At 39.9% G+C, this 72,089-nt stretch overlaps 2 protein-coding genes across 6 annotated transcripts in view; both read right to left on the bottom strand.

The window, feature by feature from the left end:
• The window catches only part of BCKDHB (branched chain keto acid dehydrogenase E1 subunit beta), a 285,277-nt gene extending 273,571 nt beyond the window's left edge, over positions 1–11,706 (bottom strand). For 4 of the 5 annotated variants that reach the window (XM_029223430.1, XM_029223433.1, XM_029223432.1 and 1 more), the window contains exon 1: positions 11,462–11,691. In XM_029223430.1, the coding sequence (XP_029079263.1) occupies positions 11,462–11,666 (205 nt within the window). In that variant the 5' untranslated portion in view covers positions 11,667–11,691. Of the gene's footprint in view, positions 1–11,461 lie in introns of all 5 variants that reach the window. The other variant, XM_029223429.1, reaches the window with a different exon arrangement.
• Positions 11,707–29,018: 17,312 nt separating this feature from the next.
• TTK (TTK protein kinase) lies at positions 29,019–70,103 on the bottom strand. Its single transcript, XM_029224007.1, has 22 exons — positions 70,037–70,103; positions 68,767–68,907; positions 66,201–66,423; positions 65,724–65,830; positions 63,388–63,531; positions 62,601–62,712; positions 62,365–62,437; positions 62,180–62,274; positions 60,197–60,284; positions 59,004–59,124; positions 54,780–54,904; positions 47,769–47,905; positions 46,277–46,403; positions 42,841–42,933; positions 39,021–39,178; positions 38,736–38,887; positions 37,280–37,404; positions 35,631–35,711; positions 32,391–32,567; positions 31,800–31,884; positions 31,400–31,497; positions 29,019–29,678 (listed from the first exon to the last, which is right to left on the bottom strand). Exons 2-22 carry the CDS (start codon positions 68,903–68,905, stop codon positions 29,592–29,594), a joined length of 2,547 nt encoding a protein of 848 aa, XP_029079840.1. The 5' UTR covers positions 68,906–68,907; positions 70,037–70,103; the 3' UTR covers positions 29,019–29,591.
• Between the last annotated feature and the right edge of the window lie 1,986 nt (positions 70,104–72,089).

Genomic DNA, 72,089 nt, shown 5'->3' with positions numbered 1-72,089 from the left:
CTACCCTGACTACTGGCCCATCTAACCTCTGTGAAACCCAGTGGCCTGTGCATCCCAAAAGCCAAGGTCTAATTCCCAGCGTGGGTCACAACCATGACTGCTGTTGCCTTCAACCCTGCAGCCAAGAGACACTGATCAGCCATCCTTTTCCTGGAGGCCCATCCCTGGAGTGCGCTGGCTCCACAGCAGGCTCTGACCTAGGACACCTGCAACCTTCCATCTTCCCCGCCTTCTGATTCTCTATCCAGCTCTGGGCTCCCACCTGTCTCTGATCCCTTCCACACTGTTTAATACCCAGGCTACAGGTCTCGGCGATAGCCAGTCAGATCTGCCCTGCTGCCCTCTGAGCCCAGAATAAAGCCTGGTTCTACTCTTATTTCTGGTGTAGAGAATAGGAATTTATTCGAGAAATCATTGTCGTATCACCATCACACCCCATGTCCATAATTACTTCATAATGTATTTTTCTTAAAGGCTAAGCCATTTAATAGATACTTTCCTTAAATCCTTCTCCATTCTATAAAAACTCTTAGAAGTGTTGACTGGTGCCCAGCATCAGATGATAATCGTTTAGGGTGAACTATTTTCCCAACCACCATGACATTCCCACTCCTTCGCCTCTTTCATACATTTCCTAAAGTAAGATTTTTATCTAGGAAAATCTAATGAGGATTTTCATAGCTAAGACTCTAGGGAGGATGAAACTCCCTAAACATCTAAACTGGTACTTATTTCAAGTCTGCTGACCGTTTGAATTAATACTGAATGCCTCTAAGACATCTCATCTCACTGCTGCTTGGCAAGTTTCCAGTAAGGAGAAAGCAAAGACTTTAATAATAAAAATCATACAGAGTGAATCTGAAAAGTATTGCTTGATAACCACAAAGAATTTGTTCATCTTGTATGAAAATAATTTACAAGTAAGGGTATCTAAAGGTTATATTTCCACGTGAACACATAATCTTTCCCTCCTGAATACTTTTTTTTTTCAAACAAAGTCAGAATTTTGGGGTTTTGGATTAACTGCTATTCTACTAGATGCTTTTAAAAGCTTTAAGTGACAATTTTTAGTAGAACAACATCTACTTGTGGTTCTTTTTTAATTTGCAGTGTGGTTTTATGGATGGGTCTGGAAGAAATCACAAGTTATTCAGAGGTAACATCATTTAAATATTTATTTTCCTTAGAATTACTTATTTTCCTGGGGGTTACACCAAAAACTATTGATAAAGTATGCCTAAAGTTCCCTCATGATAAGATAAGCACACCTGGAGCATGTCTAACCAAAGCTGTGCCACTGGTAAGACCTTAAAAGGGAAAAAAGAAAAAGGTCTATGAACACCACCACAAAATTATTAAACCCAGTTGCCAAATCACACAATTACCAGTATCAATAACTGGCTGCAAAATTTCAAAGCCAGACTGACGACTCTTCTTTTCCAGGATAAAAAGTTATAACAAAATGAACATAAATATACACAGCGTGCAATTTCCCAAGCCAAGGATGCAAGCTAAAGGGTACCCATTGGTAAAATGGGGTTTTATGGTTGGAACTGAGCTGCTTACTCAAAACTGTCCTAAGTAGAACACTGCGAAAAACCGGGTCACCATCTGGCCAGTAGGCACATGAAAAGATCTCAACTTCGCTAATTATTAGAGAAATGCAAATCAAAACTACAATGCGGTATCACCTCACACCGGTCAGAATGGCCATCATTAAAAAGTCTACAAATAATAAATGCTGGAGAGGGTGTGGAGAAAAGGGAACCCTCCTACACTGTTGGTGGGAATGTAAATTGGTGCAGCCACTATGGAGAACAGTACGGTGGTTCCTTAAAAAACTAAAAATAGAACTACCATGTGATCCTACAATCCCACTCCTGGGCATACATCCAGAGAAAACTCTAATTTGAAAAGATACAGGCACCCCAATGTTCATAGCAGCACTATTTACAACAGCCAAGACATGGAAGCAACCTGAATGCCCATCAACAGAGGAATGGATAAAGAAGATGTGGTACATATATAAAATGGAATAGTACTCAGCCATAAAAAAGAATGAAATAATGCCATTTTCAGCAACATGGATCGACCTAGAGATTATCATACTAAGTGAAGTCAGTCAGAAAGAGAAAGACAAATATCACATGTTATCAGTTATATGTGGAATCTAAAATATGCTATAAATGAACTAATTTACAAAACAGAAATAGACTCACAAAGAAAACAAACTTATGGTTACCAAAGTGGAGGGGGGGATAAATTAGGAGTAGACAGCAGATACAAACTACTATATATAAAATAGATAAACAACAAGGTCCTACTGTATAGCATAGGGAACAATATCCAATATCCTGTAATAAACCATAATGGAAAAGAATAAATTTTAATTTTCAATAAAAAATTTAAAAAACCAGGTCATCATCATTGCTGCAAAGACAAAGTGGCATGTTACTGGGATGTAAGGGACACAATAGAACATAAGGGGGCAGGGGTTCTTAACTGCCTTTGATCAGAGCTATGTGCTCAGCCCTTACAACAGTATCTGACATGCAATAGGTGCTCAATAAATATTTGTTGAGTGAACAGCTGAACAAATAAACCTATGAGGCTGTTTCTTAAAAATTAAAAAACAGGGCTTCCCTGGTGGCGCAGTGGTTGAGAGTCCGCCTGCCGATGCAGGGGACACGGGTTCGTGCCCCGGTCCGGGAAGATCCCACATGCCGCGGAGCGGCTGGGCCCGTGAGCCATGGCCGCTGAGCCTGCGCGTCCGGAGCCTGTGCTCCGCAATGGGAGAGGCCACAGCAGTGAGAGGCCCGCGTACCGCAAAAAAAAAAAAAAAAAAAGTAATTAAAAAACAGACAAAGCAAATTGTTCATCAACCACTTTAAAACAAAGGAATGGGATAGGAAAAAACCTACCAGTGTCACAATTCAAAGACAAATTCCAGGCCAAGGGGAGTGGGGGAGAGGCAGTACTGCAGTACCAGTCTGATGAGCAGTACTCAGTTATTCTGAGTAACCATTCCATATGCAGCATGGGGTAGCACTGAAGGGAGAGAGAGGCCATCAGCAGAGCTAGAGCACCTGAGATTTAATGGGTCACACAGGTGCCCCAGGAGCAGCGTCCAGAAATAACCCAGGTCAACAGCAGCCCATGCTGACAGTAAGTGTATCTACACTTAGACCCCGAACAAATACAAATAAATACACAGCTAAGACGTGGATTAGGGTCTACTTCGGAAAACGAAGCTTCCACCAACACATCCAGCGTTGGTTCTGCTCTGGGCTGCCTGGTCCCTGGTGGAGACCTGTGTATCACAGCCCCTCCTCGTTGTGTGCCTCTTAGAAACCCCCGCGTTGAGCACACTGCCTGACACATACATGACAGGCAGTACACGCCTGTTGAAGCACGACGAATGCGTGATTTCCATGGCATAATCTGGCATGAACCACACTGTAAAATGGGAGGATGCCTAAGAAGCTACCTGTTTTCCCCCAGCAAAACCTCTTCCACCCCTCCGGATACCCTACTCTCCAGGAATCTTTTGCTAGGAGCCACTTATATACCTGTACCCCATCCTAACCCCTATTAAAGGGTGTCCCGAACTCTACCCCATAAAGTAAGTTTCAGGGAGAATCCAAGTAACAGGGACAGAACATTTTATATTGAAATGTAAATGAAGGGTCTCCAAACACAAATGCCTTTTGAAGGTGCCCGTGTTACTGCATATCCACGAAAAGGAAGAAATTAACAGTTCAGGGTGAGGTGGGCTCATGCTAACATCTGCCAAGGCATGATGCCCATGGTATGACAACCTGCGGCACTTCCCTTACCTTTGCTGGCCCTAATCTACTCAGTCTCTATGATTCTTAAATCCATCTATTTTGCTGGTTACTCACAAATGGGTCTCTCCAATCCAGACCTCTCCTCTGTGCTCTTGGCTTTTATATCCAACAGCCATCAGTTCTCCACTTGGGTGTCTTGGGCTTTTCTAACTCAACCAGCACAGAACTGAACTCTTGATGTCCACTCCCAAAACCAGTCTTTCCACTTTAAAAACCACACTAGATGGCACCCAGGTGCCCAAGCCAGAAACCAAGGAGGCATCCTTGAATGTCTTCCTTTTATCCATTCTTCGTATCTAATTCCCTAAATCCTACTTCCAAATATATGACTTCCAAAGTAAAGCTTAAAATCCAGCACGACTGTGTCCTATTTCCAGAACTTCCCAACACTTTCCTGTTCAGGAAACCACCTCCTAGTGGCCTGTCTTAGCTCTGGCTGCTGTAACAAAATGCCATAAAACCATAGTTTGGATGGTTTAAACGACAGAAATTGACTTCTCACCATTCTGGAGGTTGGGAAGTTCAAGATCAAGGTGAGTTCCCAGTGAGGACCCTCTTCCTGGCTTGCATCTTCTGGCTATATCCTCACATGGTGGACAGAGAGAGATAATCTCTCTGCATCTCTTTTTATAAAGGCTCTAATCCTATTCATGAAGGCTCCGCCCTCATGACATAATCACATCCCAATGGCCCCACCTACAAATACCATCACATTGGGGATTTGGGCTTCGACACATGAATTTAGGGTGTGTATAAACATTCAGGCCACAGTACCGCTTCCTCATTTCTACTCTTCACGCCTCCACATCATTCATCAGAGAGCTCTATAATGAGTCCTAAAAGACAAAGCAAGTCACATTATTCCTCTGCTCAAAATCCGTCAGAGGCCTCCGACTGCTCCTGGAATAAAGCCCCCCTCTCACCACGTCCACCAGGTCCTGCTCGATCTCGTCCCTGCCCACCGTTGAGTCCCATTCTGCACCACTGTCCCCAAAGTTCAGTGCCACCAACACGGGCTCCCTGCCCCCTCAGGACCTTCACTGTTGATCCCTCTGCCCAGCACCCTCTTCACACCTCCTTGGACGCTCCCTTCTGACCCCTTAGTGCTTCATTAAATGTGACCTCTTCTTAGGACCCTTGCCAGATCTCTGTTTTTCTCTTCCCAGCACCTGAACATTTCCTTCGGGCCATTTATTACAATGGGGGTTGATTTAAATGTGCATTTGCTTGCTATTTTTTGTCCATCTCCTCCATGAGACTTCAGATTCCATGAGGACAAGCCCAGGCTCATATCTTTAAGCACGTACCACAGAGTTTGGCTTCCGGGAGAAAATTTAAATGCATAGAATAAACGAATAAACAAACCCACAAAATGCCCGAAATCAGGGTCAGGGAGAGGCCCGGATGTGAAGTTCGGGGAGCAACAGTGTAATGAAGGGAGCGAACACACTGCCATAAGGCAGACCTGGCCTGGAATCCGATATGCCACTTACTCCCTATGTGACTTTGAGAAAGTTACTTAACCACCAACATTCAGCTTCCTCCGCTACAAAACAGGGATAATAATATTTAGTGGGTATTATTGATGTCCACTCCCAAAACCAGTCTTTCCACTTTAAAAACCACACTAGATGGCACCCAGGTGCCCAAGCCAGAAACCAAGGAGGCATCCTTGAATGTCTTCCTTTTATCCATTCTTCGTATCTAATCCCCTAAATCCTACTTCCATTGGGCTATTGTGAGAATTCAATGAGATAACTACTATCAAATGTCCCAATATTTAGGGAGCATCTACTCTGCACCAGTTACCTTCCCTCTCCCCTAATTAGGGAGATCTTTCTAGCACCATGGGTGTCAGGCACCAGTAACTGTATGGATTATCTTATTGAGTGCCCCCAGCGGCCCTCTGAGGCAGTGCAAATGAGGAAAAAAAAGCTTATGAAGACTAACACACATGGCCAATGTCACAATGCTAAGTTGTAAAATGCGGCTCAAATTCTCTATCACAGCACTGTTACTTGAGGATTAAATGAATTGATACACGCAAGGCACCCAGAATAGCACCTGGCACACGGTGAGCAATGATCAAAGTGTCCGCTCTCATCGTTATCTTCATTCTGTGGGGTACCACGAGAGGTTTGGATGAGCAATGATAAAGTCAGTCAGCACAGGAAACACAGAGTAAGAGGAGAAAAGAGGAAGGACATTCACTGAGGGCAATTCTAAAAAAGATGAGGAAAAGAGACCTGGAGAGAATTCTCTGGCCCCAAGGGTTTCTACCTGTGACGTAGTTGTTTTGGTGCCAGATCAGAACTCAGGCCACCCTACCTCACTCATAGTGTTCTATTCCATCAACACTGCCAATGCTAGAGACTGAATGCTTGTGTCCCCCCAAATGCAGGTGTTGAAATTTAATTCCCAATGTGACGGTATTTGGATGTGGGGCCTTTGGGAGGTGAGTATGTCATGAGGGTGGAGCCCTCATGAATAGGATTAGTGCACTTACAAAAGAGACCCCAGAAAGCTCTCTCACCCCTTCCACTATGTGAGGACACAGTGAGAAGATGCCTAAGAACCAAGAAGCAGACCCTCACCAGACACTGAATCATCTGCCAGTGCTGTGACCTTGGACTTCCAGAACTATAAGAAATACATTTCTGTTGTTTATAAGCCACCCAGCCTATTGGCATTTTTTTAAATAAATTTATTTGTTTTTGGCTGTGTTGGATCTTCGTTTCTGTGCACAGGCTTTCTCTAGTTGCGGCAAGCGGGGGCTACTCTTCATCGCGGTGCGCAGGCTTCTCATTGTTGTGGCTTCTATCGTTGTGGAGCCCAGGGTCTAGACGCGCAGGCTCAGTAGCTGTGGCCCACGGGCTTAGTTGCTCTGCAGCATGTGGGATCTTCCCAGACCAGGGCTCGAACCCGTGTCCCCTGCATTGGCAGGCAGATTCTTAACCACTGCGCCACCAGGGAAGCCCTATTGGCACTTTTGTTACAGCAGCCCAAAAGGACTAAGACATCTCAACACATCCAAAATTTAAGTCACCCTCTCCCTCTCTGAAAACGTGCTTCTCCTCTGCCATCCCTCATTTCTATCAGCGCGACCACCACTTGACCATCCTTTCAGCCTCCCAGGTTGAAAATGTCAAGTCACCTTCGATACACCTTCCCCTGACTGAGCCTCCGCATGCAAAACGGTGCCAGAGCCTCCCACACATGCAACCATTTCCACTGATACTCACCAAGTTCAAGCTTCTCATGTGGACAATTACAATATCTCTCGGACGCATGTCTCTGCCTCTTTACCTTCCCTTCACCAATCCATTCTATAAACTTGCCCAGTAATATAACACAAGGACATCTCAGGTCACTTTCTTGCCTAAAAACAGTCAATGGCCCTCCACCGCCCACAGAACCACATTTGAACCTATACATAATGCACTGGCGCAGTGAAAGGCACGTTAGAGATATTCAATCTTTTCTCCTCCCCAACCTTTATTCTAGCTTTAGAGGCCTCCATTTACTATTCCTAACTTGTTTCCCACCCATTTTCGTTCTCCTCCAAATGAACTCACTACTTCCTGTTCCTCATATAAACTCCATGCTTTCTAACCTCTCTTTGCTTACACTGTTCCCAGCCCTAAAAATTCTAATACTGGCAAGAAGGCCGTCATCCCATAATACAAAGATTCTTCATTATGCCGTTGATCTTTGAAAGCTGCCTACTGTCCCGTACACAGGACATCCCCGACCACAGTGGCCTTCTCGACATCTACAGCACATCTCACCCCACCTCAGGGCCTTCACCCTTGCTTGTCCTTGTTTCTTCCTGGAAAACAAACTTCCACTCTGGTCCTTGCAGAGGTGATTCCTTTATCAATCCTCACCGTGCAGCTTAAATGTCACCTTCTCAGAGTTGACCATGACCACCACTCTATTTAAGGAGTCCCTTTCATGTGTCAAAATAACCAAAATAAAAGAATAAAAGTTATCTGTAGCACGCATGAAAGGCAGAGAGACAGTAACATAGAAAGGCAGAGAGAGAATAGGTATCTTCATTAGTATGTACAACAGTACGTGTGGGAGACTTTGGCATTAGACACATCTGGGTTCAAATTCTTGTGCTGCTTATCAGACTCGGGCAGGCCACCAACATCTCTACGCCTCAATTTTCTCATCTGTAAAATGAGCATAATATTCTCCAGCTCACAAGGTTACTGTGAGAATTACAGACTGATGTCTACCACAACACCTGGAACACAGCAGCTACTCAAGAATGGCAGACAGTATTAGCACTGGGAGAAGAAATAACCCCGTGTACAATTTTTAAAATACACAAAATACCCGAGTGTGTGTGTGTGTGTGTGTGTGCGCGCACGCTGCAGTCACACTCACACGCATGAGCACATACGATTCTGACACCAATTCCAAAGTGCATGTGTCATTTTAACACATCACCGAGCAAGTCTGCAACACCAGCTGGGTGTCCTATAATTCATCTCAACTCCTACAGATTAAGGGCTCAGCCCTACAAGACCGCCCCTCCCCCAATTCAGATGCCAACACCAAGTGAGGCTGTCACCTGTGCTTCTGACTGACCAGCTTAAGATGGGAGGTTCCCACAGCTCCTCCTTGGGTTTGATTAATTTGCTAGAGCAGTGCACAGAACCCAGAAACATTTTACTTACTAGATCGCTGGTTTATTATAACTATAATAAACTATATATAACTCAGGAGCAGCCAGATGGAAGAGCTGCATAGAGCAAGGTGTGTGGGAGAAGGTGAGGCGCTTCCCTGCTCTCTGAGAATGCCACTCTCTCAGAAGCTGTCTGTTTGGGGCGGGGGGAGGGTTAATTTTTAATTTTTATTGTTTTTGGCCACACTGCGCGGCTTGTGGGATCTTAGTTCCCCAACCAGGGATCAAACCCAGGCCCTTGGCAGTGAAAGCAAGAGTCCTAGCCATGGGACCACCAGGGATTTCCCTCTCCGAAGCCATCTGAACCCTGTCCTTTGAAGTTTTAGAGAGACTTCCCTAGGCATGATTGATTAAATCATTGGCCATTGGCAATCCACTGACCTGGAGGTCCCCCTACCCTCCCCAGAGGTCAGAAGGGTGGGACTGAAAGTTCCAAACCTCTAAGCACATGGGTCACCAGCCCCCATCCTTAGGTTGACTTAGGGGCTTACCAAAAGTCAACAGTAACATAACTAAAGACACCTTTATTGCTCTCATCATGGGAATTTTCAAGAGTTCTGTGCCCGGAACAGAACAAAGACCAAATACCTATTTCTTACTACAAATCACAGTACCAGAGTACACCTGTGATCTTAGCACGACAGCCAGTACTCACACTCTCACAGCACAAATAGCAGTACGAGCTGGTAATTTGAACTATGCATTAAAAATCCATTAAAGTGTTCATATCTTCGAATCAGAAATCTCATCCCTGGGACTTTATCCTAAAGAAATAATCTCAGATACAGTAAAAGATACCTGAAATGTTTCTATCTGCATTATTTACAACACAGCAAAACTGTAACAACAAAAGCATAAAAGTAATTATTAAAAGTTTCCATCTACTTACCGAGTGCTTCTTAGTAGTCAGAGACTGTGTTAAGTACATTATGCACGTTATCCTTATTTAGTCCTCATAACAACCTTCCAAATTAGATATCATTAACTCCTTATAAAGAAATTGAGGTTCATGGAGGCTAAGTGATGAGTTTAAAGTTATAGGTAACAGTGTGAAGATGGAACCTAGCCTAATCTGATTTTAGAGCCAGGATTTTAACCACGGAATTATGCAGTGTTTCTGCTCTATGGAACACGTCTTTTTTTTTTTTTTTTTTTGGCCATGCCACATGGCTTGTGGGATCTTAAGTCTCCCAACCAGGGATATAACCTGGGCACTCGGCAGTGAAAACACGGAGTCCTAACCACTGGACCACCCAGGGAATTCCCAGAACATGTCTTCTTCCAAAGAAGGTTATAAAAACTATATAACAATATGGGAAAATGCTTCTGATTAAATAATGCAAATTGTATCTGTATTAAAACTACAATTAGGGGAAACTTTTATTCCACTCATTTTATTAGTGGAATACATTAATTCCACTAAACTGAAAGGAAATACTTAAAGGATACACCCCGAAGTATTAGCAATATTTACAGTGGTGGGTGGTGAGATTACTTTCTTTTTTTGCTTTTTTCTATTATCCAAAATATCTGTGATATGCTTTTATTATTGTTATAATAAGAACAAACATTTTATTATCATTTTACTCAAGTTTTAGTCATTTCGTAATTATGGAAGGAGGTTAAGAAGACCTATGCTCTATTTCTCAAGTATCGGGCTAAAGTTTCTTTGCTTTGAAGACAGAATTCGAGGTCCATCTTGTTGAATAGAAGAAGTTGCTACTCGCCTTTATGGTGTCTACTGTTTCACAAAACCGGAACACCTCTTAGTAAATAGTTTCCACATGCAGTTTAGCACATCGTTTAGAATGGAAGCTCTGGAATCTGAAAAATTAGATTCCAAAGCTGATGCTACCACTAACTTATCTGTGTAATCCAGGACAAACCATCTCAAGACCTCATTTAACTTAACTGAAAAATGGGAATAACAACATTACCTACCTCTTAAGGTTGTCCTAAGCATCAAATGAGAGGATGAATGTAAACTTCTCAGCCCATGCCTGCCTGTGGTAAGTGCTCAATAAATGTTCATTTTTATTACTCACAAGCAAATACTGGCACACTTCCCAAAATGTCAACTCTAGCATGTGAGAAGTTATTAGCCAAGGAAAAGGTAGCTGTTTTCTCGTTGTTTCCAACGTTCTGATGATAGACACTGGATCTGTTGGAGATTACAGAAAACTCGCAGAAGAAACCGTAAATGTCATGCAACCGTCATACCGTGAAGCGTGAGAGGTGCTACGTGTCTGCTGCCGTTGGAAGCACTTGAAGGCTTCCTCTGCCCATCACCTACATCGTCACCTACATCGCTTACCCCTCCTTGGCTAAGTGGCAGCCTAGCCCAGCACAAGCTTAGTACTAGGCTCAGATAGGAAGCTGGATGTTTCTCATCTCTAGGAATTAGCTGTTCTGTGACCTTGGGGAAATCAATTCAGTTACTTTAGTCCCTCCGTTTTCTCTTACCTACTAAAGCAAAAAAAAGGGGGGGCGCTTTTTTTTTTTAACATACCGATGCCTGTAGTTTGTGGCCCAGCAATGGGCAAGCTGGGACAACTCTGGGGGGCGGGGGGCACTTGGGAAAGCAAGGATAGAGAGTGGAGAAAGGGAGGCTGTCCCTGGCACAACCCCTCCACCCCCAGGCCCTTGCACACCTGGTGTGCCTTGTCACCCATCTCGAGGGTGCCGAGGGGCTGCCTCTCGAGGGTTGAGCAGTCACAAAAATGGAGCAAGGAGGAAATCACAGTCAGACCCTAAGGTAGAACAAGGCTCCGGAGGGCAGGGCAGGGATTACGCCGGGATGCAAGGAGGTCAGCCCGACGGACCCCGCCCAGAACAGGCAGGGCGGCACCCGTTATGACCTCCCGCGGGCCTGGGAGTCTGGGCTGCGCGGGAGCGGACAGGGCAGTCCCTAGCTCACCGTACTCCAGTGGCTCCGGGTCAGGCTGGAAAGTGAAGTGAGCCACCTGCCGCCTCTGGGCCGCATCCCCGTCGGCCGAGGCGGGCTGCAGGAAGCCCCGCGGCAGCCCCGCGCCACGCAGCCGACGCCAGTGTCCCTCGGCCCCGGCCGCGCGGAGCCGCAGTAGCCTGCCAGCCGTCACCGCCGCCGCCGCCGTCGCCGCCATCCCCACACGCCGCCGGGGTTTGCAGGCTGCGCTGCGGCCCGCTGCCGGCAGGGAGGGCGGAGCGCCGAGGCGGCTTCCACACTGGGTGGACCGAAGGGGCGGCCCCGTGAAGCGAACCAATCGGAGCTCGGAATTCGGGGGTGGGAAAGGCGACGAGAAGAGCCAGCAGTGTTTGCCCGTTGTGCGCATGCGGAAAAGGGGCAGGTGCGCTCCAATGAGATTGTTCCTGGAGGCGGAGTCCTCCCAGTGTCTGCTGCCAGGGTCCGGGAGCGGAACGCGGTTCTGCAGAGTTCCACGCTCTACCTGGGTTTGTTCTTTTCCAACGTCATCTGCGTTGTGAGGTTCCGATGCCTTTTCCATTTTAAGATTTATATTTTCTTTTGAAATGTAACCCTTTTTTATCCTCTCCTGTTCTTTACCTTTATTATCCTGTAAGTAAGGGATGGAAAGGGTTACCGATTGGCATTGGTTACTGGCTTTGAGTTTCAGAACACTGCGGGAATCGCTGCTCTAAACCTGCGCTCTTTAGTCAAACCCTCCCTGAGTGTTTAATAATTTTGTATAAATTTTTATTGATTTTGTTTTTCTGGATTTAAATGAGAGTGAAAGAGGTAAATTTAGATTTCATCCTGCAAATTCACTTAATACGAATTCGGATGCATTTTTGCCCAGGTACAGTGAAAATACCTGATTAGCTTAGAAACCTGGAGAATTTGAGAATTCATTAATTTACGTTTAAAATAATCAACTTTGTAAATTTTCTTTTTAAAAATTCAGATGTTTAAAAGGATACCTACTCTGCCCATGAATTTACAAATTATAGCAAAATATGATAGAAACAAGAGTGAAAGTGTTTCCATCAGATGAAGGTGGGAAAAGACAGGCCCAAAACAATATGAAGAAGGAAGAGGGGGAAAGATTGTCTCCCTTCTGCTATTCCTGGCCTCCCAATCCATACTTGGTTTTGCAAGGAGGCAAAGGACAAGGGAGAAGAAATCGGGTGAAAGGAGAGACAAAGAGATGCACCAGCTGCCTGTTTTCTGATTGGGATTAAGAGACAGGAATTTAAAACTGCCCAAAGGAGAATCAGAATTCTGTCTCCATTATTCCTACTCCCATGTAAGCCCCAAAATTTAACATTTCGGGGATTTTTAATCTTGTCTTTTGTTTTGTTCACCTCTTCTGTTTCATGGTGTGTGTGTGTGCGTGTGTACACGTGCGCGTGCATGCGTGCTGTATTATGTCTTTTATTTTTATGTGAGTGAAGGATTTTTTTATTTAATTTTAATGAAGGAGGGGGTAACAAAATTAAATTACATTTACATAGTCAAAATTTAATTTTTAAAAAAGAGGATAAAGGGCTTCCCTGGTGGCGCAGTGGTTAAGAATCCGCCTGCCAATGCAGGAGCACGGGTTCAAGCCCTGGTCCAGGAAGATCCCACATGCTGCGGAGCAACCAAGCCCGTGCACCACAACTACTGAACCTGATCTCTAGAGCCCGGGAGCCACAACTGCTGAACCCACATGCCACAGCTGCTGAAGCCTGTGCGCCTAGAGCCTGTGCTCCGCAACAAGAGAAGCCACTGCAATGAGAAGCCTGTGCACCTCAACAAAGAGTAGCACCCGCTCGCCACAACTAGAGAAAGCCCGTGCACAGCAACGAAGACCCAACACAGCCACAAATAAATTAATTAAATAAATTAATTTTTTAAAAAAAGAGGGTAAAAAGCAAGGATAAAAACCAATCAATCTGCATTTTCTCAGTTTGCTGATAGTCTGGGGAGCTGGGGTGCTGAGATGATGTAGGCCTGGGGGAAAAAAAGAAAAATAATAAAAGGACTGGTGAGAATTTATTGAACCTCTGCTATGTATACCAGCTGGAAACAAGCTGCCATTGAGACAAATATGTTCAAGATATAGTCTTGCCTTTAAGAATGTCCCAGGTGGCAAAGAAAGGAGACAGATTACATGACAAGTATAATCCAATGTGATGGGGCCCTAGGACAATGTAAATAAAATGAAACATACAAAGATCAATAAACTCTGCTTTTGTTAAGTCAAGAATGCTTCCAGAAGTAACACTGAGCTGCACCCAAAAGATGAGTAGAAGCTACCAGGCAAACTAGGGAGGAGAAGGCATTCCAAACCAAGAAAAAAATGTGAACAGGTGAAAAAAACATAGTGCCTTCCAGGAAGAGAAAACAACTTGGTACTATCAGACTCAGGGTATAGGGAAAGATACAGGAATTGACAGAAGTAGGGAAAAAAGATTAGAGGGAGATTTTGGAGGTCTTCATATGCTGGTCTAAGAAGTTTGCATTTCCAGCTGTATTCAGTCAGGAGCAACAAAGAGAGCACCTAACAGATGTGTCCGCCAGCAAATCACTTTTTGGGGGGTGGGGGGTGGAATTTCTCCTACCCTCCACCACACTATCTACCCAGTAACCATGGAAATGTCTATGTTATTAAAGTGGGACCCACCCTGGCCACATTTCATTGATACTAATTTGGGAAACTGTTATTTTCTGGGAATTTTGGAAAAGTACTTGAGAAAGAAAGACTATCTTTCAGTGCCACTGGGAGATGCAAAGACAGTTTTCAGCAATCTCGTGGACCAGAAAAGGTGAAGAGTGTGACTGTATTTGAGTTCCTAACTCTGTTTGTTCTTGAAGCCTAAACACTTCCTGGTGCTGAAGTTCTGTGAGATGCCGTGATACTCTCAAAATAGACTCTTCTTGCTTAAGCTACTTCCAGTTGCATTTCTGACACCGTAACCTCCCTGGACACATACAGAGCCCTGGGGAGCCAGAGTTCAAAGTTGCTGGCCGTTCTTCAGAATGACTCTTGACTTAATTTCTGTCCCTGAGCTGAACTACTTTGCAGCCTGTACCTGTTTGAACTCAGCATGCTTTTGGACACCCATCATTTATAGCAACATAATATTTCATAGTGATACAGCCTTATATCCTGGCCCCTGCTCCCATTCCAACTCAACCAGAGGCATCAGGGAGGCAAGTAGCCAAGGACTCAAACTCTTGATTTAGAATTTTAAAATAGATTGTAATGCTGATGGCCAAAATAATCATTTGAGAAAAGAGTGTGAGTTTTAAAGACTGGTTTCTGAGTATTATACCTCAAGAACCCGAAGGACTTAGGGAACAAAATTTATGACCTAAACAGAAGATTATAAGTAGCCTGCTAATTTAAGAGCCAGTCTTTCCCACCTTCCATGGAGGTAGAGCCATAGAACGCGAAGAACTGTAGATGGGCCTGGAGGAGCATCACACGGTCCTCAAACACCCCTCCAGGGCATGGCATTTGGAATAGCAGAATGTTTCTTCTATATGGCCAACCCAGATGCAGATATGGTCTAGGGAACTTGAGGAGGCCCAGCAGTCAGAATGATAAGGAACTTATATCTGGAATATATTTTTTTTAAATTCTTAACAATAAACTGATAAATTACCCAGCTAAAAAATAGGCAAAGAATTCGCATTCATTGACAGTGGGAATGCAGAATGGTTTGGAAGACAATCGGGTAGTTTGGGGTTTTTTTTAACTAGACATATTCTTACCATATAATCCAGTAATCACACTCTTTGGTATTTTCCCAAAGGAACTGGAAAATTATGCCCAACAAAAACCTGTCCACAAATTTTCATTGCAGCTTTATTCATAATTGCCAAAATTTGGATGCAACCAAGATGTCCTTCAGTAGCTTATTGGATAAATAAACTCTGGTACATCCACACAGTGGAATACTATTTAGCACTGAAAATAAATGAGCTATCAAGTCATGAAAAGATATGGAGGAAACTTAAATGCATATTACTAAGTGAAAGAAGCCAATCTGAAAAGGCTACATACTGTATAATTCCAACCATATGACATTCTGGAAAAGGCAAAACTATGGAGGCAATAAAAAGATCTGTGGTTGCCAGGGGTTGGGAGTGGCGGAGAGATGAATAGGCAGAGCACAAAGGATTTTCAGGACAGTAAAACTGTTCTATATGATACTATAACTGGGGTAAATGTCATTATACATTTGTCAAAACCCATTGTACATACCAAGAGTGAACCTTAATGCAAACTATGGACTTTGGGTGATGATGACGTGTGTAGGTTAATCAGACATAACAAAAGCACTACTCTGGTGTGAAGTGTTGATAATGGGGGCACCTGTGTTTGTGTGAGGGCCAGGGCTGTATAGAAACTCTGTACTTTCCACTCAATATTGCTGTGAACTTAAGCTGCTCTAAAAATAAAGTCTATTTTTTTTTAAAACAGGCAATGGTTTTGAATAGACATTTCTCCAAAGAAGATATACAGATGGCCAATAAACACATCAAAAGATGGTCAACATCATTATTCATTAGGGAAATGCAGACAAAACCATGAGGTTTCACTTCACATCCACTAGAATGGCTAAAATAAGACATCTATAGCAAGTATTGGTTAGGATACGGAGCAATTGGAACCCTTTTACATTGATGGAGAGAATGTAAAATGTGTAAAATGGTTCAGCTGCTATGGAAAATAGCTTAACCATCCCTCAAAATGTTAAACATGGCTTTATTATATGACCTAGCAATTCCACTCCTAAGAGAAATGAAAACGTATGTACACACAAAAACCTGTACACAAATGTTCATAGCATCATTGTTCATAATAGCCAAACAGTGGAAACAATCCAAGTGTCCAGCAACTGATATGGGTAAACAAAGTATCATATATCTAGAGGGCAGAATATTATTTGGCAATAAAAATAAATGAAGTACTGCTACATGGATGAACCTTGAAAACATTATGCTCAGTGAAAGAAGCCAGGCACAGAAGACCACATACTATACAATTTCATTTGTATGATATGTCAAGAATAGACAAATCAATGGAAAGAGAAAGTTGTGGTTCCAGGGACTGGGGTAAAGGAGTAGTGGGGAAGGGCTGCTACTGAATACGGAGTTTCTTTTAGGGGAGATGAAAATGTTCTAAAAGTAAATAACAGTGATAGTTTTTAATTATACCTCAGCAAAGCTGTTGCTTAAAACTCGAATCATAGAAAAATACATTTGTACACCAAAATATGTGGGTTAGGAGATCCATTCCCCTACAGCATGTGTTCGATAACATGTATGTTAGTTCACAGACTGTTTGAAATTTGTTTCAACTCAGGACTGGGCATGCTTAGCTGGAAGAGCTCCATGATTTTTCTTGCTTTGCTAGTTACCACAAGGAATGATCCTATTGGGATCAATCTGAAAAGAAAGTCCAAAATATAAAGTCAATGTATTATTTTCCTAAGGCTTCTGTAACAAAGTACCACTCACGGTACAGAATTTTTTTGTGCCCCAGTTCTGAGGCTAGAAGTCCAAGATAAAAGTGTTGGCAGGGCCTTCCCTGGTGGTGCAGTGGTTGAGAGTCCGCCTGCCGATGCAGGGGACACGGGTTCGTGCCCCGGTCCAGGAAGATGCCACATGCCGCGGAGCGGCTGGGCCCGTGAGCCATGGCCGCTGAGCCTGCGCGTCCGGAGCCTGCGCTCCGCAGCGGGAGAGGCCACAACGGTGAAAGGCCCGCGTACCGCAAAAAAAAAAAAAAGAAGCAGGTCAATAAGAACAAGCAAATGGGGCCATCCACCATGACACTCTTCCTCATACCTATTTGGCTTCTGCCTAGACATACCCGCCTCTGAAACAGTCATCTTAAAGGAAGTAAGGAGTGACATTCATTAGCCCCTCCCCAGCACTCATCTCTCTAGACTGATAGGAAACATTGGACACTCCTGACCAGCCATTTTCCCTCTTTTCGTCTGCCACTTCTCTTTCCCCTACCACTCTGTTACTTCCTTCAAAGGTTCCTCTTCCTCCTTTCACCCTTCTCAGTTTAAGTATCCTTCCCAGTGCTGTCCTTGAGTCCACCTGGGTAGGAGCTGACATCCACTTCTGACACATAGGTTGAAGCCTATTCTGTAATTTGGAGGATTAGTGTAAGTTTTTTTCGTGATTCAGAGTGAAACTCAGAGTGGGGTAGCTTCTATAATCATTCATAGAGTTTGGGTTTAATTGGCATTCGTTCATGATTAAATTCAGGTTATGCATTTTCTGGGGCAAGGATGCCAAAGAAATGATATTGTGTCCTGCTCATGGGGGGGATATCAGAAGGCAAAAAGGGTATGCCCCAGTCAGCTCTCTATTTTCACCAGGAGAAGGAACAGAAGCACACCATTTGCTCAGGAGACATGGCTTCTACACCAGGTTTTCTACTAGCTTTTGTGACCTTGGAATAGTAACTGAACACACTCCATGTTTCAGAGTCCTCATCTGTGAAAGGTATAATAATTCACTTAGCCTCTCTTAGGAAAATCAAATGAAACTGTAAACACAGAAGTGCTTTGAATAATATTAAATGCCATACAAATGTAAGGTATTATTATGTCTAACAGAATGCTGAGAAAATTGCCTTCGAGGTTTTTGCGATCTATTGGCAATGAGGCAAATTCCATGGCTCTCAGCGCTCATCCCTGCCAGTAGGATACTCATGTTGACAGTCACATCATCTTACCAAGTAAATCAAACTCTAGCATCCCACAGGACTGTCATTAGCCTGGCTTTAGATGTCCCAATATCTGGGACATATCAAGTCTGCCTCTTTATGGAAATGGCATTCAGAAACATCTCTCAACCCTCCCACTATAGATAATCCCCTCTTTTGCTATTTATTTATATATTTATTTGGACCCTCCAGTGTAGAGAGTTAACCCATACTCATATTCTTGTCCCATTTATGGCACAGGCTCATGGCTAATACGGGTAAATATCTTCCCTTGATTTTTGTATAAGTTCATGCCTTTTTCCTTTCTCCACTACCATTGCCTTTCCCCAAACATGCACCTATTTTAATTTTTGACATGTATCATTTTATTTGTACATTTCCTTATAAAATATGTATTGTTCTGTGTGCCCTTATTTTAATTAAATGCTTTTGTGCCCAAGAGTTCTTTCTGTTTCTCACTTTCTTCGCACTGTTTTCAAGATCTGTGCATGGTGGCCCATGGACACCTAGTCTATTGTCGCTGGCATTTACCCCTTTGATTCCATTTCCCCTGTGACAGACACCCAGATTGCCTCCAATTCCTTGCCCATAAGTGTGCTGTCATGAACATCCTTGAATGCTTCTCTGTGAATATTTGTTTAGTCTCACAAGAAGGGGCAAAGTCAAGGAATAGATGCACTATCTAATCATCAGAATCACATGATCTGGGGCAAGAAGCTCATTTGTGTATATTAAAATGCACCCATGACGGGCTTCCCTGGTGGCGCAGTGGTTGAGAGTCCGCCTGCCGAAGCAGGGGACACGGGTTCGTGCCCCAGTCCGGGAGGATCCCACATGCCGCGGAGTGGCTGGGCCTGTGAGCCGTGGCCGCTGAGGCTGAGCGTCCGGAGCCTGTGCTCCACAACGCGAGAGGCCACAACAGTGAGGGGCCCGCATACCGCAAAAAAAAATAATAATAAACATCAATTTAAAAAAATGCACCCACGAGCAGTAAGACTTTGGGTAAGTCTTAGAACAGTTCTGGGCCCCTGTTTCCTCATTTGTACAATGAGAATATCAGTGAGATTATATCTAAATAAATATCTAGTTCTCCACTTCTTCCACTGCCCACTGCTGACTGCCCTCTGTGCTTGAGCTGTCTTCTTCAGCAGTCACAAATAAATTATGGAAGAGTTGTGTATCTACAAATTTTTTTTTTTTTGCGGTACGCGGGCCTCTCACTGTTGCAGCCTCTCCCGTTGCGGAGCACAGGCTCTGGATGCGCAGGCTCAGCCGCCATGGCTCACGGGCCCAGCCCCTCCGCGGCATGTGGGATCTTCCCGGACCGGGGCACGAATCCGTGTCCCCTGCATTGGCAGGCGGACTCTCAACCACTGCGCCACCAGGGAAGCCCTAGTTGTGTATCTAGACACAGAGAGAGAGCTATTATACATGATGACATCAAAGGTCCACTATGTCGTGGGTATTTTATATTCCTTGCTCAACTTAATCCTCAAAATAATGTTGTGAGGTATTATTAACCATATTGTACATAAGAGAAAACAGGAATTTAGAGGTTAAGCAAGTTGCATGAGAACCTGCAGTTAGTAAGTGATGAAGCTGGGACTCAAGTTGATCAGTCCCCAAATCTACACTCTTTACATTAAAACCTACTGCAGACCATGCAAATGAGTGCCAACCGAGGTGTAGACAGCAAAGGCCAAAATTGTTCTCTTTCCATCCTAAGTACCACCGGCGATATAGTAAATTGTCTGTGATTTTCAGGTGGTGTGCTGGAAATTGGGAACACCAAAAATGTATCATGCGGTCTTGCATTTATAGGAAGAGATGGAGACGGAGAGACCAAACTGAGTGGATAAAGGAGTTCAAAGGAGAGGATTGTTATCCGGGCTGGGACATTCACAGAGGCAGTAGAACTTAGAGAAGTGATGAGGTCCAGAGAAAATCTTTGTCTACGCAGAAAAAGGGCATGTATATTATGTCGGATGCTTCCAGCTACATATAACAGACAACGTACAACTTGGCTTAAATCTTAAGGAAATTTTATTGTCTTATGTAACAATAACTCCCAAAGTGACATGGCTTCAGGGTTAACCTCATGTTCCAGAACATCACCGAGAACCCATGTTTACGACAGTAAATGCAGACATGACTACATCCAGAAGAAGGATAGGTACTGCCCCTTTCCACGAGTTTATTTTTTTAAATCAGGATGTATGTCCTCAAGTCCCCCAGCAGACCTCCCTTCGTGTTTCATTTGCCAGAATTAGGGTATGTGCCCAGGCCTAAAGCAGTCACTAGCAGAACAATGAGACCACCAAGATGGGCTTCAACCAATCAGGATTGATCCCTAGAGTTAGGGATAGAGCCACTCGTCTTCCCTTGGGGGAGGGCTGGACACCTCTGTGGACCCAGAGCCCTGCCGCCAGGCAGCAGGGGGAAGATGTGGGAGCCGGCAGTTAGCATGGCTGCAGTATATACACCAGATACGGAGGTGGCTACGCTCTAGAAGCTGACCAGCAAGAGCTTCACATTAAGTACTAAATGGTGACAGGATTGGATCAGCAGGCAAGCAGACCAGAAGAAGAATTTTCAGGGCTACTTGTAGAAAATACAGAGGGAAGAAAGGAATGGAGAAAAGAACGTATCTTTGGGCAAACAGAAAGATGCTGTATTATTTCCCTTGAGTGCCAACTAAATAGGGTTAATTTCAAGGGAAATAGTTTAGCATAGCTTCTATTCTGTCTAGATCATTAAATTACTTTTTAGTATCTCCGAAAATTTTGGTTTTTTTTTAATTACTCTAAACATCTAACGCATTGTCAGCACTCTTCTTGTTCCTTTACTGTTGACCATTTCTTTCACGCATAATTGGTTATTTTCTGATCGCAGAGAAATGTAGGGAATAACAGACATGGGAGGTGTAGGCCATCAGGTGCAAACACTCACATAGAGATAGATGAAAAGGAAAGAGTTTTTCAACTTCAGCCTTGCCAAGAGGAAGAGATCTTTTCGAAGACAGAAAAATCTCAAGGCCAATAAGTATAGGAAGAAATATTTTAATGCCGGCTAATATTTATTGAATATTTATGCTGTACCAAGCACTGTTCTAAGCACTTTTCATAGATTTACTCATTCATTGCCCACAATGACCCTGTGAATTAGGTACAGGGTCTTCATCTGTTAAATGGGGTGTTATAATAACTGTGGCCTGGAACAGTTAAGTAACAAATCCAAGCTCACACAAGCAGTAAGTGCTAGGGCCAAGATTCAGACTCAGGTAGTTGCCTCAGACCCCATTCTCTTTCCATGACTGCGTCTTCGTGAGAAGGTACAGACTGGACTAAAGTTTCATTGCATGTCAATAATAAAAATAACCCATATTTATTAAGCACTTATTAAATGTCTGACATTGTGCTAAGTGCTTTGAAGCATCATGACATTTACTGCTCAGAGCAATCACGCACGGTTTTATGAGTTTCATTTTGTAGGTAGAAAAACCAAGGCTTGCAGAGATTAAACAGCTAGGGGGAAATTACACAGTACATGACACAGCTGGGGTTCAAATTCAGATCTGAATAACTTCAAAGCCAGTGCCCTTAATGATGCAAACAAAGGTTATGGAGAAACTTTCAGGTGAGGATCTGAATTATACTTCAAAGTTCAGAAGAACAGACCGGCATTAAAGACCAAGCCTATGCTAGTCAGTGTGACAACTGCTTTTACATCATTATTTCGGTTCATCTGTTATTAAACATTTTTTAGAATTAGGTCTCACTTCTGAAAATTTGGGATCAAGTTAGGTATTAATTATTCTCACCTAGATAAAATAAAGATTCATACAATATAGACTCTTAAAAATTGTAGTTATTATTTTTTAAAGCTGTAGAGAAAAAATAAGAGGCCTAGGATGGTCGAGTCAGAAGATCTGGATTCTAGTTTCCACTGTGAAAATAAACAGCAGTGCATCACTGGGCAAGTTGTTAACTTTCAGGGCTCAGTTTCTTCATCTACAGAGTGACACAGAGTGGCCCGAATGATACCATTCTAAGAAGATGAACTCAGGGAGGAAGCAATTCCCCGGCTCCTGGAGGTTCACGAATGCCAGAATCACTCAGCTTACAAAGTGAGGAGTGAAACAATAGGAGGGAATCAGGAAAGAAGTCGGCACGTGGTTGGGATAGGTATGGGAAAAGCAGGGAAAAAGGGAGACAAAACTGTTTAGACTTTCAATCTGTGGACTGAAATGGCAAGGAAAAACAAAAAAAAAAGGAGAATGTTGGACGTAGAGCTGTTCTGATTATCAGAAGATAAAAAATTCAGTCTTTGTTATAAGAAGTGGCTGCTTGAATTGATCCCTTCCTGCTTGTTCCGTTGCCCCCAGTCACAGAAGATTAAGCAGCACGGACCAGCTGATGAGGACAAAATAAACGCAAAGATTTGCAAGAATGCAAGGAAAGTGTTCTGGGCAGTGACCCAGACAGATTGGGTAACCTGTGATTGCCAATGTCTTTCAACCTGACCTGACCCACTTAGCAAGCCAGTCCCTGGCTGAGCCCTACAGCATTGTTTCAAGTGAGTCATTTGTGCAGACTCACACCCAAACCAGAAATTCTTGCCCAGGACCAGAACCACAACTGCTGTCGCTGCTATGCCACACCGGCCTGGGGGCTGTGAACTTTGACGCACTAAGCCTGGCTTCCAAATTTCTGGGGTGAGCGGCATCCCCGCTCCTACCACAAGGGGGCCCTCTCCAGCCAGCCAAGCGCGTGGAGCAGAGCGAGCCTCAGCCTGGGGTGGGGAGAGCATCTGGGGGTGACAAGCAGTCAGTTCTGGGGAGTCTGCATGCGAGGGAGAGCCAGGGAGCCCCTCAGAGTCGGGGAAGGATGGCCCCCACCCTCACCTGCTTCCCAGAGCTGTGGGCACACACAGGCTCACTGCTTGCCCCTTGTTCCTGTCAAACTTCCAAGCGTTTGCTCTCCTGTGGCGTCAGCGCGGACTAGAAAGTCAATGCCAGGACATCTGGGCTACAGCAAAAAAAAAAAAAAAAAAAAAATTCCCTTCATATCTTAGGAAGAGGAGAAACACAGAAATAAGCACCCAGGGGCAGAGACGTCAGTTTACTTCATTTATTTGAACACAGAAATACTGCATCTGGGACCATGTCCTGTAACACCTCTGTGGAAAGGCAGATCCTGATTCTGTGTACAATCCTATCAGTCAAGGGCACGCCTGGAAGAAGGGTCTGCCCCTGTGAACATCCTTTGCTCCTTGAATACCAGTGTCGCAAACCAGGTCACGTTGAATAGGTGATCGCCATCAAGGACATCTCATCTTGTCTAGCGCTCTAGGGGTTATTACAGCAGTCTGCTGAGCTAGCCACTGTTTGCTAAAATGGCTCCTATTGTATATCCTCCATAAGAAATGTCTTATAATTCTCCCTTTCCAGGAAGAAAAGCTTTTATTCATGTTTCCAACCAGGATGTGTCAAGTGGCAACTACAGGCCAGACACTGTGTTCAGCGCTGGGGATACAGGAGTGAACAAAACCAATAAAAAGGTTTGCATTCTGGGACTGGTATTACAATGGAGGGAGATGAACAGTAAAAAATCAATTATAGAGAATGTTAGAAGGATAAATACTATTATAAGTAATAAAGAAAGTAAGGGGATTATGGAGTACAGGGAACAGGGGGATTATGATTTTAAATATGCTGTTTAAGGAGGGTCTCATTAGCAAACTGACATTTGAACAAAGATGGTGTCACGATGTTTATTTATTTGTGGATTTATATTATTAGTTATGCTTTTGGACAAACATTAACTTCCATTCTTTAAAAACATAACAGCTTTGTTAAGGTTTATTCTGAATTATTTTACACAAAATAAAAAATAAGGAACTATGTTTGTATATTCACGTGATAGGATATTTCATAGGAATCAAAATTATATTTATGAAAGGTTTAAATGACTTAGGAAAATGCCTATGAGAAAGGTAGGTGAAAAAACAGGAGTATAAAGTTATTAACATATTATCTCAATTGTGCAAATATGCCAAATGTTATCAGTAACTAACTCAGGGTGATGGGATTAGGCGTAACTTATGCTTCTTTCTACTTTACTTTTCAACTAGATTAAGATGAGACTATTTTCAAGGAAAAAAAAAAAAAAGGAATTTCCTGGTGGTCCAGTGGTTAGGACTCCACGCCCTCAGTGCTGAGGGCCTGGGTTCAATCCCTGGTCGGGGAACTAAGATCCCACAAACTGTGGTACGCCCCCCCCCCCCCAAAAAAAAGAGGAGACCTTTTTCCTTTTATAATAACATTAAAAAACACACTAAATGGGGCTTCCCTGGTGGCGCAGTGGTTGAGAGTCCGCCTGCCGATGCAGGGGACACGGGTTCGTGCCTCGGTCCGGGAAGATCCCACATGCCGTGGAGCGGCTGGGCCCGTAAGCCATGGCCGCTGAGCCTGTGTGTCTGGAGCCTGTGCTCCGCAACGGGAGAAGCCACAACAGTGAGAGGCCCGCGTACCGCAAAAAAACAAAACAAAAAAACACACTAAATGAATAAACTAGATAGTCCACAAGGACCTACTGTAGAGCACAGGGAACTCTACTCAATACTCTATAATAACCTATATGGGAAAGGAATCTGAAAAAGAATAGATGCATGTATATGTATAACTGAATCACTGTGCTGTACACCTGAAACTAACACAGCATTGTAAATCAACTAGACTCCACTATAAAATAAAAATTAAAAAGGAAAACCAACCCACTAAATGACAGATGCACAAGGAAAAGCCTCCATCTATGACTGCTTTCCATTTATCAAAAGAAATGAACTGGAGGAGGCAACGTCCCAGGTTTATTTGGGATGATCGGTCCCACGGAAGAGAAGAGAGGCAGCATGCTCGAGCCTCCCCAGATATGGCTCCTAACCCTTCTCCAAAGAATCTCACTCCTTTCCCTGCTTTCAATAACCCCCACCCAGCCCCACCATCACCACAGACTCCTCTAGACTTTTCTCCCGGCTAGAGTTAGCTAGCCCACCATTGCTCTGTGACTAGTTATCATTTTTCTACATTGGCACATGCTTTGAAAAAAGCATATTCTACTCCGACATATTAGATATCCTATAAGGACATAACATATAGTAGCCTTAAACTAAGTGGAGACTTTGTAACAGAGTTTGGGCTGGGCCCTCTGCTTCACTTGCTCCAGTGCCAAGGAGACTTTGTAACAGAGTGTGGGCTGGGCGCTGCGCTTCACTTGCTTGAGTGCCAACTGTGTTCTTGCCTTACTTCACTAGTGAAGTTGTAGCCAGAATGTGAACGGCCATCCACAATCACCTCCTCCTTACCCTATCTGTGCCTATGGGGGCCTTTCTGACCTTATTCTCTCAAATGCACTAATTTAGTATATTTCTAATAACATAGCATACAAATTATGTATATATTATATGTATTCTATACATAATTTTTACATTATTATAGCTCTACAAACATTGTAACCCAATAAAGGTTATTTCTTACTTTAACTATTAAGCAACTAAGTAGTGTAATTACTCATACATTTTCCTCTTCGGTACAATACACTTTCTCCAAAGGTAAAAGTGGAGAAGTAGAGGAGAGAGGAAGGAAGGAAGAAAGAAAAGAAGGAAGAGAAAGGAGAAGAATCATGGAGAGCATCCCCAAGTTATTTGTAACTACTTCGGGAAAGTAGCATAAAATAAAACCCCTCCAAAGTGACGTAAGAAAATAGAATACTTCTATTCTCTTTGTGCCACTCAATACCCAGTAGTCCTGGGAGGCCCTGAACTACAGGGCAGGAACCCTTGATTGAAGCAAAATAAAAGAGTATTGCTATATCTTCTGATAAATTTTAATTGGTGCTGTTCATCATATATTTCTAGCTCTTTTTTTCTTTTTCTTTTGAACACATGGTTATTACATTTAACCATGTAAATTCTTTAGCCAATGAATTGTGAGTGGAAGTAAAGGGTGTCACTTTCAAGGGGTAATTTTAAGAGAGAATGTATAAAAATAATGATAAACCACAACCAAGTGGGATTTATCCCAGATATGCAAGACTGGTTCAACATTCAAAAATCAATTAATGTAATTGCTAGAGGACGGAAGAAATGAAAAGTGCCTACTGAGCTGGAAAGGCATCTTGAGACGGACAAACTGATCCATACAATCAGCGGATCAGTTTATTTTATGGTAATTTAATCATAGGGTGGGATTGGGATTGGACCGATAATGACCTGGAAGCATTCACAGCTGCACTCGGCACGCCGAGGGGCCACTGGGACAATTTTATAGTTAACTTAGGGTATGGGGGGTAGGTGCTTGGAAACAAGACAGAGTACAATCCTGCGCAGGGTCAGCAGAAGGACAGGAGAAACTAGAAGGGCCCAAGATGGTGTCAGTTATAATAACACACAATAATCCATCACATCAACAGGCTAAGAAAAATCACATGACCATTATTGATCGATGCGGAAAAAGCATTTGACAAAATCCAACACCCATTCACGATAAAAACTTTCAGCAAGCTAGAAACAGAGAACTTTCTTAATTTGATAAAGAATATCTATAAAAAACATAAAGCAAACATCATACTTAATAAAAACTTGAGGTTTTCCCACTAAGACCAAAAACAAGGCAAAGACTTGGCGTCACTCCTTCCAACATCATACTGGAAGTATTACCTACTGTAATAAGAAGAAATAAAAGGTATACAGATTGGGAAGGAAGAAATAAAACTGTCCTGTTTGCAGATGACGTTATCATGTATGTAGAAAATCCAAAAGAATCCATAAAACCACTCCTGGAACAAATAAGCAACTATAGCAACACTGCAGGATACAAGGTTAATATATAAATGTCAATCATTTTCCTATATAACAGCAAAGAAGAAGTGGAATTTGAAATGAAAAACACAATGCCATTTACATTAGCAAACCCCAAAATGAAATACTCATGTACAGATCTAACAACGTATGTACAAGGTCTATATGAGGAAAGCTACAAAACTCTGAAGAGTGAAATCAAGGAAGAACTAAATAAATGGAGAAATAGTCCATGTTCTTCGACAGGAAGACTCAATACTGTCAAGATGTCAGTTCTTCCCAATTTGATCTACAATTGGGATTCAATATAATCCCAATTACTTGGGGATAGACAAACAGATTTTAACTCTATGTGAAATGGCAAAACCCCCCAGAACAGCCAACACACTACTGAAGGAGAAGAACAAAGTTGGAGGATTGATACCACCTGACTTCAAGACTTACTGTAAAGTGACAGTAATCAAGACAGCGTGGTATTGGTGAAGGAAAAGCTAAATTGATCAATGGAACAGAATGGACGGCCCAGAAATAGAACCCCATAAATATAGTTAACAGATCTTTGACAAAGAAGTAAAGATCTCACTAAAGAAGGTATCAGGTGGATGGCACGTAAGTATATGAAACAATGCTCCACACATCAGCTGTCATCAGGGAAATGCAAATTAAAACAACAATGAGGGGGCTTCCCTGGTGGCGCAGTGGTTGAGAGTCCGCCTGCCGATGCAGGGGACATGGGTTCGTGCCCCGGTCCGGGAAGATCCCACATGCCGCGGAGCGGCTGGGCCCGTGAGCCATGGCCGCTGAGCCTGCACCTCCGGAGCCTGTGCTCCGCAACGGAGAAGGCCACGGCAGTGAGAGGCCCACGTACTGCAAAAAACAAAAAACAATGAGATACCACAACACATCTACTAGAGTGACCCAAATCTGGAACACTGACAACACCAAATGCTGGCGAGGACGTGGAGCAACAGGAACGCTCACTCACTGCGGTAGAGAATGCACAACGGCGCAGCCACTGTGCAAGACCGTTTGGCATTTTCTTACAGAGCTAGACATACTCTTACCATATAATCCATCAGTCATGCTCCTTGGAAGTCAACTCCTCTGAAGCTGAACACCACACAAAGCCCTGCACACAGATGTTTACAGCAGCTTTATTCATAATTGCCCAAAACCGGAAGCAACCAAGATGTCCTTCGGGAGGTGAATGGATAAACTGTGGTCCATCCAGACAATGGAATACCACTGGGCACTAAAAAGAAATGAGCTCTCAAGCCATGAAAAGACATGGAGGTGCATGTTACTAAGTGCACACTGCTAAGTGAAAGAAGCTAATCTGAAAGGCTACGTACTGTATAATTCCAGCTATATGACATTCTAGAAAGGGCAAAACTATGGAAACAGCAAAAAGATCAGTGGTTCTCAGGGGTTGGGGGTAGGGGAGGGATGAATAGGTGGAGCACAGTGAATTTTTCAGGCACTGAAAATATTCTTACAATAGTATAATGATGGATACATGTTATTATACATTTGTCCAAATCCCTAGAACATGCACCACCACGAGTGAACTAGGTATATGTATACTATAGACTTCGGGTGATTATTACAGTGCGTCAATGTAGGTTCCTTAAATGTAACAAAAGTACCACTCTGGTGGTATGGGGGAGGCTGTGCATGTGTGGGGCAGGGGTTAAATGGGAAATCTCTGCACCTTCCCCTCAATTTTGCTGAGACTCTAAAACTGTTTTAAAAGCTAAAGAAAAATTTGGGGAAAAGAATACTACATGGTAATATCCTTAAGTAATCTGTTCGATTCAGACTCAGAAATTCTGGGACCACATTTGTAATTACTCATTACCAAGCAAGTCGTACGATTGAGGTCATGCCCTATACAGCCTACATCTTAGAATCCAGCATGATACTCTGAACACCCAAAACAATAGATATTATGAAGAATTAAACGGAGAATTAAGAGAGCCAAGTGAAGCCCTAAAATGCTGGAGTATTATCAGTGCCATAAAACAGCTGGAAATCTATTTTAGAATTTGAACACTTTGGAATTTTTTTCACCCAAAGTTAATTTACTAAGGTCTACTCTCATGTTTCCCCTTAATCCATTTTTATTAAGAATTCTGTTGCCTCACCAACAATATATTTGCTTGAAGAAAACAGTTCTACAACTTTGACATTTTAGTGTCATTTTATACTATACAAAGCCTATTTACATAGTTCTTCAGAAAATATTTCCACTTTTCACCCACTATTCCAAGTGTGAAAATGATATCAAATAGATTAGATTTACAGGGAAGCACAAAAGAGAAAACAATTCTACAATTTCATACCTACAGTGTCACTAGTGGTTTTTTACAGTTTTCTTTTGAGGATAATCCACTGAATTTTTCTGCCAATGACATTTCAGAGTGAAGTTGTCTTCAGGAGTAGATTTCCACACAGAATCAAGAGTATAACAGTCCAATATATTTTACAGGTGATACCTGACAGTTTATGAGTAGCTGCAAATCACTTTTTTCCCCATTTTTTTTCCAAAGTCTTGGATGATGAACAGGAATCATGACTCTCACCACCACTATAGTGCTCATATAAAGTCTGAAATTAAAAACACACATCCGATTTATAACTTTTAAAATTCAATGTATTACCATATCAGATTAACAAAGGTTTAACTCCACATCTTCTAATATGTAACAAATTTCTCCCTTGTTCTTATAATTAGGAAATTATTTTATACACTATTGGAGATAATGAAAAATTTTTAAACAGCTGGCTTGGCCTAAGAATCAGTGATCATGCGATGCAGATCAATCTTTCTGTAAGAAAAATGTAACAGAGCTATTTATAAGCATATATATGCATCCTCAAGGCCTTCTTAATCTCCCTTACTTTTTCTTTTTCTTCTCTGTTTCAACAAACCTCTTTTTAAATTGTTTATTTTTATTGAAGTATAGTTGATGTACAATATTGCATAGCAAAACTCTTTTTTTAAAAATTGAAGTACAGCTGATTTATAATATTGTGTTACTGTCTGGTGTAGAGCAAAGTGATTCAGGTTATATCTATATCTATATCTGTATCTGTATCTGTATCTATCTATCCCTCTCTCTATATATTGTTTTTCATGTGCTTTTTCATTATAGGTTATTACAAGATACCTTACTTTTTCTTAAATAAAGCCAGTCTTAGATAAATTCCTGTACTGTAAAATACACTCATCAGGAAATATACTTTCAGCTGATATTTAAACTAAAGAATGGAAGACATTAAAAAAAAATACAACTGCTATACAAATAAGTATAATTAGCTATATTAAAATCTACATATTTAGTAAAGGACTTAAGGCTAAGCCAACATCTAATTTATGAAGATGAAAGATATCTTTGCCATCAAGGAACACATAACCTTAGTGATAAAGGTAACCCACCTCAGTTTTATTTATAAAAGGCTTTAAACAATACACTGGTAGAAATTTAAAACATAGAGATATGAAACATAGAGAAAAATTACAAAACAAATTTTGTCCAATTTCAATTCCTAAAGCCATTGATTTAGCTATCAGAACTTGAGAAAATTTAAGAAAAAATTTACCTTATATCATATGGATACAAATATAATGGTGAATATATAGTAAATTCCTCCAAAACTGTATCCAAGTTCTTAACATCTTAGATTGGTGTTATCCCTATCCATAGAGCTAACAGTGATTTTAGTTTAAGCTCCCATAATTTTACAATAATGTTATAACTGAAATATATAACTAGTAACTAAAGTCAATAAGCATACCTAGTGTTCTGGAAATGACTAGGTGTTTGATGTCAGTGAGATCCAAAAAATTATGGTATAGATATAAAGAGGCATTGGGAGACTAAAAGATTTGAGACATTTGCTTTGAGAAATGTACTGACTGCTATATACAGCCTCACAGAAGTCATTACATGTGACAAGTACTGTGATTTCTCTACGATGGTTTAAAAATAAAGTTGGCTAGAAAAAAATGAATTCAAAAGCTGTGTTAAAAATGGTGTTGATTTAAGATTCCTTATTGAATTTATTCCAGTTGAGACCCAACAGCGGTCTTTTCAATGCACCCTATATGACAATCCATTTTCAATTGTGCTGTCTGCACAATAAGAATATAAATCAAATAAATCTGTATTTGTCAAAAAGTACATGTTAAGTATCTAAATACAGAAACACACTTCATAGCTGATCTGAGGATTGGGCCAACTTTCCTTTGCATTACCTGTTTAAGTGTCTAACTCACTAAATTATACAAAACGATTAAAATTAGTGTAGACAAAGAATAGACATACTTTAGCAGTTTTCAAAATGGAGTTAGGAGAATTCAGGCCAACAAGTTGGCCCAGAACATATTTCATTTCTTCAGTGGTTACCTTAGCCATCTGGTTCCCTGTAAAATAATATATATAATCAATAGCACACTGGTATCAAATAAGAAAAATATAAGTTCATATATAAATATGTATTCTGTTTAAAAGCACAATAACTGGCATTCTTGTAACTTATCACTGATCATAGCCCCTTACCTAGGATAGGTAAAAATGAATGCCAGCAGGTAGAGAAAGGTGATCTCATTTATTTTAGTATTTAGCATTAAGGAATATCCTTAAGGAAGGAGGCAGGCAGGAGGAGAGCAGCCAGAAGGTTGTTTATATTAGCAATCGGGTAATAAACTTATTTTTAAAGAAGTACCTGGATGAGTTTGAATCTGAACATATGGATGTGCCAGGAGCTCAGGAATGGAGATCCTCTGTTTAGGGTCCCTTATTAAACAACACTATAAAAATAAAGATAAATTTTTTAAAAAACGAAGCAAGTTTTCTTATGCAATATTGATACAATATTTTCCCAGGCTGCATCATATTACAGAAGTTGCTTTCTAGAGAGCCTACTTAGAAATGACAAAATTATTTTACACGTCATTTTTGCAAAATCTCCAAGTATTCATAAGTTTTAAAAACCTTCAAAGTGAACTTAACACATCTTTAAAAACTAACTCAGTAAGCAATTCCTCTCAATAGACCTCTCAGTTATATCTAAGCCAGTTACATAATTCCAATCATTTCAACTATTTCTTTTTCTTTCTTTTTTCTTTTCTGGGTGTGCCATGCGGCTTGTGGGATCTTAGTTCCCTGACCAGGGATTGAACCCGGGCCATGGCAGTGAAAGTGCTGAGTCCTAACCACTGGACTGCCAGAGAACTTCCTCAGCTATTTCTTTAAGTAAACAATTAAGTACTACATGAAATATAGTTCTTCTATATGTATATACTATTAATGTTACCTTTAACACATCTTGAAGATCTTTCTCTGGAATATCAGGAAATTCAATTTCATGATTAGGGTCAATTATGGCATGTAACTTAGAAATCTGATTAATGATATGCTGAAACGGTGTTTTCCCGTAAGTCATATAGTACAAAATGCAACCTAAGGACCAAACATCACTTTTGGGGCTTATCTAAGTTAAAAAAAAAAAAAAAAAAAAAAAGAAGAAGAAGTTATTGTTATTTTAACATAAAATTAAAATATTATACGCACACACCCTAATATTTAAAAGCATAACTAAACCTCAATAAATGTCCAAGCATTAGACTATGTTCATGACAAAACATCCTCTTCTCATTTTGATTACACTTGGTTATTTTATCAAAAGAAATGAACTTCAGTTTAAATCTTTCAACAAACTCATAATCAAAATATTTCAACTGAAACAAAATATTACATTCTTGTCAGCCTGTGCAAACACAAAACTAAAAACCCTAAGTGCACATTTTAAATTTACATGTTTTCCCCAAAATTACTGAATTAAAATAAGTTTTTATATAAATTCATAATATATAAATATGTATAGATTTTAAAAAGGTTATTTAAGTTGAGCTATCCTAAACTTAAGAACACAAACTATAGAGTCAGACTGGGCTGGGCTGGGCTTGAATCCTGGTCTTATCACTAGCTAGTAATTCTACATGTCTCTGTTTCCTCATCTCTAAAACAGAAATAACAAAAGTACGTTGTCATGGGCCTTAAATGATGTAACCATGAGATATGGGTAGGCATAGAGAATAGTTTCTGATATAGTAAGTACTCAATAAGTATTACTTATTATTAAATATTCTTTGTATTAAATAATCTCATTAGAAATAATGTGATACTATAACATAATTATGCTTTTGACTTTTAAAAGAACATGATTAAGACCAAACACAGAAGTGAGCATAATAAATGAGAATGGCTAAATTCCTCTTTTAAAAGATACTCAATATGCATTAAAACAAAATGTAACCACATGCTCTACACAAAGGATTAATCTAAACCAAATGACACAGAAAGGTACAAGGAAAAAAGAAATGGACATCTATAACCAAAAGCAAGAAAGAAAGAAAAAAAAAGGAAACGAAAGCAGAGACAGCAATATTAATATTAGAAAAAGAGAACATGGCAAAATGCTTCTAACAGAAGAGAGAAAGCCATTTTACAGTGATAAAAGGTACAATCAACCAAGAAGAGATGACAGTTATGAACTTCTATGCACTGAAACTACATTTAATAGAACTATATAAAGCAAAAATTGTATTAAATTCTTTGAAGGAGGGCAGATTTAAACATGCCTTTCAGAACATGACAGATAGAATAGATCCCGTTATCTGAACACAAAGAAAACTGAAAATTAATTAAAAAATAACCTCCTCTTCCTCCAATTTAACCACTTGGAAATATAAGTCCATTTCTAGATACTAAATCATGAATTAGAAAGAATTTCAGATTCTGGAAAAATGGCTGTGGCCGTGTAGTTTTCAAACTCTCCAAAGCCCCAGATAAGACAGACAGAGCAGCCTGGTAGCAAAACCGTAAACATATGGAAAATATTTACAATAAAAGCGGAACGTGAATGGAGACAAACTACCCACAGCCACAGGTCGTGCATGGTAGAGGCATTTGAAGCAGAGAGGAGAGAGGAGTAATGAATGGGCCCAGCAGACCTCAGAACAGGAGCCCCAGACGGCCAAGCCTGTTCACTGGAAAGCAATTCGAGAACAGAGCGAGACTGGGAGGGGCTTTGAACTCTTCCATAACAAGGATTACCTCCCATGTTGGGATAAAAATTTATCTTCTATTCAGAATCACTAGTTGAGATTGACCAATACTACCTATTTAAGTACTGAGTTGATAACTGAAAAGAATCTGAACACTACATGCAGTTCAAAGTAAATTTTATTTTAAAGTAACAAAGAATGAAACAATTTTAAAACTGAAATTAGAAATTTTGGAAATTAATGAAAATAAGAAACACTACCATAAAACCTAGAAGTAGCAGCTAAAGTAAAACTCAAAGTAAAATTCAGTTTTAATGTTTTAATTATAAGGAAGAATACTAAAATTAAATTAGCAATTATTTAAATGCAGAAGCTGGGGGGAGAAACCTAAAGGGAATATAAATAACAAAGATAAAAGCAGAAATTAATTAGAAGACAAATGAAAATAGAATTAATAAATGAAATGAAGACCTGGTTCTTTAAAATTAACAAAACCCTGGCAAGTCTAATCAAGAAAAAGAGAAAGACAAATCTAAGTATTAAAAGAAAAGGAGAAGCTAAAGAGGTATAAAAAGAATTTTTATAAGAGAGACTATTTGGCATAATTTTATGCCAGCTATTTGAAAAGATATTTAGAAGCCACAATTTCCTAGGAAGGAAAATATAATTTAGTAAATGAAAGCACATTTATTAAGCAATTGTTTCAAGCTGGACAATGTACTAAGTGCTCTATATTCTTTCTCATTTAATCCTCGATTACTTTTAAAATAGGTACTGTGTGCAAGCCTAACTTGCAGATGAAGAAACTAGGCAAGTTAAGTCACAAAGACAGTTGATAAAGAGGCAGATCTATGACTTGAACGCAGGTACTGCACAGCGGTGTGTGCTTGCATCCATTTGAAGACACTGGTATAGAGAAAGAAGGATTAGCTTGGCAGCCAGAGGCACCATGGCAGGCAGAATGGACCCAGCAAGGGGCACCAACGAGGCTAACACAAAAGCTCACAGAGGTGGTGAAATAAGAAAAGTGGGAAGGTACCTGGGAATATTACCTACTAGAGTTGTTCTTGGAAACAGAAAATTAACAAATGAATAAATGGTAAATAAAATTTAAGAATCAGAAAGGAAACAAAGGTTATCAGTTCACTGTTATTTAATTTAAGGTGCCCGTATCAGAGCTAATTTAGTCTTATTTTTTTTCTTTATTTTTAAAACTCAAAAAACATCCTGTGTGCATTTCTTATAGGAGCACATTGTGAGGCATCACCATATTAAAAGCACAATATTAAAAGAACAATATCAAATCAATAAAGAGAAGTGAAACTGAATCCCATGACAGTTTGCTTAATAAAGCAAGGTCTCTGTAATGGCCTAAAAAGTTTTAGAACTTAAAGAAATAACTTTTCAGTTATCTGTTAAGTTCATTCAGAGACTAGCCCATTCCCTATTTGCGCCAGAGAAATGGTATGTAAATAACCTCACAGTACCTTCGATTTGGATTTCCCATTTTCTCTTGAGGAAGACATATCTTTGATTGCTTCTGGTGGCATATAATTAACCGTACCAACCTACTTGCCAAATCACAGAAAACACAGAAATCAATGAAAATACTTCATTCTGCTTTAGGTTTTTTAAAACACGAATGCCAGATTTTTGGCAACTTGGATAGTTACAGGTTTCAGTTAATATATTTGAGAAACTCTAATAACTGAGAAAAATATTAAGACATAAATTTCTTCACAATTCCAGCAAAATAAATTAGATTCATAATAAAAATAATTGACTCCTTACAGAATGCTGAGCTATTTCTTATGGTGGGCAGCAACCATAAATCTTTCCAGGATAAAATTATATTAATGGCCATAAACTTTGAAGGAATTGATCAGTCGCTCATTTCTGTGCTGGAATAGACCCAGAACACTTTTTTTTTTTTTTTTTTTTTTTAATTTATTTTTTTTGCGGTAAGCGGGCCTCTCACTGTTGTGGCCTCTCCCGTTGCGGAGCACAGGCTCCGGACGCCCAGGCTCAGCGGCCATGGCTCACGGGCCCAGCCGCTCCGCGGCATGTGGGATCTTCCCGGACCGGGGCACGAACCCGCGTCCCCTGAATCGGCAGGCGGACTCTCAACCACTGCGCCACCAGGGAAGCCCCAGAACACATTTTTAAATAAACCAAACAACCAACCAAAAATCTAGCTTTGTCTCCCTGGGCCCATGTCCAAATAGAGATGAGATGGGTGTCTGCATTATGCAAGATTTTCCACAGCAGGAGTATGCCAACCTTACACTGCATTCATTTTATTCTAAAATGATTCTGCTTTCAAACACAGAATACCTATACTTTAGAGCCTTACCATAGACGATATCGTCAAGCTGATTTACAACTAAATGTTCAGCCATAATTTTGATACAGAAAGAAGCAATTGTCAAATAGAATTGTTTGAAGGGCATGCTGCCCATCTACTCCTAAAAGAATCCAGTTTTACTGCTAGGATTAAGGAAGATCCACGTCAGCAATCTGTATACATGAAACACACTGTCTTGGCTCCAAGCAGGATTATTTTTAGTCATTCTTTGGTTGTCATCACCTCAGTTTTTATGGGGACAAATTTATTAAGATTGCTATTGCATATCCTATTATAAAAATGCAGTGAGTATATTTATTATGGTGTTTCCAATATGAAGGCCCAATTAAGAATTTTTTTTCAAATGTAAGTGATAAGGAAAGCTTTACTTCTCTGGAAGAATGAAATAATTTTACCTCATGGACAATGAAAAACATGAAACTGCAATTCTCTCTTTGGTTGCTACCAGGAAACTGAGACAAAGTTTCAGGTGAATTTTAGATAATGACCAAGATGATTTCCAAGGCAGGTATTACTGCTTCTCTACCTCAGCTATAGGAAAATCATTCAAAATTGCCGGATATATTTCTACTGGATCTTGACTTTCTATACTAAAATTGTCTTAATCATGTTATTAATTTGTTCTTTATAGTTATAATGTCTGTTCTTGTAAAAAGGCTTCAAATCCTTTGAAAAATGAAGTAGGGAAAAATAAAATCCTCATTAGCAAAATAATACCTCAAAGGTGAAAAGGAATTGAACTCTACTGTGTGGTAACCAGCCATTCATTACCTGAGAGTCTTTAACAATACTTGTTGTATCTGGTTGCATTTGGTTTGCAATTCCAAAATCAATTAGCTTTAGCATTCCATCAACTATCAGAAAGTTAGCAGGTTTCAGATCACTGTGAACAATACCTTCAAAATAAAAATCCATTATAATATTAGACCATGTTAAACATCCTAAGTACAAAAAAATTTCACAATCTGCTGAGTTGATTCCTTTAATTAGTCAATCAAATTAAATATTCACTTTTAATGTATACTACAAACATACAGCACTTGCTACGTGCCAGGCACTATTTGAAGTTTGTCGCTTGTATTGAATCATTGAACCCTCATACCAATGCTGAGGTTAAGTACTATTATTATCCCCACTTTTAGCTGAGGAAACTAAGGCAGAGTTTAAGCAATCTGTTCAAGGTCACACAGCCTAAGTAACAGTGTCATGAGTTGAACCCAGGCAGTCTGGCTTCAGAGTTTATGCTCTTAACAACCACTGTGATTCACTGCCCACGAGAGAGCACTGTAAATTACACTGCCAGGTGGTAGGACCCTAATGCTCCTGACATATCCATCCCTACAGCCTGATCTTCAACACTGGTGAATTATCTTTTAACTTATAGGACGGGAGACATAAGGAGACGATTTACAATTACCTACATTATCAGTTATTTAAAATAAGGAAAAGGTAAAGGCAAAGAAGCCATAAAAAGAACCAAGGCCAAGTAAGGTGAAAGCCAACCCAGAATGTAGGGCTAACAGTTAAAAAAAAAAAAAGTAAAACCAACTCCCATACAAGGTACACAATACAAAACAACTAGGAGAATAAGTGAAAAAAAATCTCAGATTTTTAGGATACCTGAACCCCAGTCTCATATCTGTTATAATCCAAGTATTTGGAGACCCAGGATTATGGACTATGTTAGTACTGACAAAGATACATTTCATATTATGCATGCTTTATGGATGTGGGGATTTGAGTTCATGCACTATATCCTCTCATTAACAGCATTTTTTAAAAAAATTAATTAATTTATTTTTGGCTGTGTTGGGTCTTCGTTGCTGCGCGCGGGCTTTCTCTAGTTGCCGCGAGCAGGGGATACTCTTTGTTGCGGCGCACGGGCCCTAGAGCGCACGGGTTTTAGTAGTTGCGGCGTGTGGACTCAGTAGTTGTGGCGCACGAGCTCAGTTGTTCCGCAGCATGTGGGATCTTCCCGGACCAGGGCTGGAACCCGTGTCCCCTGCATTGGCAGGCGATTCTCAACCACTGCGCCCCAAGGGAAGTCCCTGTTAACAGCGTTTTAAAGAAATGGTTTTGTCCCTTCATCTTTATTAAACTTCCAAATATTTAGTTTATCTAGCCTAAAGGTGCCAATAACCAATACCTTAAAATTATAGGTGTATTTCTCTAAGATAGCACTACTAATGAATACTTTAATTTTACATACGAAGAGATTTTAAAATACCATGTTGATGAATCGTGTGAACTGCCTCCAACATATTTTTCCAGTAACTCTTGCGTTCCCATGGATTGATGGATTTTTTCTTTTTAAGCCAAGTATTAAGATCAATATTTCCACATTCCATTACCATGTAGATGTACTGATCTGTGATTTCACTGCCATTAAAAACAAACAAAAACAACAAAACAATAAATGGTTAGGTTATACTACTAAGATTTACAAAGTATTTATCTTAAGAATTAGAGCCAAAAAAAGTCTTCTTTTTAAGTTAAAAAAAAAAATTCTTACTAATCATAAAGTCGGATGATTTTATCACTGTGTTGTTGTAGTTTATTCAGATAAGCAATTTCATTCCGGTAACTATCAATTGTTTGGCTATCTGCTTCTTCTAAGTTCACATACTTTATAGCATGTATCTGTTTCTTTCCATTCAAAACCTGAAATACCTATAGAGTAGAACAAATGAAAAAGGTTAGAATACACTATTTACATACTGCCACAATATTTCTACATTAATAGATAAAATCTTAGATTAAGGATTATTGATGTGAATAATTTAAAATGTCTGGGCTTATTTTGAGTATAGAAGGAAAAAAAGCATGTTAGGAGAGTAACAGTACATTCTCAACTACCTATGACAATGGGCATAGGTAGTTGCCCTATCTACGTATAAGAAAGGTAATTTAAATTTCATATACATTCATAACACTCTGTTAGATGTTGTAACCAGAAAAAGACATTAAAAAATGCTAAGGATGGGCTTCCCTGGTGGCGCAGTGGTTGAGAGTCCACCTGCCGATGCAGGGGACACGGGTTCGTGCCCCGGTCCGGGAAGATCCCATGTGCCATGGAGCGGCTGGGCCCCTGAGCCATGGCCGCTGAGCCTGTGTGTTCAGAGCCTGTGCTCCACAATGGGAGAGGCCACAACAGTGAGAGGCCCACTTACCGCAAAAAAAAAAAAAAAAAAAAAAAAAAAAAAAAGCTAAGGAAGACTAAGGGCTGTAATGAAGATAATTCATTGCACAGATGGTGTTTATTCCATTGTGCCTGGAGTTGACAATTTCATTCATGTGGTCGAGAATATTTTAAAATAGGTACTAATTGTAAGCTATCAGTATACTCGGCTGTAAAAAGTAGATCAGGTCCAATTTTCAAAATCAAGTTGACAGGAACAAGATGTTCCTGTCAGCATATTGAGGTCCAGGTCAAATTCCTGTGGCTATAATGACAGTCAACTTCTAAGCAATATTGATAAGGTAGATAGTACATTTCGAAAACACTGCTAATGTGTCTAACTTTCAGCAAACGTGCAACAGGGATGGGGCTTCTAAAATGCAAGAATTCAGATACAAAATGCTAGTGTAAGCAAGAAAAATTACATTCATTTATCTCCTTGCACCCACTGAAGTAAAACATCATTTATTTAAAAGCCATTAACCATGACTATCCAGCAGATACTGGCAAGAAGTGAGAAAAGAGCCAAAGCGTAGATGAGGTTCATGCATTTCAAGTGCAGTGTTAAGCAGAGTCTGTCAGGTACAGCTGAGTTACCTGCATTTTAAATACAAAACTCTAACAACTAGTTTTACTTGCACAGAAAGCAAATTAGAGGAGGGGGGGCATAAAACAGTGATAGGGCAAGAAGCGGCAGAAAGTAGCAAGGAAGAAAAGTAATTTTAAAACAGCAGAAAGCCATTTTGTGTGAGGTAAACAGCCTTATAGTGTCAGAGTTAGAATCTGTCAGTTTCATGGAAAGTTAATGAAAGAACTAGAAAGGTTAGTGTTTTGAACATTCCCACTAGCCCCATGAATTTTCTAAATGCTCTTAATAGGGTATAAGTTTGTCACTGTCTAAACTCTAGCATAGACAGCATAAACGATGTTAGTTTCATAAAGCATGTTACCCTCTTTTCCCTGAGGCGTGATGATTTTGTCAACGCCGTCATAATAATTAAATAATAATTCAATCGCACTAAGAAAATATGGGTCAGTCATAGCTTTATCACTTGGCCCTTGACTTAAGTAAGCTTACATTTTCATTATCCTCCAAGGAAAAAATGTTTAAAACACTGTTAAGATTATTGTACATCTTCTGAAAACAGCTACTAAATAAATAAATATGTTGGTAAAAATCAATTCCATCGTCCTTTTATTCCCATGCCTAAAATGTAAGGCAAGGAAGAGAACAAAGGAAATGTACACAGAAATTAATATTATTGAACAACTGCTAAACACGGTAATGTATACACCTTATTTATAGTAAGTTAACAAGACATCTTAAGCAAGTCTAGTTATTGTCAGCTGGCTTAAAAAATTATAATAAAACTTAAAATGAACCAAACAGGCTGTGTTTCATGTATTATCCTTAACAACTTACGAGTAGCAAAACAGCTGAGGAGGGCTTTTCATTCAACAAACACTTCAGTGTTTGCTATTTTTCCAGCCACTGTTCTAGATAACGGAGCAAACATTGGTGAGCAAATCAGACAAACATCCCTATGCTGATGGAACTCACATTCAAGTGCAAGGGGACACAAACAACAAAACCAAATAAGTCAATTACAGAGCATATTAGCAGATGAGCTACAGAGAAAAATAAAGCAGGAGAGGGGAACGGAGCTTGCTGGCAACTGGAAGGTAGGAGTTGGGGTTGTAGAGCATGGTCAAGGAAGCACTGATTGAGAAGACACTAGAGCAAAGATGTGAGGGTATCGAGGAAAATCGACTCTTATGCTAAAATAGGCCAGGAGAGCAAGGACTGAGTCAGCGAGACTAGTTAGAGGGCGACTGTAACAGTTCAGGTGAAAAGATGAAGCTACTTTGGCCGAAGGGGTAATAGTGGAGGTGGTGAGGAACAGTCAGATTGTGGACAGACTTTGAGGTAGAACCAGTAAGGCTGATGATTGGCTGGGTGAATGTCGAGAGAAAGTGCAGTCAGTGACGACCCCAGGCTGCTTGGTCCAGCAACTGGAAGGATGAAGCTGCCATTTACTGAAATGGGAAAGACTATGAAGCAGCAGTTAGGCTTGGGACGTACTAAGTTTTAAGTATCTATAGACACCCAAGAAGAGATGCTGAGCAGTCAAATTGGATACGTAAGCCTGGAATTCAAAGGAGAAGTCTGAGCTGGAAATACAGATTTGGGAATTGTCAGCATGTACATGGTACATGAAACCACGAGACTGGATGAGAACACCAAGGGAGTGAGTGAGTTTAGAGAGAGAAGAAAACAGGCCAAGAACTGAGCTCAGGGGCTCTGCACCATTCAGATCAGGGATATGAGGAGGACAGAGAAGGAACGGTCGCTGGCCAGGAGGAACACTGAAAGAGGCCGAGTGGGAAAAAAAACTTCAGTGAGGAAAGAAAAATCAACTGTGCCACTTGCTAGGTAACCCACAATCAAGGCTAACAATTAGTTTTGGCAAAAACGTGGAGGTCATTAGTGATTTTGATAACAATTGTTTGGTGAATAATGAAGGTAAAAGTAAAAATCTGATTTAAGTGGATTTAAGTGAACAAAATGAGAAGAATTGAAGATAGGAAGTTTAGACAACTCTTTTGAGATCCCTTCCAGCCAGAGAATTAGAACCATATACATTTAGAACTCAGATAAATTTAGGAAATGATCTACTCCAAATCTAGAAATTGATGTGCTGCTAAATTCTGTTTCTGAAAAGAAAAACTCAGAACAAAACAAAACCCATTAATCAAATACCTTGCTGAATCATCCTAGGCATAGCAGTTATTCACATCACAGTCTGACTCACTTTTAGAAAGACTCTGGTGATGATACGAAGCTGTCATTTGCCACCCCCAAGTCAATGTTAATGTTATTTAGAGAAGAAATATGGAATCATAGGACATTGGAGGGAAGAGCAGGGAACTGAAATTAAGAGGTGGGTCTAAAGAAATATGCCATTTGTTGAGGGGAGGGGATGGGGGGAAGGGAGGGGGGGAAGGGATGGGAGAAGGGGATGAGAAGGAATTTTTGGCTCAAGGGAAATACAGGCCCCTAAAAGTTAAGAAAAAAGGCCTCAAAAGGTAAAAAGACAAAGAGAGGGAAGTTTAAAATATTTTTACCCGTTCCTTAAATATTCAGGACACCTACCTTACTTGAACCTCCACTTCCTAGCTGCTTCAGGATGGAATACATTTTTCCGTTAACTGAAATGCATTCATTTGCTGAAGAGGATGCTGAAATCTAAACCATTAAAATAGATAAGGATTCAAATGTTCAGAGAACATGCCTGAGAAACTAGCTTGCATTTAGCACAGTGAAATGCTTCCAATTCTGAAATTATCTGAACTCTTAATTAGATGTCACAATAGGTCAATATTTTAAAGAAGCAATTTACATACTTCAGTCAAAAAAATAAACTTATTAAATTAATATATAGGCAAAGTTCCAAAGTCTCCCCTTCCAACTTGCCTTTACTTCTTAACATAATACATAAATAGAAAATTTAAGGGGGAAAAAAACCCTCTTAATGTCCAACACACAAACTCACAAGCTATCGCTTTTCATCTTTCTTACCTGTTCTTTTTTCTTACACAAACCTTTTTACTTACGTATATATACACGTATATATATACGTATATAAACACACAACTTTATCTATATATTTTTTTCTCCTGGGGCATTACATTATAAAGGAAGCAGCATGCTAAGGTGCTAAGAGTTCCAGAGTCAATCAGACAGATGCAGATTTTAGTGATGCCCCCTTTATGCTGGGTGATATTCAACAAGCTGCTTATTTTGAACTTGAGCATCTTCCTCAGCAAACTCTCAACCGATGTACTATATACAACACGCCTCCCCTCTCTTCCCTGATGCTAGACCATCTGTGGACCTATAAACGCTCTGAACAGATGGAGTGTGTGAGGACTTACTCTGAGCGGACAAGGAAGCTGGAGACACAGAGAGTGCCTGATTAGCTGATTAACCAAGTTGAAACCAGGTCTGAATAAACCTCAATTCAACTAAGTCCTGCTTTACAGCCCAAATGGTAGAATCTTTCTCACGTGCTCTCCTTCTACATAACATAAAAGATAAGCCTTCTCATAATTCAAAAACAGTCACGTATGTACCCCAATGTTCGCTGCAGCACTATTCACAGTAGCCAGGACATGGAAGCACCCTAAGTGCCCATCGACAGATGAATGGATAAAGAAGATGTGGCACATGTATACAATGGAATATTACTCAGCCATAAAAAGAAATGAAATTGAGTTATTTGTAGTGAGGTGGATGGTCCTAGAGTCTGTCATACAGAGTGAAGAAAGTCAGAAAGAGAAAAACAAATACCATATGCTAACACATATATATGGAATCTAAAAAAAAAAAAATGGTTCTGATGAACCATTTTAGGACAGGAATAAAGACGCAGACATAGAGAATGGACCTGAGGACACGGGGAGAGGGAAGGGTAAGCTGGGACGAAGTGAGAGAGTGGCATGGACATATATACACTACCGAACGTAAAATAGATAGCTAGTGGGAAGCAGCCGCAGAGCACAGGGAGATCAGCTTGGTGCTTTGTGACCACCTAGAGGGGTGGGATAGGGAGGGTGGGAGGGAGGCACAAGAGGGAGGGGATATGGAGATATATGTATACATATAGCTGATTCACTGTGTTATACAGCGGAAACTAACACAACATTGTAAAGCAATTATACTCCAATAAAGGTGTTAAGAAAATAAAAGATACGGTTTCTAATTTCTTTAATCTAGGGCTGAACACTGTTGAGTCATGAAATATGTTTTCTGTAAGAAAGTGTTAGGCTTTGAAACATGTACCCATTATTTGTCATTGAGTTGTAACTTCATCACAAGTCTTCACTGCTCCCTCCCCTCTCTTGCTTTTGGAGCTTCCTCTCCTACTTAAACTGAAAATTTCTGAGAGGAAAGGAAGCCCTTCAATAGCCTTTCCCCCTAGCTGCTGAAAGTTATTAGATAAAGTAATTCTGACCTATTTCGGATTCAATGCCGATGTGACATTCAGTTTCCTACACCGGACATCCCGCAAGGCGCTTAGTCTAAGGTCACTTCACTTCCCTTCTCCAACCTGTGCCACGGCTTCCTATCTATCCCTCTTGGGGCAAAACTTAAAGGGCCCAGCAGAACCCTCAGGGTCACCCCTGCCGCTTGGGGAGCTCTAGCCACACTCTGGCCTCCTTTAGTTTCCTCCCGACACTGGCCTCTTCTAGAAGGCTCCTCGACCCTTCACTCGGTCATGTCTGCTTGGCTTTCAGAGTTCAGCTCAAAACAGGCTGAACTACTACTACATGACTAGTAGCTCAATGAATGCTTTTTGAATGAACGTGTGGGCAAACCTGGTCAACCTGCTCTGTCTCCTTTATAGTTATTATACTGCTGAGTCAATCCTCAAAGCACTATTACCTCTTTCCACAGTTAGTATACTCTACTGTTGGCTAAATTTTTTATTCCATTATTTTGAAAATTATGGTAAAATTTACATAGCACAAAATGTAACATCTTAACCATTTTTAAGTATACTCTTCAGCGGGGCTGAGTACGTTCACACTGTTGTGCAGCCATTACCACCATCTGCCTCCAGGGCTTCTCATCACCTCATACTGAAAAAGCCCTGCACCCCTCAAACAGTAACTCCCCATTCCTCTCTCCCTCTAGCCCCTGGTACCCATTGTTCTACTTTCTGTCGTCTAGTTTTTTAATCTCTTGATTTGTTTAGTTAATCACTTGTGGTTTATTTGGGGTTTTTTTTGCTGTTTTATTTAAACAATTGCTGCTAAATTTTGTTATTTACTAAGCACCAGGCTCTGAAGTAAGAACTACGTATATATTAACTAATTCAATCTTCACAATCATCCTACGGGGTAGATAGGTTTATTACCCCCATTTTAAAGATGATGAAATGAGCACAAGAGTTTATTTAACTTGTAAAAGGTCACATAGCTGGTAAGTAGTGAGACCGAGAGTCAAGGACAGGCAGTCTCCCTTCAAAGCCTATTCTTTCTACCAATATTAAGCTGTTTTTCAGATAGTTATTAGAAACAAATTTTAGTATTGATGTCGAGAGAGTCTCTAAATAATTTTTTTCCCAGATGGCAATACCTTACCAGCAAAAAATTTTTTACCTTGTCAATACTTTATAATAACTACTTTATAATATATTCTAGTAGTATCTCATATTGCTATTCTGATATTCTTAAAAATTTACTTGTATATTAAACAGCCAGTGAAATGAAGCTGCTTACTAACAGCTGGTTTACATTGTTAAACAGAATAAAAAATAGCCTAGATTACAGAAGAAATTTTATCTAGCTACTCAAACTAGATACTTCGGACTAGTTAGTGAAAAAAGCTTCATTAGCTTCTTCAATAACTAACCTCTCAAAGTCATAAGGCACCTTTATGAGAATAGCAGAAAAGAGTTTTGCCTAATGGGACTAAGAATGGACAAGTCTTTAACACCATTCTTAAAAACTAGATCCTGCAAAAATAAAACCTTTGAAACTGATCATACCTTAACATGTATCATTACAAATAAAGCTTATCAAACCTGCAAATTTTGAAGTGGAGTAACGGGTATTTGCTGCTGTTGCTGCTGGAAATAGGGAAGGTGGCTATACGGTGTTGACAACTGACAAGCAGGTGGAAAGTCGTTCTTTACAACTGGAGTCCTGAAACTGGGAAAGGTATTTTTCAAAATTTAAAACATTAAAGCTTTGAAAACAAGATTCTGACTCAGATTTTGCATGGTGGACATACATTTAAATGTGTTACATCAAACAGAATCCAAATGAGTTTTCCTAGTACATCTGAATTATTTATCCTAGAGACACCGTCACCAGAAATTTCATTTTGGGGGAGTTCTTTCTGAAAGTAATTTTTTTGTCCCCAGACAAGAAATCCTTATTAAAATAAATAAGATGTCATTTAAAATACAGAGTTGGGGTTATTTTATAAAATTTAGCCAAGGCAAATCTCAGCCTATGGCTGATCACAGATTTTATGAGTGCTTCTTAACAATAACGTTCTACACAGCCTCCTGGAAGTATGTGAAAGCCAATTACATCAGAGGAGTTTGGCCTTTGAGCATAAAGCAGCTCAGCTCACGTTCATGCTTTGCTTGTCTTGTCCACTGTTGTATTCTCAACACCAAGAATGGTGCTTGGCACAAAGGAATTCTACAAGTATTTGTTGACAATAAATAGTTTCACAAGAAATAACTATATACCTTGTTTAGTTAGCGGTCATTCTTTAAAATATTCTAAGTATAATAAAATTAGGTAATATATAGCAAAATTGTATTAAGTAGGAAAGAGACTCGGTTATAAAACCCCAAGGCCAGTTCTAATTAAGATCAAAGATTACATTATGAAAATGAAAAGCAAAAGGCATCATGGACTTCCGTTATCCTCTAAGACATTAAAAATATAGCCCCTAGTTATAGGATATGCCACATCCCTTTCTTTCTTTTCTTAGAAATGCCATTGATTTGCCTTTCAATATCCCTTGTGTTTCCTGTCAATCAACACCGACCAACTTCTTCACTCATCCCTCACTGCCCGCCGCTCCGGTCTTGAACACCACCAGAACTATATGAGCTGCACCACCAGCAGAGACCAGCACACTCCAGTTAGCACCTCCTTTGCTATGTAATGTATCCACACTTTACTCGCTCTAAGAATGCTAACCTTTAAAATCTCTCTCTCAATTACAGAGAGTTATCCGTGTGGCAATGCGTGATTATCAAGAAGTTTTGCATACTTAGAGTATTTAAAGGTACTGCCTATAGGTAAGTATAAAAAGTATAGAGTATATGTAGTAGGTACAGATTACAATATGACAGAGACTTTCATTACAATCCTTAAAAATATATCGTAGCCACCTTCCCCTCCCCTTTTACAGATGAAAAAGCTGATGCTGAGAAAAATAATATGAATTTGGAAAGTCTTTAAAGTAAAAGAGCGGGATCCACCTCTAGATCTGTTTGGCCCCGAAGCCCATGCTATTTCTATTGTACCAAGCAAAGAACCAAAAGTAATTACCAGCTCATATAATCATCCAAGACACTGTTGCTGGGTGTCTTACAAATAGATTTTGGGTCAATCCATTTAGGTGTTGATATCGGTGGCGACTGCTTTGAAACCGAAAGGGCAGGTTGCTCAAAACTGGTCTGTTTCTGCTAGACCAAAATAAAAAACATCACGATTTCGGGTTTTTAAATTAGTCACCTGTTCAACAGTTTCACAAACATAACTTCTAAAAGAAAATTAACGTATGAAATACAAAAGCATGCTAAAATAGGTAGACGTATGTGTTCCAGACTTTCAATAACTTTTTAGTACAGCTCTTTTACTCTAAATTTTGAAGCCTGTTATATTTTCCTCAAAGGGACTACAAGCAGAGGGAAGGGACACAGCATTGTTTAACAAAACAGGATCTAATATCCTCTCCCATTAGGGCTACTATCACTAGCATTGAACTTTTATAATCTAAGTAAGTACTCTGTGCCTCAGAAAACTAGTCTTTAATCAGTAAGATCATTCCCTACTTTTATGTTTGGAGGGAAAATAACCAAATACTAATTACTTAGCAAACTTTGAAATGGCAAATACCTATCTAGTGTTCTTCTTTCTCCCTTGTAAAAGACATAGAGCTTGTAGAATTTATCTCATACAAATCCCAAAGCAATAATGAACATCCTCTACAGTAGAGATTGGCTGAATCTGGCCTGCTGCTTGTTTTTGCAAATAAACTTTTATTGGAACACAGCAATGTCTATTTGCCTACGTCTTGTCTGTGGCTGTTTTCATGAGATAATGACAGAGTTCAAGAGTTGCAGCAGTGACCATCTGGCCTGCAAAGCTTACTAAGCTTTTGCAGAAAAAGCTTGCCAACTCCTGCAAACCACATTTTGCTTGAACGCTATTAGTGAGCGCTCACTACCTCTACTTCAATTTGGGGACAGCTTTAGCTGTTAGCAAGTATTCACAGATATTTAGGTTAAATCAGCTTCTATATTATAATTTCAACCCACTGGGTCCACATTATGCTCTGGAGATCCACAGTGGATAAATCTATACTGTTTTCTGCATTTCAATCCTTTGAGTTTTTGAAGATAGCTAGCATGGCCACTGTATCTCTTTTCCTGGGTAAATTTTCCACTTCCTTTAAGACTTCCTCATATATATATCTGGATTAGTGGTCAGGATGGTATTAAGAATCTGTGATAGTAAGATTATTAAGCAAGGAAAGTGGAAAGGTTGTACTCATAGACCGGGATGTTTGCATTTGAGATTTTGGAGATCAGAATTGAGAATATAGGAACGGGTAGCTAAGGTGACATTAAGAAAACGGGCATGAGGGAGGAAGAAGTTATGAATCTGGAGGCCAGGTGTAGGACTAACGATACATAGGGGTAAGAAGCTAACAAAAAGTGATGATAGATGTTGGGTTGAAGTTGAAAGAAGTGATCCAGAACCTAATATTTTCAAAGAATGATGGGGAGTCACTAGGATGTTCAGAGATGATGGCAACGAGCAAGACAGGAGAGCATATCCAGAAGGCAGGCGCCTCAAAAGGACAGGGTTTTGGCAAGAGAAGAAGTGGTCTGGACATAGCTTCGGGGAGCTTGTAGGTAAGTGAGATGGGAGACAAAAACAGCCTCTACTTGAGGGCTGCTGGAGAAGTAGCAACCTCAAGAAACTGCCTAGTTTTTTCTTCTTTACCTAAGGGTACAATTCAGTGGTTTTTCATATACTCACAAGAGTAGGCAATCATCCCCACTCTTTAATTACAGAGCGCTTTCATCATCCTGAGAAGAAGCTCTGTATTAGCAGTCACTCTCATTCCCCACTCCTCCTGCGCTCTGGCGACCACCAATTTACTTCCTGTCTCTATGGATTTGCCTGTTCTAGACATTTCTTATAAAAGGGATCACAAAATATACGGCCTTTTGTGTCAGGTTTCCATCATTTAGCATGTTTTCAAGGTTCATCCATGCTATAGCATTTATCAGTACTTCATTACTTTTATTATTGAATAAAAAAATGAAATAATAAAATCAGAGTAACACATTTGCTTATTGACTCACCAGGTGATAGATATTTGGGTTATTTCTACTTTTTTACAATTATGAATAATGCTGCCATGAACATTCATGTACGAGTTTTTGTGTGGATATATATTTTCAATTCCCTTGAGTATATACCTAGCAGTAGAATTGCTGGATCATATGGTAACTGTATGTAACCTTTTGAGGAACTACCATACCATTTTTTTTTTTAATTCAGAGCATTCTAATTTCAAATTAAGCACAATTAGTAATTATGATAGGTGCTTTACTTTTTAATATCTTCCCCCCAAAATTCTTAGGAATTAAATATGTTATAATGAGCACTATAATTGATACGACCACAAAAAAATGCATGAATAAACATAAAATAACTAAGCGAACAAAGCAATTTTTATGAATAGCGAAACAATGCAAGTTGGTGGTTAATGAAGCAGCATATAGATACAAACCTGGAGGGCAACTAGCAGGCAGAGGAAAACTAGACCTCACGTGCAACCAGGAGTAAAAGGCAGAAAATTACTAGTAGGAAATCTCTTTTAAGAAGGCACATTTAGATTTTTTTCTTAAGTGTAAATTTTCTCAACTAGCACCTCATAACAACTCTGGTAAGGTGATCACCATTTATTTAGGTCTCAGAATGGTCCTCTTCTGCCTTGACCCAAGAAGAAGCAGTGGAGGTAAGTTATACTGCTATGCCATACCATTTCAAGTGACTGCACCATTCTACGTTCTCACCAGCAGTGTATGAGGGTTCATTTATCCACATCTTCATCAACACTTATTACTGGCTCTTTTTAGTTACAGCCACCTTGGTGCGTGTGAAATGGTGTCTCACTGCAGTTTTGATTTGCATTTCCCTAATGACAGATAAATAGTTTTAAGTCCCTTTACCATTCTACCGGTTTACAAGTTTTAAAAAGAAAAAAAGAGGAGATGCTGTTTGTCCAAGGTTCAACCTGTCAGGATTCTTCTCATCTAACATTTGTTACCTACTCCATTACTTAGATCAACAGTTCTCAAAGAGTGATCTAGAAATAGCAGAAAGAGAGGGGTTCCCAAGATCTTTTCCTGGAGTCTGAGAGGTTAAAACTATTTTCATGATACTAGGACATTATTTGCCTTTTTCACTTTCATTCTTTCATGAATGTAAACTAGAGTTTTCCCAAGGCTAGAAGGCATGTGATAGTGAAATAGATTGAATGCAAAAGTGGATACAAGAAATCCAGTCTTCTGTTAAGCCAACCATTATAGAAATTGTAAAAATTGCAAAACAATATCACTCTCTTCACTGTAATTATTTTGTTTTGAAAAATACTTATTTTTCAGAAGGAACATAGCTCAACATAATAAATCCATGTATGACAAGCCCACAGCGGACATCATACTCAACGGTGAAAGCTTTCCTCTAAAATCAGGAACAAGACAAGGATGCCCACTCTTCACACTGTTACTTAACATGGTATTGGAAGTCCTAGCCACAGGAGTTAGACAAGAAACAGAAATAAAAGGTATCCAAATTGAAAAGGAAGAGGTAAAACTGTTACTATTTGCAGACATGATATTATATACAGAAAGCCCTAAAGACTCCACCAAAAACACCTGTTAGAAACAATCCCATTAAAAACAATAAAATACCTAGGAACAAATTTAACCAAGTAAGTGAAACACTTGTATACTGAAAACTATAAGACACCAATGAAAGAAACTGAAGACACAAATAAATGGAAAGATATTCTGTGTTCATGGATTGGAAGAATATTGTTAAAATGACCATAACTACCCAAAGCAATCTACAGATTCAATGCAATCCCTATCAAAATTCCAATGGCATTTCTCACAGAAATAGAACAACCCTAAAATTCACATGGAACCACAAAAGATCATGAATAGACAAAGCAACCTTGAGAAAGAAGAACAAAGCTGGAGGCATCACGCTCTCTGATTTCAAACCACATCACAAAGCTATAGTATTCAAGACAGTATGACACTGTCATAAAAACAGACACACAGATCAATGGTGTTGGGAAAACTGGACAGCCACATGCAAAAGAATGAAACTGGACTACTTTCTCATACCATACACAAAAATTAACTCAAAATGAATTAAAGACCTGAATATAAGACCTTAAAATATAAAAATTCTAGAAGAAAACATAGGTGGTAAGCTCCTTAACACAGGTCTTGGCAATGAATTTTTAGATCTGACACCTAAAGTAAAGACAAAAGCAAAAATAAACAAGTAGGACTACATCAAACTAAAAAGCTTCTGCACAGCAAAGGAAACCATCAACAGAATGAAAAGACAATCCATGGAATGGGAAAAAATATTTGCAAACCACATATCCAATAAGAGGTTAATATCCAAAATACACAAGGAGGGGCTTCCTTGGTAGCACAGTGGTTAAGAATCCGCCTGCCAATGCAGGGCACATGGGTTCGACCCCTGGCCCAGGAAGATCCCACATGCCATGGAACAACTAAGCCCATGCGTCACAACTACTGAGCCGCACTCTAGAGCCTGTGTGCTACAACTACTGAGGCCCATGCGCCTAGAGCCCATGCTCCGCGACAAGAGAAGCCACCGCAATGAGAAGCCCACGCACAGCAACAAAGAGTAGCCCCTGCTCGCCGCAAACTAGAGAAAAGCCTGTGCACAGCAACAAAGACCCAACACAGCCAAAAAAAAAAAAAACCACAGGGAACTCATTACAACTCAATACCAAAAATCAAATAACCAACTTATAAATGGACAGTGGAGGTGATTAGATATTTTTCCATAGAAGACATACAGATAAATAGCCAACAGATATATGAAAAGATGCTCAACATTAGGGAAATGCAAATCAAAATCACAATGAGATATCACCTCACACCTGTCAGAGTGCCTATTATCAAAAAGAGAAGAAATAAGAAGTGTTGACAAGGATGTGGAGAAAATGGAAGTCTTGTGCAGTGTTGGTGAAAATGTAAAGAGAACTACCATATGACCTAGCAATTCTACTTCTGGGTATTTATCCAAAGAAAAGGAAAACACTAACTTGGAAAGATATCTGTACCCTCATGTTCATAGCATCATTATTTACAATAGCCAAGAAATGGAAACAACCTAAATATCCATTGATGGCCGAATGGACAAAGAAAATGCAATACATAAATACAACGGAATATTATTCAGCCATAAAAAGGTATGAAATCTTGCCATTTGTGACAACACCAATGGACCCTGAGGGCATTATACTAAGTGAAATAGCTAGAGAAAAACGAATACTGCATAGTATCACTTACATGTAAAATCTTACATGGGGAAAAAAAAAAACCAACAACAACAAAACACCAAGCTCACAGATAGTTTGGTGCTTGCTGGGGGTGGGGATGGGTGGGTGGGAGCGGGGCTGGGTGAAGAGGATCAAAAGGTACAAACTTCCAGTTACAAGATAAATAAATCATGGGGATGTAATGAAAAACGTGGTGACAATAGTTAATAATACTGAATTGCATATTTGAAAGTTGCTAAGAGAGTAGACCTTAAAAATTCTCATCACAAGAAAAAAAATTTGTAGCTATGTATGGTAACGAATATTAACTAGACTTATTGTGGTGATCATTTTGCAATAGAGTTGATCTTTGAACAACTGGGAGATTAGGGGCACCAACCTCCCATGAAGTCAAAAATCCACATATAAGTTTACAGTTGGTGCTATGTATCCACAGCTCCACATTCTCGGAATCAACCAACCAAATACCATGTAGTACTATAGTACATATTTATTGAAAAAAATCCATGCATAAGTGGACCCACACAGTTCTAACCCATGTTGTACAAGGGTCAACTGTATATACAAATATACAAATATCGAATCATTATGTTGTATACCTAAAACTAATATAATGTTGTATATCAATTATATCTCAATAAAACAAAATATTTATTTTTAAGTGTATCTACATTCACATGTAAAAATTTATTCTTGTTATTTTTAATAAATTAGTAAATACTTTTAAAATGTATTGGCTTTACTTTCTAATATAGCAAATACAGATAAACATAGCCTACGTAAACGAAAGCTCTTTTTTTCCCCATTTTTGGCCACGTCGTGCAGCTTGTGGGATCTTAGTTCCCCGACCAGGGATTGAACCTGGGCCCTTGGCAGTGAAAGTACGGACTCCTAACAACTGGATTGCCAGGGAATTCCCCCAAAGCTCTTTAGGAACCTCGATAATTAAGAGTATAAAAGAAGGCACCAAGACCAAAATATTTGAGAACTGCTGAGTTAGAATACAACTGAAAAGTAATAATGACAAGAGTATGGCCATGGACTACATACAGGTATGGCTCTCTACCAGATCCTTGCTTCTGAAATGGAGCCCAGCCAGTGGGAATGACCATTCAACCTATTATGAATTCACATTATCTAGTCTATATTCTCCTATTTTATCCATGAGGACGACAATAGGAAATTGTCAAATGCTTGGTACAGCGTTGCACTGGTTCAGCCATCTGCATACTGTTTTCTGTAAAAGGTAAGGCGGTAAACATTTTCAGCTTTGCAGGCCAGGTGGTCTCCACTGCGGTTGCTCAGCTCTGCTGCTACAGCTCAAAAGCAAGCACAGGCGGTAAGTAAATAAACGGGTATGGCTGTGTTTCAATAAAATGTTGTTCACAGACAGGCTGGGAACTAGATTTGGCTCCTAGGCTGTAGTTTGCTGACCCCTGCCCCAGTCTACCAGCATCCAAAAACACTATTGAAAACAGAAAAGAATTCAGCTTGACGTATATTCTTACTAAACTAAACCTTTATTACTGATCATTGTTTTGTGAATTAAAAGCAAAAAAACAAAAAACCACACACTTGAGCAAACTGCTCCACTAAATATGGTACACAAGAATTTAATAAAAGAAGAAAACATTTAACATGATCATCACATTATGAACAATAGCAATGCTACACTTGAAAAGGAAAGTATCAACTTTTGAGATTACCTCTGAAATGTGCCACTGATTTGAAGATGCAGCAGGATTCTGGTTTACACATTCTGACTTTCTCTTAGATGGCCATTGTTTCTGGTTACTTTCTGGAACCTTTGGCTCTTGATGTTCTTTAGTTTCTGAAATTGTATTTGTTGCTATTATCATTAAAAGGCAAGAATATTTGATAATAACAAAATAAACCTAAATGATAGAACATGTTAAAAAACTGTATTAGCATTTTGCTCTTAAAAAACAAAGAAACTAAAAACTTTAAGCCAGCTGCTGACAATTTGCTTTTAGCAAGTTAATTTTTCAAAGCTGCAGTAGCCATCTTCCTAGGTTGTTACCTAGAGCTTTACCAAAGACCATTCTGAATTTAAATGCTTCTGGTCTTTACCAGAAAACAAGGAAATAAATAAGTAAAAATTTAAAAACATGTATGTCTTACTAATAAAGAGAAGCTAGTTCACCACTTTTCACAGACCTCTAGCTTTTTAACAAAATTTTTACCTTAAACTAGCCTGTAATTTACTTTCTTAAGCGTCTGAATAAAAGAGCCTCAACAATAACATTGACTATTTTATGAATGTCAATATTCTGTCCCTATCATAACAGATGCAAAAATTCTAAACAAAATATTTGCAACTGATATACAAAATATATAATAAATTATGACCAAGTTGTGTTTATTCCTAAATGCAAAGTTGCTTAACACTTGAAAGTTAATTCAATTTGCCATAATAATAGAGGAGAATAGTCTGTGGTCAACTCCAAAAATGCGGAAAAGGCATTTCATAAAATTCAATACCCAGTCACAAAAAAACTTTTAGTCTAGGTATAAAGCAAAACTCACTCTGTTTTGATATTTGATAAAGAATAGCTGTAAGACTCTAAGGCAATTATCATGTGAGGGTAAAATAATGAAAGTGGCTCTCTAAAATAAGGAGTGAACAAAAACGCCACCTATCATTCCTTCTATTCACCATTATGCTAGAGGTTATAAGTGCAATACAGCAAAGAAAAGAAAGTTAAAGGACTGGAAGGCAAAAAATGTTATATTATTTTCAAACAACATGAAAGAATTTATAGGAAAATATTAGAATTATTCAGTAACTTTAGCAATGTCACTGTAAATATGATAAATAGCCAAAAATCAGTTGTATTTTTACATACCAGCAACAAAGTAGAGGATAAGTATTTTTTTTAAAAAAGACCCCATTCATTATCATATCAAAAAAAAATCAGATCTCTAAGTACATCTCTAGCAAAAGATAAGCAAAATCTCTACACAGAAAAGTATTTCTTCAATAATCTTTTAAAGATTACTTAAATGAATGAAGGGATATGCCAGGTTAGTGGACTAGAAAATTCATCTGTTAAGATGTCAACCTGTCCCACTAGATCTCAATCAAAATCCCATTAAAAAAAAAAAAAATGGGGCTTCCCTGGTGGTGCAGTGGTTGAGAGTCCGCCTGCCGATGCAGGGGACACGGGTTCGTGCCCCGGTCCGGGAGGATCCCACATGCCGCGGAGCGGCTGGGCCCGTGAGCCATGGCCGCTGAGCCTGCGCGTCCGGAGCCTGTGCTCCGCAGCGGGAGAGACCACAACAGTGAGAGGCCCGCGTACCGGGAAAAAAAAAAAAAAAAAAAAGGAAATCTGACAGATTCTAATATTTATATGGCAATCCAAAAGGCTTAGAATAACTAAAATAGCTTTGACAAAGAACAAAGGTGGAATTTACACTGACAGATATGAAGACTTAACTGCAGTAATTATGTCAGTATTAGCACAAAGACACAAAGGACTATGGAACAGAGAAGAATTCAAGACCAGACGTCAAACACAGACTCATCTAATTTATAACAAATCACTGAGGGGAAAAAGGGTCTTTTCAATAAATGCTGCTGGATCTACTGGATATCCACATGGGGAGAAAAAAATGAATCCAGACACTTGATCTTAGCTATACACAAATATTAAATTCAAGTAGAATATAACTCTAAATGTGAAACGTAAAATGATGTCTTCCGCAATATATGGAAAGGGCTTCTTCCCTGGTGGCTCAGTGGTTAGGAATCCGCCTGCTCAACGCAGGGGACATGGGTTCGAGCCCTGGTCCGGGAAGATCACACATGCCACGGAGCAACTAAGCCCGTGTGCCTCAACTACTGAGCCTGTACTCTAGAGCCCACGAGCCACAACTATGCAGCCCGTGCGCCACAATACTAAAGCCCGCACGCCTAGAGCCCAAACTCTGCAACAAGAGAAGCCACCGCAATGAGAAGCCCGCGCACTGCAACGGAGAGCAGCCCCCACTCGCCGCAACTAGAGAAAGCCCGCCCGCTGCAACGAAGACCCAACGCAGCCAAAAATAAATAAATAAATTTATAAAAAAATAAATTAAATAAAATATATGAAAATATCTTTATGATCTTGGAGGAGGAAAAGATTTGTTTAAAGTCACAGAATACACTCACCACAAAGGAAAAGACTGATAAATTAAAATGCATGATAATTAAAAATTTCATCAAGTCTTCACCACATAATAGGAGAAGTTACTTGTAAAATATATACCCAACAAAGGAGCTGTATCTAGACCATATTAATGTCTCCTAACATCAATGCGAGAAAGGAAGGAAACCCAATGGAAAAACTGGGGAGGCTTGAACAAGTACTTCACAAGAGGATACCCATATGGCCGATAAACACAAAAAAGCCTTCAGCATCATTAGACATCAGGGAAATGCGAATTAACCACAGCGAGAGATCACTTAGCAGAATCAGAATGTTTAACATTAAAAACCAACAATAAAAACTCTTGGGAAGAATGTGGAGCAAGAGTAACATAAGTGCTGGTGAAACACAACACTTTGGAAAACCGTCCAGCACTATCGATGAGCCGAATATATACAACATCCTGTGACCCCACAGCCCCACTCGGAATACACTTGACGGAAATGTGTGTGAAAGAAATGAAAGCATTAAATTAGGTGCCAGGTCAGTATTATAAACAAGAATTTTTGGTAAAGATGATTTTTCAATCGTATCAGTTTGTAATAGGTGCCATGAAAATATAGAATATGAGTTTCCCCCAATTACTAGCAAGAGGAATCTATAGTCGGCCCTCCGTATCATCAGGTTCCACAGGGCTGACTATACCACATCAATTTACAGAAGGGACTTGAGCAACCGAGGATTTGGGCAGCCGAGGGGGATCCTGGAAACAATGCCCTGCGGAGGCGAAGAGACGCTGATGTTCCCAATCAAAATAATGGCCGCCCAGTTTGCAGGGACGGAGGGCTTTCCTGTGACATAGGATTTTCCGGGGTAAAACCAGAAAAGTCCCAGTGTTCCTCTTCAGTCCAATCAAAAGAAAAAATTACACCCAATCTGGCAAACTTTGTTTGGACAATGGTCATCCAATTCATGACCCCATTCAAAAATCTGATGGTACTCTGACACCTAAACAAATAAAAAATTTAAGCCTGACATTCTAAGTCTAACTAGTCTTATCTCCCATTTCTATACTACCTGTGTTACAGTTTTCAGTATAATTGACCATCTTTGTTCCTAGAATATTTTATTCTTTTGCTTATGTTACTCCCTCCATCTGAAATACTCTATCACTGCCATTTCTTCCTATTTAAATGCTAACAATGCTTCACGTTTCTTCTCCTCCACAAACTATTTCCTTATTTCCCCTAAACCAAATTAGTTCCTCAGATTTCTCCTTGCACTGAATCCTCATAGCATTTTATTGATGTGGTTCTCATGATACTCTATATTCTACCCAGCATTATATTTATCAGCAGATGTCCCACACTGCTTGGCAATCTCCTTGGGACCCTGTCTCATTCATGTATATATCCTTAGAACATGCACCATAGTACTCATATATTGGAAAAGCAAATGTTTGACAAAAGAGGAAAGGGAGAATTATCATAGAAATACAGCCTCTGCGTCCTTTCCAGAAAGTATTTATCAGGCCAACTGAGAACAATAACTCCATGCCACGGTATTTTCCCTCCAACCTTCCTTTAATGCACCTTTTAGACAAATAAACTTTCTTTGCTATAGAACTGAATACTTTTCATACAATCTATAAACCTTAACTGAAATACAAGATAAAGGGACACAGTCATAGTCTTACATGGCAATTGTTAGGTGGCTGGTCAACTTTCACAAGTACAAAGTGATTCTCTTAATTAAAGAAGTAGTCTGTTTTGTCACTCTTACCTTCTAATTTTGTTAGAAGGCTTGATTCACTTTTATTCTTCAGGGTTACTGAATCAGTAATAAGTTCAGAACTCTTCTCATCTGACATCAGAGGTTCCGTGGAACGAATATTTTTAACAGACTACATAAAAAGAATAAGATTTGATTTGATTTTATATAAAGTCTCATCAACAGAAGTAGTACTAATCTGTCTTAGTGTTCAGTATACTGAAGTCTCGCCTATATGAAAAGACTGCTAGGAAGATTATTATACTTGCACGTGGACTCACAAACTGCCAGGAAGATAACTTCTTGAATTACTGAGCAGAGCAACGGGAATGGCCACAACCATCAAACTGGCCACTTTACTTTCAATAGACATATTAATCAAATGATAAAATTTAGTCACTTAAAAAGAGAGGTTGGAAAATTTGAATCTAACATAAAACACACTTCATTATTTTGTTACTGTGATCATATTTTATCACCAAAAATAACAGCACTGGTCAAAATTAAGATTTGCATAAGTCTAAGACAGTATTATTCTAAATCCAGAAAATAAACTTTTGACACAACTATGCACTATTCTCTAAGATAGCTGTAAACCAGTTAAACTCATTATTTAAAAGCAAAGACCATGAAAGAGAGAGATGAATTACAAGGAATCGAAAATCAGAAAGACCTACATTGCGATGCCAGGGGTTTAACTCAACTATAGTAACAATAGTGTAACCCCTAAAAATCAGTGCACCAGGGACTAAAGCTGTTTCCTGTCTTTGAGGTTCACACATCTGCCATATCAGGACGCCAGGACTATCTAAGCCCTCACCTCTGCCCCATCACAAAGCCACTCCCTCATTTTTGTCTAAGATGCCCTGCCAGGTCATATGATTAAACACACCAAGAAACAAAAGCCGGGGGGCATGGCTCGCCCCGCTATTCCCAAATCCAGGCCAACTAACCTGCTAAAACACTATATAATAATTGCTAATTCAGAGTTACCCCAGAAGATCACTGATCATTGCCCTACCACCTCAACTGAGGAGAAACAGTTTAGGACTTATGTGCTACTTCCCGTCAGTGGTCCGACATATCTTGGGGCTTCAGGAGCACTGCTGGAGATACATAAATCATGGACTCCTTTCCCGGAAAAAGCTCCATGGACCCTGGGTCAGGAACCCTTGCTTCATGGAAAGATTTAAAAATGGACATACCGTTAAATGTCTCAAGTCACTGGAATCATTTCCACTTGATTTAGATCCAGAAACGACTGTATCTCGGCATTCTGATCCAGAGATCTGTCTGTTACCCATGAAACAAAACAATTGTAATGTTTAACCTGAAATCAATCATTTCAACGAATTATTTTTTCAATTTTAAAGTTGACTTTTAAACAATATGTACACCTTTTAATTGGAAAAATCACTTGGAAAGATTTTTTAAAATAAATGTATGTATGTATGTATGTATTTATTTTTGGCTGTGTTGGGTCTTCGTTGCTGCGTGCAGACTTTCTCTAGTTGCGGCGAGCGGGGGCTACCCTTCGTTGTGGTGCGTGGGCTTCTCATTGCGGTGGCTTCTCTCTGTTGCAGAGCATGGGCTCTAGGCATGCAGTCTTCAGTAGTTGTGGCACACGGGCTCAGTAGCTGTGGCACACGGGCTTAGTTGCTCCGCGGCATGTGGGATCTTCCCGGACCAGGGCTCAAACCCGTGTCCCCTGCACTGGCGGGAGGATTCTTAACCACTGCGCCATCAGGGAAGTCCCCTGGAAAGATATTTTTAAAAATAACAAGATTCCAGTATAAAGGTGACTAAAGTGCTGGGCAGTGATAAAAGTGAGAGAGATGAGTAGTAAGTAGGTGATTGCCTACCCTGTTATGTAATAAGTAACAGCTGGAGTCAAGGTATGACTGTGGGAAAGGACAAGGGAACAGCAGTATGTAGATCAAACTACACTTCAGGTTGCAAATAGCTTAAGGATAAGAACTAGGGTGTAGGCCCTCCTATGGGAGACTGCCTAGCTCACAATCTATCAAAACAAGCACCAAGAAAATGGCTGGTTTGTTTATTTTTTTGAGTGGGAGAAAATCTCCTAAGCTAGCACTTGAAATGGAGATGACAAGAAAATAGTCATAAGATTTTGGAGCTTAACCTTGACATCCAAAATGCTCTTTAATATCAATGTTCAGTCAAGCCCTAAGTATAATAAGAATTTAAGTATAGAAGAAACCAGCTAAAAACAAACGGTTATATTTCTAAAGTTTACTTGCAAAATGATTTTCTAGCATCCAAGGAGCCTTTCCCATTAGAAATAATGTAATGAATAGCGGTTATAGTTAAAAATAGAGTAGAAAAATGAGGTCCCTTAGCTAAGCTGGAATATGAGATTCTCAGTTTTCAAGTTGAAGGAAGGAGAACACATTAGATGTGGTGAACAATACTTCATCTCTACCTACCCTGCCCCACTTCTTGAAGCCCTAGGCTCAGAAGCAAATGAGTGGGGACTTCCCTGGTGGGCCAGCGGTTAAGACTCCCTCCCAATGCAAGGGTTCAATCCCTGGTCAGGGAACTAAGATCCCACATACTGTAACTAAGCCTGCACGCCACAACTACTGAGCCCATGCGCTGCAACTAGGGAAGCCTGCATGCCCCAATGAAGACCCAGCGCAGCCAAAATAAATAAATTAAAAAAAAAAAAAAAAAAGAAGAAGGGCTATGCTGACTGTAAAGTGAGGTGCACATGTAAAAACAAAAAGGAGCAAGTGAGTGAATTAATCATCTCTCCCACTGATAGCTGCCCCTTTCCTTGCACTAGCTGCAAAAGAAATTGTTCCCAGACCTCCCTTCACCCCTATGGAGACTTCCATACCCACTAAAAAGAGTCTTACCAGAGAGGCTACCATAAGGGAGAAATGTTCAAACATCAGGAGTTTTTACCCCAGGGCTGTTTGCATAGTCTTTTTAAGCTTCGTGTTGACTTAATCTTTTTTCCTCTGTGTTTCCTAATTCTTTAATAGTTCTTTTAATGAATATTTTAATGAGTGCAAAAGCAAAATAAAGTCTTATCTCCCACTCATTCCTCATACTAAATAAAAATGTAATCATAATTACTTTCACATAGTAAAAGACTTTAAGATCATTCTGCCATCAATCTTCAAGTTTTGAAACCAAATTAAAAAATTAAAACTCAAACATACCTTTTAGTAAAAGGTGGTGCAACTGAAGCATCTGTCTTCTCATGGTAATCCGGGCTACTTAGAAGGTTAACTGGGACTCTTCCGAACGGGCACGACTAAAAATGTTTTGAAAGATTAAGTAACTAACTAGGAAATAAGTATAGACCTCACCACTACCATTTTAATCAGAGTTAAAAATAACTTACTCGTTTAGCTTTGTTTGTTTGTTTCAAAGGATTTCGATGGCCTCTCTCTGCATCTTGAGGGGGTATGTTCTCCCTAAACAGAAAGAAAATACTCCTGATTTTTAAAAGAATAATATTGACACATGCATTTTCATCAACTGTTAAACACTGTTATTGTAACATGAAAATATATATGCAGATGTATAAATAATATAAATGTAGGACGAGCATTTAAAAAATGGATTCAGTTTCCTTACCCATACAAAAACCTGGCTTTAGTCTGTGCTCTGGAATCACAACTGATGTTCCTATTCGGTAAATGTCCAAGTGTACTGGGGAACGGTTCTTGCACATTTGATACTGTAGATGCTGTAAACATTTGAAATTGTAATTAAATTTATAAGGACATAAGAAATACACAAAAAAGTAATCTCATAAATAAGAATGTTTTAAAAGTCAATTCATAGTAAATATTTGTCCCCAAATAAGATATGCAGACGTGAAGATGTTATGAAGATAATTCTCTAACTATACTTCAAAACTATTCCATAACTATATAACTGTTTACGCAAGAGTAAAGACACATTCCTTATTTCTAATAGCAAAAAGTCATTCTCTCGCCTAGATCAAGTTTTTCTGTTTGTTTGTTTTTAACTGAAGTATAGTTGATTTACAATGCTGTAATAGTTTCTGGTGTACAGCAAAGTAACTTATTTACATATATTCTTTTTCATATTCTTTTCCATTATTGTTTATTACAGGATATTGAATACAGTTCCCTGTACTATACAGTGGGACCTTATTGTTTTAGATCAAGCTGTTTTTAATGTGTTACCAATTAGAGTTTGATTAGGGAAAAAAAATTCCAACAAGAAAGTAATGACTTTCTTACTTCTAAAAGTCTTACCTCCTTTACATCTAAAACTTAATCTTAGATTTTGATCATTCTAAATAAATGATATTGTTCTATAAAATATTATCCTGAATCCTTTTTTGCAGGACAAAACACCACAGAAAAGTATTAGCACACACTAACGTATTTACCTGATAAACTCTTCTTTTCTTCCTCTGAAAGCAGCTGCCTTTTTTGAAGGTTTAAATTCCGAATGGCAATTTCCAGCATTTCTAGGGGTACTGCTCCACTTTCCACAGCTTTATGAAGAAGTTGCTTACTTTTTTTCAAATTACCTAACAAAGTAAAAAATAATCGTCATTTTAATGCAGCAACCTTTACTCCCCAGAGGCGTATTCATCAGGACCTAGGAAAAAAATTTAGAAGTCTTAGGCAAAAATGTTTACTCCAAGGCTCACGCACGTTATTCATAAAAAAATAAGCAATTTCTCACTTCTGATAACAAGTCATGTCAAACAGTTTGCTTGCGTAAGATGTAACTGATGTGATTATGTATTGGTTTATTGCCACGGTCCATTTTCACAAGTAAAAGAAATGTTAGCAAAGCAGTTACAAAATGGGGGCAGCAAAGGTCAACTCAAACAGAAACTTGAGAGAATTTAGTAAAAGGGAAAACTAAGCCTTAGATGTTGCAACAGTCTCAAGAGCATCAATCTGTTACAACACAGCAAAATAATTATCATTTATAATAACATTTAGTCATCAAGGTTGACATCTTTTGCTAAAGGGAATTCCCATCAAAAGGATTCATGTGAAAAAATGTAACAATAAAGATTAATCTTTAGCTACCAGACTTAGCTACACCACCCCCAAAACGCAAAATAACTGAGAAACTACCAAAATCACCTTTTGACTACAGATAAATTACCAAACAAATTTTCTTTCAACTGCAAACTTACCCAATACATTTAGTTTAGAATTTCACTTATAAATATTAAATGTATACGTCATGTATTTTATGAAATGTGTTAGCATTTTGGGGAGCCACTAGGCTATACTATGCACTTGGCACTTGGGTGTAAAAATGGTTAAGAGTCAGCCTCTAGCTTCTCACAGTTTACAAATTTTAAGAACATAAACATATTTGATAGAGACTTAAGACTACATTTATTCAGAGTACTGAGATTTCATATATTGAGCATTTCAGGATAGCAAAAGAAGAAAGAAAGGCTTGGACAGGAACTAATAATTAGGGAGCTTATTAAGGTCATAGACCCCTTTGAGAATCTGATAAAAACTATGGAATGTCCTCCACCCCTACAAAAATACACATACACACCAAAAGCACATAGGACTTTGGGGATTTTGCATTTTTCCTGAAAGCCTATTCATCAACCTTGTTCAAAATAATCACAATTTGGACCTTGAGGTTACTACTACATCCCAGTGGTACCAATGAGGTTTATTTCTTATTTACAGATAATATAATTTGAGATTTTCAAAATTCGTATTCTAAAGATACAAGTTTATAGCTGCTGTGGATAGGCCGTAACACCTCAAAAATTTTAAGAAGTAGAATGAAGGAGAGATAGATGATCTTAAAGGCCTGGCCATGCCCTAACGAGCAGTGAGTCAGTTCTCCTAGGCAGGAAAGGGACGATTTTTTTTTTAAGTCACCTGATAGTGCACAGGATAGATCAGAGAAGATGACTCAGATAACTAGGACTCAGAAGTCATCTGCATAAGTAGAAGTTCAGGATTTGAGTTTATACAGTGCTTTTCTCCAACCTCGGTCTTGGCGAACACTCTCTAAGGAGTTAGCCCCGCTTTGGACATGACTACAAGGATTCTGGCTGAGCCAAAAAGAAAAAATGGTGATAATATGTGTATTACTGGTGGGAAATGGGATCAGGGTTGGAGCAGCAACAAGGCAAATGGAAAAACAGGAAAACGTGGCCAGAGGGCCAGCAGGATAGATCCAAAGGCCCCAGAAAATGAAGAGAAAAGGCTAATGGCCAGGCTAAAAATGTCTGAGGAAGAGACTGCCCTTGTTCTATCTAAAATGTCCAGACTAGGTAGAACCAAGTGAGCAAGAAATAAAAGCTTCTACAGCAGTTTACTTTTTTTTAATTGAACTACCAATTAATGCTACAATTATATTCTGATATATATTTTGGTGCTATGACACCATGGCACAAGATAAACTTATCTAAGCTCTGGTTTAAATATCTTATATCCTCATCCCAGAAATACTCAGTAAAGAAGCCACTTTCCTTTAGATGTTTCCTGAATCTAATAGCACACACGTGATGTTCATGCTTATCTTCCTGGGTTACTCCTCACAAGTGGAAGGGCCAGTATGACAAATATTCTCCACATGTACACTTAGGTAGCATTCTTCCCCCATATTCTCATCTGACGTTTCGCCTCATACTTCTATTTCATACACATGATTTAATATTCGAATGTACGTTACAGTAGGAAGTTATCTTCTACTTAAAATTCGGACTTGACATTTTCAGATTACCTTGTGATAGTTCAAATTGTGCAAAAGATATATGCACGAAAGCAAATTTCTTGCAGTTTGCTCTGGCCATCTGAAAGTAGTCGCGTGCGTCATCTGGCTCTTGAATACTGAAATAAAGATTTCAGAGTCAAGTTTTAAGAAAAGGGACACATTTGCCTAAGTTTGATAACTCCTCATTCTATTTTCCAAAAGACACAGGATATTGTTCTTTTTTCTGTATGTAAAATTAAATAAGTTAATTTTTACAATCTTTTTAGGCAGAGTCTAGAGTACGTAACTTTGTGGAAATATGCACACAGTAAAGATAAAGAAGGTTTACATTACTCACTTGTTAATTATAAACAAAAGGATTTCGTCAAAAAATATTAAATTTCTTACAAGTAATTCTGACAACATGTTTTCATTTTACCTTTTGGTGATGTAGTTATGTGTTATGTAATGTAGTTAGCTAAATGCAGTTAAAATGGTAATACTTACGCTTTTAATTCAGCAAATCTCACTTGAATTCTAGCAAAACTCTCATTTTGCCCATATTTATCTGGAGGAAGTGCTTCAATTGCTTGATTGTAACGACCAATCAATTTATTTAAAAGGGCATCATTTAAAGGGACACTGTTTTTCTCTAGTTTGAGCAACAAGTTCAACCAGTCCTCTGGGTTGTTTGCCATCATCATAATTTGGTTAACAGTTCCCGAGTTATCTGAACAGGGGACAAAATATACCACAACAGAGGAAAGACATAAAACAAATGCCAAATTGCGCTTTTCTTTCAAATTACAGTTAATCACTGATACTCTCAGTATGAACATACACAAACTCCCTAAAATACTTTTTTTAAAACTTTAACAACTCATGTAAATATAAGCAAACTTATTTACTGTATATATATTTTTATGATGGTATACTGTACTACAAAAAGCTATATATTTTGAAGGAAAAAAAACCTTGGAAATAGATGTCTATGAGGAGCTTTAGAAAACCACATGCAGTCTAAGGGTATTGTATGCTGCAGCAGCATAGTTCTATCTTCGCGTCCTAACGATGCAGAGAAAACCTGAGCCTCTCTCACCACCACCAGCACCAACTTTCTTGGAAAATTCTTCATGCCTATTCATTAAAAATTTAGAAACTTACTGCCCTAGTCCTAACATAACCTTTACAACCTTACTGGTCCAACATTATATCCATATTCCTCAAACTTAGTTTTAAACCGATCAAACAAAACCAATTTACAAAAGATAAGCAACTAGTATGGTCATTTTCCTCTCCCTCCAATTTACCCACATTTCTCCAAAATTTTCATGTTGTTAATCTATTTTTAACCTTCTTTAGTGTTACTAGTTGTCCTGTTCAGGATATTTTAGTCATTATTAAACATTATTAAATTTAGATTTCTCAGAGAAACTATCGTTCCTTCTATTAGTTTCAGTTACCTTCAACAAGGGTTAAATATTTGCTTTTACAAACAAAATTACTGTTTCTGCTTTTTACTAAAAAAAAAAACCAAAAACAAAAAAAACAGATTCATAACTTTGTTTTTACCCTTAAATTTAATTTGGTCTGATCTTAACTTCATTTTCAGCTTTACCTCCCATCGCCTTCCTAACAAGTTAGCCTTCAAGGTGTCTAAAAAAAGGTCTTTGAAGATGTATTTCTCATACCCCATTCTCCCTCTGTTAAAACCTTAAAGCATCCTGTCTTATTGGGTTAGTATTCATTCGATGTCAAACATATGTTACAATGTAGCATAGTAGATACTAAATTCTTCTCATCTAGAAACCACGGTTTTAATCTTCCTCAGTATCATGTCTTACATCCCAATTATCAATATATGTTAAGTATTCACAGTTTTGAGCAACTAAAGATTTTAAATAAGGACTTATCTACCTTGGCGTACAAGCTTTGTTACCACTGTTTAAATACACAAAGTGTGGTGATAGAATATCACCATATTAAGAATTTGCTTAACACCAAAATGATCAGTTTCTAAGTGGTTTCAAGTGAATATGACCTGCCATCATGACTAGTTATAGGTTCTTCCATTTGCTTTCAACCCCTCATCCACTTAATGGTTAGTACAGGTACAACAAACTTATCCAAAGGTCACTTTTCAAAAATCTCAACAATCTAAAATGTAGTAAAGAATTCGGCTTCTGAGCTAATACTTTTCATAAAACTAGGGCATTAAACTTTGGGCACTTTCACTCATTCATCATTCAATAAACATTTAAGTACCTACTACTTGCTAGGCACCATTCTTAGTTCTGCAGACACAACACGACCAGATAAAAGCCACACCCTCAGAGAGCTCACTTTCTAGTGGAGGAGAGAGACAATAAACACATATGAGTAAATGAGATATAAAGTGACTAGTGCTATAGAGAAAAATAATACAGGGAAAGGAAACAGGGGACACACACCCAACCCCACAGGTTGCTATTTTAAATAGGTGGGTTAGGGAAGGCCTCGATGAGATGACATTTGAACAAAGACTTGAAGGAGGTAAGAGTGGGCAGGTAGCTGGGGAGCGGTGTTCCAGGCAGAGAGCAAGGACAAAGGCACTGGGATAGGAGCTGGTCCAGCACACAGGAGGCATAGCAAGGAAGCTGCTGTGAGCAAGGGAGAATAGGAAAGGCCAGGAGAGTAACAAGAAGATTCTTCAAATCAAATACTGAGTGTTTAACCTTAAACCTGTACATCCTTTTATTGAGATTGGTGAGGTTTTCTCAGTTTGCAGCAAAAAAAGGAATGGAAAAAAAATGGCATACCTATTGATGGCAGGCATATCAGCAGAAATGAGAGCTGCCAATAATGGAAGAGTTATGAAAATTACCTCTGAGCACACTGTAATATGTGATGTTAAGTGTCCTTTCTTAAGAAAGTGGAAAATTGTGGGAATATTTCCACACAAAAGGGTTAAAACATAAAATGTTTGTGCTCTAACTGGTGAGCGTCAATTACTGAGAAAAGTACACCATGTGAACACCCAGTGGTTAACATTTCCTTCCTTTACCGCAGAGGTATTCAAAACGAGGGAACTCACCTGTAGTATCAGCAGAGACTTTATTCAAGCTTAGCTCATCAGTAAGGTCTTCGTTTTTAAATTTATTTTTAATATCTCTCACTTTGTTCATTATGGAATCAATTGTCAATTCTCTGCCGCTTAAATCCTCAGCCTCCATTTCTAAGGAAAAAAAAAATCGAACTATTCAGAATTCCTATTTTTACTAGCATTAAAGAAAAAAATGTTGCAACTAGCCTTTTAGAACCCAGGAGACTAAAGCATTATAAATATGAATATCTCAACACAGATATTATCGGGGTAGTATTTATGAAGCTATGTGCACAAAAGCAACAGCATGTCTTTGTAATCTGCCCAGCATGGATTCCAACACGTAAGTCCACCTCTTCTTTCCACCAGAACGTCAATGAAGCCACTGCACAACACAGAAGTTGCTGCCCCCTTTCAAACTTTCCATTTTTCTTCTCTGCCTTCCTTTCACTCTTTTTCCAGAATTATTTTCTCTGGGCCATCTGCAAATTCAGTCGTTTAAAAAAAATGTGATGGTATGTTTGCTTGGATTCTGGTAGTGACATATAGGCATAAAAAAACCCTTTTGGTAGTGAGAATAACCATTCATTTATTCATCTGCTTTATGTCAGCAAACCTGCACATTGCAAGTGCTTTCAAAGCATGATACATACAACATCACTGCCCTTTACTGATAAATGGGGTATCAGTAGCTTGTTCTTGTGCATATCTGGCAGAAACATGATGTGCTACCTTAATCATTCTAATACCAAGAATCTACTGTATTAGTACAGTACTGAGCACTTGCTCATCTGCATGGTGTTGATGTTTAGTCCGCAAAGTGTCCGCAGTCTTTCTTCCTGTCAATCTCATCTTTGTGATTCTCAAACCCATCAATCCAGTAACCCAGGGCCACTGATATCAATGGCGCCCCAGACCTCGAGCGTAACAATGAAAAAGGGGGATAAAGCGGGCAGCTAGGTATCACCCCTTGAAACCAGGTTCCAAAGGTAACTGTCAGAATCACGGCCACCATCTCCTCTCCCTGTTCTAAAACACCAGACAAGAGAGGGAGTCTCCCCAGATGCCCTGCCAGGCCCTCTCTCCAGCCAAGTCCACATCTACCTCTCGTTTCCCGGGTTCTCAACAAAAAAAAAATCTCCGGCACTACCGGGAGGATTGGAGGGGCAGAGAGCCCGCCCCTCCCCCTCCAGCCCGTTGAGCCGCACCCTACGTCTTCTGCCAGGCTGTGAGCCCTCCCCGCCTCGCCCCCACCGCTCACCGGCCCGCGCGGCGCGGCTAAAGAGCTCACACACCGGCCGCCGCCGTCCCTCCGTGCGCCGGCAAGGTCGGACTCTCCGCCGCAAAGCTGAGTTGAGAACAAAAGATGGAATCCCAGCCCCTCTCCGCAAACACGTTTGAATTTCCCCGCCGCGGCCGCCGCGGCCGCCTATTGGCCAGTGCTAGCTACGTGAACACGTCTGCCGTGATTGGTTCGTGTGCCCTGGCACCGCCCCTTCTACCGCGGCCCACGAGCCCAGCCCCGCGGGGTCTTCCGGTCTGACTCTGCCCGCTCGGCGCCGGGAGTCAGAGGGGTGCTGGCTGTCGGCGGGTGTCCCCGGGGCGCCGGTAGACTGGCTTTCCTGCACCTTCCCGTTTAACCAGGCCATAGTTTTGCCCGAGAGGTAGCCACTCCCGGGCAGAGTGACCCGGTGCAAGGAAAATAGGAGTGCGGACGCTGCTCCCAGCATCAGGACCTAAAAGGGGCCGTGTCAGTCGGCCCTTCCCCGCCACCGCCCCCTCACTCCTCGGTTCTTCAGGCTCCTCACTGCCCGACTTAGGGAGGATGCGGCCAGGAAGGATCGTTCACAGCGCCAACTCAAGAATCTCAGTGCTTTTTGTCCTTGAGCTTCCACTAGCCTTAGTTCTTCCACTATACTTAAATGACTGTATGCCTCGTCTTCAAGCCAAGGCCCTCCCCTTTGTCAGAATTCTGCGCAAAACTCACACGCCCATCACTATTGCTATTTCTGAACTCGCCTTGTTAGCCCCCCTCCCTCCGGGCCTGTCCCACTTTAGAGCTCAAGTGCCCTCGGGGGAAGGGCACCTCCCTGGTAATTACGCGAGGGCGAGGCTCTGCGGCTAAGTGGCTTTGTGGTCCAAGGCAGTGCTTCTCTTCATTTGCGAAACGGGATGCCCGTTGTACCGGCATTATGACATATGCTCTGTGGCAGGACAGGTTGGTTAGTTTTGTGTACGTGTAGGAAACTAACTGCAGCTGTCGCTTGTTAACTCCAAAGCTGTCCTTAGAACCCTCGCATTCCCAGCTCTGACTAGCCACCCGGTCAGCCTGAAAGCCCTTCCATACCGAATACATCTTTCCATAACTTCTGGCTCTGTATTTTTGCCTCAGCACAGCAAAATGATTTGCTATACCTGGTTGGCTAATCACTACCTTTGCATCATTGAGCCTAACACTGCTTTTAATTGGAGGAATATACTATTCCACCAATTCTTGTTGATCTCTTTGGGGCCTCATCTCAAAACTTGCATTTTGAAATGCACTTTGAAAATTGCATTTTCCTGAAAATTCTGCTACTAACTCTTCTTTCTGTACACTCACTCCTTTGGTGAGCTCTTCCAATCTTTTTTCTTTTTTGGGGGGGTGCCGCACTCTGTGGCATGCGGAACTTCCCTCACCAGAGATCGAACCTGTGCCCCCTGCATTGGAAGCAGGGGAGTCTTAACCACTAGACCACCAGGGAAGTCCTCAAATCTTACCTTTTAAAATACCATCGTTGGGGACTTCCCTGGTGGTCCAGAGGTTAAGAATCTGCCTTCCAAGGCAGGGGATGTGGGTTCGATCCCTGGTCAGGAACTAAGATCCCACAGGCTGCGGGGCAACTAAGCCTGTGTGCCACAAGTGCGCTACAGCTGGAGAGCTGGGGGACCCCAACGAAAGGTCCCACGTGCCGCAACCAAGACCAACACCTGACGCAGCCAAAAATAAATATTTTATAAAATAAAATACTATCTATGTGTTAATTATTCCCAAATGTATAACCCCAGCAGAACTCTCTCTCCTGAACCCCAGACTCAAATATCCACTGTCTACTTAACGTCTCCACTTAACTGTCTCATAGGTATTTTAAACTCAAAATGTTCAAAACAGCCCCTGATCTCCCCACTCCCAACATACTTCCTACAAAATCTTCTCTGTAAAAGACATTCCTTGTTCCATTTTTAAGCCCAAAATCTTGGTGTCATTCCTGACCCCACATCTAATCTGTAAGCAGATTGTGTCAGGTCCAACAAGGTAGTCCTGGATCCTACCA

Source organism: Monodon monoceros, unplaced genomic scaffold (genome assembly GCF_005190385.1).
Source record: "Monodon monoceros isolate NGI ecotype Baffin Bay Population unplaced genomic scaffold, NGI_Narwhal_1 Super_Scaffold_15, whole genome shotgun sequence".
In the NCBI taxonomy this organism is placed as follows: domain Eukaryota; kingdom Metazoa; phylum Chordata; class Mammalia; order Artiodactyla; family Monodontidae; genus Monodon; species Monodon monoceros.
The sequence above is the reverse complement of the archived record's forward strand: the minus strand, read 5'-3'. Positions and strand labels throughout refer to the sequence as shown.

Excerpts from the sequence above, each read along its gene's own strand:
- TTK (XM_029224007.1), bottom strand. The coding sequence starts at position 68,905 with ATGGAGGCTGAGGATTTAAGCGGCAGAGAATTGACAATTGATTCCATA. Across the intron at positions 42,934-46,276 it reads CTCCACTTCAAAATTTGCAG|ATTTCAGCATCCTCTTCAGC; the intron begins GTTTGATAAGCT and ends TTAATGGTTTAG. Across the intron at positions 29,679-31,399 it reads CCATTTTGAAAACTGCTAAA|ACTTTATATGAGCACTATAG; the intron begins GTATGTCTATTC and ends TTTTAATTTCAG.